Raw genomic sequence first — 71,903 nt, 5'->3', positions numbered from 1 at the left:
AATATGACCAGTAATGTACAAGGTCAGCTTTATCAGAGACTTGTCAGCAGTCCATATCTCAAGTCTGAAACAAAGCTGGAGTTAACTACCCCATTTCTTCCAAAGCTAAAAACCTATGCTAGTTTCTTTTTGTCCTTAGACAAACAAAAGGTCATAATTTTTATACTTCTGAATGACACAGAAAGAAGATGGTTCATTTTAATGTCATCCTGTGATTTTCTCTGTAAGGGAAGGGATCCAGGACCTGCATGCCACATTGAACCATTTTGATCCCTGACCACTTGAGATGCTTGTTCTCATTAGGTCCATGGAGATCATCAGGCCAACCTGACCTCCTATACGTCACAATCCATACATTTGGATTCAGAATGGTGCTGAGCAAGAATGTCAGTCATCTAAGACAACCATTAAAACAGGTGCAGAGGACAGGAGAACTCAGATGTGGCCACTTCTTCTGGAAATGGTGGTGGCACCAGGCAGCTGCAGGGGGGAGACAGGCCTGTGAGTGATAGATGCAGCAAAGGGCTCCCAAGGCACAGCTGAGAGAGCATGAAAGGAGACAAAAGGAAAGCAGAAAAACATGGAAGATAACACTGTCTGTGGGAAATAGATTTGTAGAGAATTCCCAAAGCCTGACAGTTACATCAGGTTTATTTGTACCTCAACTTGCCTCAGCAATGGCATCAATACAATTAGACAGTTTGGGGTGTTGACTGATCAAAGAAATCAATGCTACTTCCACTGTAATTAGTGATATGATGACAGATGTTAATGATGTTAGGCAACCTTACAGAACTGAGCCATCACTGATTTCCCTTTACTGCACATGGGCATGATTGTGAAGAACTAGAAGGATTGTGTTGTATGAATTTGTCTGACCATTCAGAGTCCATCCACAAACAGCTTCAAAAACTATGAGATTCAGCATATCAAATTAAAACAGGATAGATCATGGTTAGATGACTTGTTTGAAGGACGGAGTTTTGCACCTTGGCTAAAGGAGCTTTGCAAAAGAGGTTTATATGTGTTGATTGTTATAGTGGCAATATCAGTGATAGTTCCTTGTGTACTTCACTGTGCACGGCAAATGATGAATAAGGCCATAAAAGAAGTTTTACCCCTTCTAGAAAGAGGGGGAAATGGATTAGTAGAGAATTCTCAAAGTCTGACTGAGGGCTCACATGGTATGCATCTCTGTGCAAACTCTGAGATAAAGTTTGCTGACTTAGAAAGGCCATGGGATAAGACAGGCATTGTTGAGACAGAAATAGGACTAGAAACAAGTCTCAAATGATGACCTTGCAAATAGACAAGATATTTTGAACAAATAGAACTATGAAAGATGTATAGGATATCTTTTTGTAGGACCCAAGAGGAGTATTTTTAGATAATTGGCTTAGAAGCATTAGCAGCATTGTGTGGCAAAAGCTGATAGGCCAAAGAATGCTTATAATGTATTGTAATTAAAAAATAGTTTGGCTTCGGATTTTGATGGAGTGAATTGTAACATCTGTACTGTCTCAGCCTTCACATGAGACTGAAAATGGAATAAAAGTCTCTAAAATGCCTCTCAGGAGCCCCATCTATGTGTCAGAAAAAGGGTCTGTCCAACAACTGTCTTCATCCAAAACTGACTCAACATTTATCTAATTCTCTACTTTTATTCTAATTCTGTAATTCCCCCTTACTTTCTTTTATTTCATCCCAAACTGTTATTTGCTGCTCCTAGCCTTTCTTTTCTTTTTCGCTATTCTGTTGAACCTCTTTTTGCTACCACAAAAAAATAAATTTCAAAACCTCCAACTTTCTCAGCATAGGAACATGCAAATTAATCTACCCCACCAAGAAGATTTTGGCTGTCTCTGTAAGCCAGCAGCTTCCCAGCATATAAAAATCTGATTAATGTGAGATTTGAAAGTGACATTCAAAACTACACTTTCAAAACTGATCTAAAAATACTAACAGAAGTTATTATTACGTTTCCACAGCAGAAAAATTCCCTAATTTCCCATAATTATATCTAAGCCTCAGGAAGAGAGGGTATAATCAGAATAATAGAACTGTTTGTTGAAACATTCTCTTGGTAGGACTAAAATTGCACTTCCAAGCAAGATGCTTGTTTTTTCTGAAAACTGAAAGCATCAAATATTTTAACAACAATATGGCATAAAAATAAATTTGACATAGCAATAGTAAGTCAGTTTTATATTGGAAATCAGCATTTTCTAGAATGCAGAAAGAAGAGAGATTGCTGCTGAGCCTATTCCCTGTTAGTATCAGCAAAGGCTGATGCAAGTTCTCCAACAGAAAGAAACCCATCAATAGAAGGAGACTCCTCTCATCTGTGCAGAAATGGGTTTGTGCTTTGTTTTATTAAATGGAATAAAAGCATATTTTGCAAATACATTTGCAACCCTTCTCATGCCCTCTCATACATAATGAATCCCCTGGACTTATTTTTCAAAAGGAACAAATTATAAATGGCAAGAATGGATTTGAAATTAGACATAGATCCTACTCCATTATATCTAGCCAGGCTGGTTCTCACCTTAATTCAAATTAATTCAAATTATTCCTGAAAATCCTCAAAATGAGAGAAAATTCCCTTGGAGCCCCACTTCAGCATCAGAAATGCTATTCTTCCAAAGTGGAAGTAAAACTCTCTACCAGATGTTCCTCCAAGAGCCTTGGTCATAGAGATTACAATGATAAATCTCATCATCTCCAATGAGCTGTACAACTTGGGAAACTTCCTCATTCAGAAGGAGTTACATCAGCTTCCACACACTGCCAATCTCTTCCTTCCCTCCCACACAGGCAGACACTCACTGGATTAGCCTGACACTTTCATAGATCCGTCTACATGTGAAAATATATTCCTACTTCCAAATCCCACAAATACGCAGAGGCTTTTTGTGTTGGTGAAATTGTGATGCCCAAGGAATGTCAGGGCTGACAGGAAACAAGCATTGTAGTAGGAAGATGCTAAAGCTTAAAATGTTCATTTATTATAAACAAACAAACAAAAATCCAAAACTGCACTTTGAAATCCACAGAAAAAGTGAGTTATGGACATCAAGAAAATTCTGTCCAACTGCACAAGCTGAGGCAGCTCAATACTCAGGAGTTAATTAAGGCTGTAGGGTTGACGCTCATGAAGCAGATTGGTTTCATCTATCTGCATTTAGACATTACTCATAGTTCTCTTATAGATTTTCTTATACCACTCATCATCACTCATCATTCTTGTATCTCTTATCTGCATCCTCCAGAAACTCTTGGAGATCAAAAGACTGAAAGCTCAAATGCAAACAGTCACTAGGTGCACTCAGCTAAAAAAGAATGATCAGCTATCACTATCTCACCAGGGCAAGAGATCCTCCCAAACTCTACACTTATGCCTGGTGCAGTCATCTGCAAGTATCTGAAATACAACAGGCAACATGGGCTCTCATCTCTGCAGTCACTACAGTTCCAAACAGCTAATATTGTTTTGTGGGGTTTACTTGCTGGAAGGCTATTCCTAAGCCAAAGCCCCACCCTAAGCCTTCCTCAGCAGACCCTGAGCTCAGCACAATCTTTACTGGCCACAGAAGCTCTCTTGCTGCATTACCATGATGAAAGAGCAAGGGCCTTCTAGACTTCATTCTGCAGTTGACATGATGCTAAAGTTATCTTGAGTTTTTTGGACTGGAATTAACACTTGAGAAAGAAATGAAAAACACTTGCATTCAGAGATCAAAGTATTCCTTTTTCACTTCATAGGCATTACAATACCAATTCACTAACAAACTTCACTGTCCCTGAGCACAGTTTCATATAAACATAGCAGATATTTCAACATCTCCAGGAGGCAAGCATAAGGTGTTTGTTCCCAGGTGCTTAGGATCCCACTCTATCTGACAAAATCGAGCAGAAAAACATTCTCTCTGGATGATTTCTTCAACCACCTCTGACCAAAACACTGTTTTACCCATCTCCATAACCAGAGATAAAGCACTTTGTTCTTTATTAAGCACTACCAGACCTAGAGAAAATATTTTCTGAAACAGTCAGTCAGCTCTGTTTCCACAGTTCCCATGAGTAAACCTTCCTCTCCATCTCCAGCCTCAAACACTAATCCCAACGAACAGACCACCCCTGGCTCTAACACAGGTATCCCAGCTGGCCATTGAATTTACAGTAAGCCATTTTTCCCACTGTGGCACAAGCTCAAAGCCCTCTGCCATGTGAGCAAGACAGACTTGAGGAGACCAGCTGGACCTGCAACAAGTGGGCAGAGCCTTCAAGGGTCACATAAGGAACAGCAGCAGACCCAACTTTTGAGAGTGCATTTTGAGGGATAAGAAATAGGACAGGAAAAGGGTTACCTCATAGCCTCGTAGTACACTGTCAATGATAACTTTAGTCAAATGACGTAAGGATGGTGTCTTGTTCATGGAAAAAAGGAGAAAGAAATGCTCTTCAGAAGTTGTATGACAATAATTTCACTTCCTCATTAAGGTTCACTTTGCTGATTACTTTTATATTGTATTTCCTGAGCCAGCTTTTGTGCTGCACTTGAAAGAAAATGATTGAATGAAGGAACATTCATGCTAAGAGACTTCCTGCTGAGTCATTAATGAACAAAACCCAAAGCACCTATAATTTCTGAGAATATTTTTTCAACATAATTTTTGCTATTTTTATTCCTTTATCCATCATAGAGGGGTCAGCACAACAATTTTTTAAATCTCTCCTTATGGTTTTCTGGAGTTAAACTGTAAAACATGCTCTTCATATTTTCTGTTCTCACCAAGTCTAGCAGCTAGTAACTAAAACCTCAGTAAGTGAACTATTAAATTCAAATAAATTTAAATATTACTATTATAAATTATAATAGTAATAAATATCTTTAATAAACATAATGATTTATTTTGATATAATTATCACCATTAATTCTATACTATATAATGCATTAAATATTATAAATTATACAGTAATATTCTAAATAAAAATAATTTTAAAATAATATTAACTATGAAATCCATACTATGCCTCATCTAGAAATGTTGCAAAGATTCCTTTGCTTCTTAAGCTTTGTAATACTAATGCTTTGAGTTATCTGTGGTTTGAGACCTAAAAATGAAGCCTCCAAATAATGTTTTTGCAACAACTGAAATAAATAACCAATTTCGCCAAAGGCAAGAGTAGTGTCAAGCAAAGAAGATAATCAGCAAGAATCCTTTTTGGAGGTCAAAAAGAGCTGTTAAGAGTCCCAAAGCTATTAAAAACTAAGTGAAATAGTGAGTTTTAGGTTTTTATATTATTTTGACATTAAACTGATTTTTATGCTTGAAGGACAAGCCCTCTATTAATTATCAACCTTGCATTACATACTTTGGTTTTAAACATGCTATAAGAATTAAAAACCCCAAAAACTATTTCAAGTATTATATTCTATTAGGCAATCCAATATTTCTGAATAAAACCAGGCTATAGGTGTGTTATTCTCCAGCAACTTTGGCTGGTATAGCAAAACATTATACACTTCCTACAAATGCTGTTATTTATTTTTATAATGTCTAAATTGCTGTGTAGTCTGCTTGGCTTCCTTCCTTTCTTCCTTGCTAAAATTAGTTGTTCGTGCAGCAATCCATCACCTCCATCCTTCCTGGATCCTATAGTGAAAGCAGGTTTGGATTTTAATTCTCCTCTAAACCAATATTCGATGCTTGTCATTTTTGAGGTCAGTTGTTTTCCAAGATCATATCCATACAATCCTTTCCATTTCTCCATTTATACCTTAGATCCAGTGAATCAAAAGATTTACAAACTCAGCTCCCATGTCTCATCTGACAGTTTACAGATCCACCCCTGAACAGCAGGTACTTTTGTCCTAACAAAACTTTCTTTCATTTATCAAGAATCTTCTTGGGGATGTTAAGATCACTCCTTGAACCCAACAAAATCCAAAAAGAATTCACAATTCACTTCTGAATGTCTTTCATCCTTTTGCAGGCACAATGAATAAGCTGCAGTGACATCACTAAAACACTCATTTCACTATTTCTGACACTGGATTGTCCTTGAGTCCTCAGATTGAGGATAGATCTAAATCTTTTCAATTCTTTTTGTACACTACCACCGAGAGGTGTTATTCTCTTTCATATCTAAGACTTGCTCTTCAGTACTCATCACTATTATGTTTTTCTCCCAAACAAGATGTTCTTGACCTTTTCATACACAATCTCATGCTATTTCAAAATTAGTTTCTTTCATGTGTTAGAACATCTTAGTTGCATCTTTTCTTTGCTGTAGCACACCAAGAAGAGATTATTGATCTTCCCCTTCAAGATTTTTCATAACAAAATCCATTTATGTTCACCATTTCTCATACAAAACCAAGGTCAGATTACAGCTTCCACTGCCAGCCATGCTTATTGCCTAATCATTACATTTTACATTTTAAACTTCTGCCTTTGTGTTTATATCCACTTTGCACTTGAAACATGGAGGATCTTTCCACTACTACCTGCAACATGAAAATTACTACTCTTCTTCAAGTACCTGCTTAAAAACTTTTCCACACTCTGATACTTACTGAATATTGAAAACAATTTGGACACAATGACTCCCATCCCTCTTTGAGATCATTGCTGTCCTGTTTTCTCTGCACACGCGTCCTGCAGACACTTGTGTTGTTTTGCTCTTAATTTGCAACATTTGTGAAGCAGAAACCTTTTACTCTGTGCTATGGGCAGAACAAACCCTTTTTCTGCAACTACATTTTTCTGACATTGCAATAGTACTGGCAGTAATAATAATGACAACAAATACAATGTAAACCAGAAGATTTGTGAGCTGGAAAAGAACTAAGTCAGCTGAAGAAATCATCCACAAGATATTGCTCTATTCATTCGGCTTGAACTAAGTAATAGTTAATCTCTGCATTGAGACAAACTGGGTGTCTTTTCTGTTTAGATTTCTCAGAACTCCATTGCCAAGAAGTTGGATATAATGCAAAAGGAAGACTCAAGATGCGACCACATTTCTCTAGGAGCTATTCTGGGAGAGTATGGTAAAAACTACCGCTCTTCAAGTAAGCAATTATTGATAACAAAGCTGAAGGAACAACAAATCTGTATGGAACAGAAGTGATTTTGGTACCGGAATGGGTGATTTTCACCAAAACAAGGAGCATTCAGGAGAATTAATTCAGTTGCCAAGTGCACTATCCTCTCTTTTATACACATCTGAAATCTGGTATAAGAGTGAGGAGCATTTTCTCTTAAATGAAAACAGCCTTTAGGGAACAGAGTTTTTTTGGTTTACATTTTTTAGCTGTGACTTTACTTGTGAGACACTGTGATTTTGACAACTGCATTATTACTAATCTGTTCTGGAAAGTTTTATGTCTTTAGCCTAAAAAGGTTACTTCTCCATTTTTTTTTTTTTTCCCCCAAACCCTAAGATAACTCTAAGATAATAGTGACAATTAAGGTCTTACATAACACACCAGGAGAAAATGTTCTGGAACAGTAATTTCAAGATAGGAAATGAGCGTGTATGACAGACACTCGTAAAAATTTTAGTACTAAGGAGTGTTATGGCACATCTTCAATACTAACATGGTACTTAAGGAAAACAACATCATAAAGTGGAAAAGGCATAGCTGAAATAAAATTAGAATTGTTTGCTATCATGAATTACAGTTCTATAGTAGCTAAATATTGCAACAACTAGCAAATGAATGTTGCTTTTTATTTCATGTTGATTTTGGAAATAAATGTTTCATCTGAATTAAAAAAAAAGGATTACTAAATGGAACTATTTGTATTCTTGAAAGAAAAATGTGCATTTCTTTTTTTAAATACATGTGTTTCTAAAAGGCAGAATTATCTGATGGACATCAGGTCAAAATAGGAAATACAATAGAAAGGGGAAAAAGCAGCTTTGGTTACATTTTTTCATGCTATACGTAACAAAGACTGAAAAACAAGGGAAGTGTCTGCAACTGGTAAGACACCTCTGAGACTGGGAACTGGTACAATTACACCAGTCACATTTGCTTTGGTGCACAACACTTGGCCTGTGGTGTCCTCTTACAAGATAAAAGGTTTTAAACCCCAGGATACAAACTAGGGTTGCAGCAATGAGATCCATAAGCAACATTTCCTGCAGGAATTCTTCAAGAATCCCACCCCTGAAGTTTCACTTCCATTTCCCAAGGTACTCTTCTCAGACTCGATTACACAGTGGTAATTAATTGGTGGATGAGAGGCTGCACACAGGCTGGCAAGGTGCACTCACAGCCCAGAGGTCCAACCATGTCTTGGGCTGCATCAAAAGCAGCAGGACCAGCAGGTTGAGGGAGGGGGTTCTGCCCCTCTGCCCTGCTCTCACAAGTCCCCACTTGGAGCACTGCGTCCAGCCCTGGGCTCCCAGCATAAGAAGGACCTGGACCTTTTGAAGCAAATCCAGAGGAGGGTCACAAAGGTGGTCAGAGGGTTGGAGCACCTCTGCTATGAAGAAAGGCTGAGAAAGTTCAGGCTGTCCATGCTGGAGAAGTGAAGGTTCTGGGGGGTCTAAATTCAGAGCACCTTCCAGCACCTAAAAGGACTTCAAGAGAGCTGAAGAGGGACTTTTCCCTGGGGCATGTAGTGATGGGACCAGGGGTAATGGTTTTAAAATGAAGAGGGTTGCTTTAGGCTAGATATAAGGACAAAGTTTTTTACAGTGAGGGTGATGAAACAGTGGCACAGGTTGCCCAGAGGCCAGTGGCCTAAGAGCAGAAAGGCACTGAGATAAACCAGGTACTGGTCACTGTTCCAAGGTACATCCCTGTCTCTCTTATGTGGAGACTGTTTTTAGACAAGTGCATAGCAATCTTAGACAATGCAGGATAAAAAGAAAACTTAACAGCCTGCATTTTAGGATCAAGATAAATGTAAATCAGGATTAAAATATATGTAAATCAGGATTAAAGCTCAGGCCCTTTGCAGGTATTTCAAATCCATGTTCTGAAGAACTGCACTGATCTTAAGATCTCAGGTTCCCTGGACTACCAGGAGCTCTCCAAGAGCTGTCGACATAAATTGTGTACATAGGAGCTAAGGCCTTTTTGGCTCCTTGCCTGAGATTGAAGCATTAAATCTCACACACTGAAAGTGGTTATAGATCTCACACCCAACACTGTCATAGCAAAAGGCAACTCCGAGCTCTCCTCCCAGAACCTATTAACACTAGAGTAACCTATTAAACCATAAACCCAGAACTCATTAACACTAATTGATAACACCAAAATAAAAAGAAAATAAAGCTTGATTACAAGATTACAAAACATACCTTCCACAATGCAGGACAGGGAAGCAAGTAACACTTTTGTGTCCAAGGCAGGTCATTTCCCACCATGTGCTTCCCAAGGCGCTCTGACATCAAAGGGCAAACACAAACCATTCAGAGCTATGCTTAACAGAGAGGAGCACCAGGTTGTGAAATTCTGCTCCTGAAACAGCCATTTCTCACTGTTTTGTACTGCATACTGTATCATCAAGTGCAGGCCAGAAGAATTCTTGACACAAATGAACTACTGGGAATTTTTTTCTCAAAAAAGAGCTCCTACACCTCGTGCACTGAAATCTCTAGTCAGAAATATAACATAAAAGCAGCACAGTCAGTAAATACTCTAGTCAGGGTAAAACCAAGAAAGAAGAAAATCTTTAGATGTAGTTTTATGAGCTATACCTGCCAAAGTTCCCACATCAGGCTTCATGGATTATAAAAGGTATTTTCACCTTTCACAGTAAAGAGGCTGCACTGTCATCAGAGGAAACCAACCAGACAGAGCACTCTCTCTATAGTCAAGCTCACTCTGAAGACAAACTGAAAAAATTACTCTGATAACTTGGCTCAGTAATTTCTCCCATTTAGCTTGTAATAAAAACAGGTAATGCAAAGTTCCATTGTTCCTTGTGGTTGCTGAGCTGATAAAGATTAGAGTCTCTATTGGTGTATTTACCAATCTCTGTAACAAATGGCTTTACCTGCAATCTGGTTTCCATGAAGTGTTCAGGTATCAGTGCTAAACACGTCTAAAGATATACTTTGGCTTTTTTATATTTTAATGTTAACCTTTACCACTGTGAGTTGCTTCATGTATTTCTGTGTATCATTCTGCATGAGAAATGAACGTAAATATCCGACTGGATCAAAATTCAACTGTTGTTAAGTGCTTTGCACTTCATTGTGAGACTTCATTGAGAGAAGAATGAGACTTCATTGTCATTAAAACAAAAAATGTACACTCTGTAGCTAATTCTGATCAGTACAAAATTTTCAGCTGTGAAATTAGGTTTGAACTCAGAAGGTTAAAGGAAGCCAAATCCCCCAGCCACTGGGAGGGGATTTGTCCCTCCCTGCTTACCAGCCACTTTGAAAAGGCAGGAGAATCACCCGTGGGACTGCTGAAGAGTGCTCACGTCATTGCTCTGATGAGCTCTGGTCTCCAGCACAGGAAAGGAGCAAATCTGCTGCCTTATCTTACTGCCCCACATCATTGTCCTTCCTTGCATTGTGGCTGGATCCACCCACACATCATCCAGACATGGGAGCCATCATCCAGACATGGGAGCCATCTCCTCTGGCAGGAACATGAGGGATTAGTTGCCTGCCTGGCATCTGTGTACCTGATGAGGGGAAATAAAAGTTTCAGCTCACCTGTGGCTGAGCAGATGTTTTTGGCTTCACACCACTACAACTCACATGTGCTTCTACCTCACGAGTTGATGTGTCTATCACCACACCACATTCTTCAATTGCTGGACTTTCTCCTGGGCTTACAAGGGATTTTCTCATATGGGAAAATTTACAAACTGTGGTGTAAACACCCCAGCTGTACAGGCCTCTGGTTACTTTTCCATCTGTCAAAATTCTAGAAGTCTCTAAAGCATCTGGCAAAAAACAACCACAACCACAAATCCAAAATGAAAGTGAAAAAACTTCCAGGGCTACAAGACCTACTTCTATGCTTTAACCAAAACAAATCTTCTTAAAAATACAACACACAGGTTCTTGAATTGAAAAAAAAAAATAAACATTTTATGAAATCACAGTAATTGCCTCTAAATAAAAATCAGGGACTGATGTTTTCCTTTGTGTTGTATGTGGTGGAGATGATGCTGGGTGTTCCAATACAGCAGACAGTCTGCTTAACTCAAGAGATTTCCCTCCAAGTTTCCTGCAGAACAGACAGAGTTTCCTGTAAGAGTATGTTTGTCTGTGGGAAGCTATCATCCTCTCAGCAGTGTGTCTGACGGAGACAAACCCTTGCTAAAGAGAAACTGAGCCCTGCTAAGACAGTGAGACAGTCATTGCATCATTCAGCACTGATTCATCTTAGCCTTGACTGGTATCTGATAAACTATAGATAGCCTACAGTACATCTTAGCACTCTAATCACTTTCGCTCATTTTTGTTCAAATCAAACACAGAGAAACAAAATGTGATAAAAACTAAACATTAAAAACTCACTTTCTTTAGACTTGCAACTGGAAACTCAGCACTCGAACAAACACCACACATCCTTTTTCAGTTTTTTGGGATTTCACAAGAAGTACGATTGGTTTTGTTCATTACTGGAAAGCAGATACTGCAATGTAGTCCAGAACTCACTCTCTTCACCTTATGATTTCCACTGTTTTCTCTAAACTCTCTTCTCATACTCTGTGATCTGTTTAGAATTTCCCTCTGCTTTTGAATTCATCCTCAGTGGAAAAACATGAAACACCTGTTACAAAATTAGCCTGCTCAATCCACCTACATATCAAGTTCTTGACATTTTCTATATTCCTATGAATCAATATTTTGTTCTATTTTCAACATATCTGACATTTGGTATCCATTCCTTTCATCCCTCATTCCTTTTCCTCTGTGTACAAGGCACACCCTGATAACCAGTTTCTATCCTTTACCTCTAAGCGTTGTTATCTGTTTTCATAATTTTACAACAACTTAGATAACAGAGGTTTTTTGGCAATCTGAAATCTTGTGTACATAAAACTGAAAAGGGAGTAACATACAATGGAAGAGGGAAATGACTTCAAAGGTAAGCTCCCAATAAAACCACCTAGGAATGTGCCATGCTAGTGTGCCAATGAACTGTAGTGCAGACCATGGGCATGACTATTTAACAAAGAGTTATAAAAACTCCTTTAAAATAAGAGCTCAAATCTAACCACTTACTTTTATCCAGACATGCTAAACTTTTATTCTGAAACAAATCTGTATTTTTCCCCTGTGTTTTCCAGAGCTGGCAACCACTTCCCCAACTAACCCCATGCAAACACTTCAGATCACCAGTCATATATCATGAGCTGTTACCGAAATTTTTTGCTTCTACACTACAAACAGGCAGCTTCAGTAAAGCTAACTAGAAGTACAACATAAATTATTGGATGTCTGCTTTTGACAACAAAAAGAAGAAACCTTCAGTAAGTAGCTTACCAAATGGCTGATTTAGGTTCATAAGCGGTGAAGGAACTATCACAAAAGGAATAGTGAAGTTCAGATGTCTAGTGCAAAGTGTTCCCAAGCAAGCAAAAAGAATATTACTTTATTTGTATCTTCAATACAGCTTTTAATTACATTTATCCTCCTGTCTCCTCACTTGAAGCTAAGTTTTTTGTCTACCCAAAACCAAAGGAAGAGACTTAGAGACTGCTTCTCTTTGAGTTTTCTGGTTCAGCCCACAGATAAATCACAGCAGTTGCTTCTACGACATTTCCTGCCCCAAAGAGCCAGCCAAAAATCCTATCCCTATTCTCATAATGTCAAGTATTGCAACATCCTTTTAACAGGAGCTATCAAGCACAGTCTTGTCTTGCTCAAGTTCACCTAGAAAGCAGCTAAAAAGATCAACTCTCTGATCTTTTGTCCATCACATCCTTTCCTTGCTGGCCCCCACACAAAACTGGAGTTCTTAATCCTACCTTTCAAGGTCTTCCTGATTTCTGTCCACACACAGAAGCATTAGCTCCCACCACCATACACCAGTCTATTCATCACCACTGCTCTTCTCAGGATGGCACCTCTTGCAAAAACTCATGCTTGCAAAGAGTACTCATTAAACAGGAGCAAAAAGCATTTTGTTGTCCTTTTCCAAGGACACACAACCCTTTTACCATGGTACACAGTTAAGAAACTGCTTCCCTACCTTCTTCCAACTGCTTGGACCTTTCTGTTGCCCCATGCTTTACAGCCAGTGCATAGACTGGATAGGAGGGGTTGTGAGAAGGGGAAGGAATGATGTTTGTAAGCACCACATGTTTACAGAGTACCAGCCACAACAGAGGTCTTCATCCCTCACCACAGTTCCTGGACACTCTGACAACAAGCAAACACCAGCAGCATGTTCAGTAGACAGGCTACTTGACGCAGGCTGGGAATGCTGAATCCCTCCCCAGCACAGCACAGATTTCACAGCTGCTCTCCTCCCAGCTTGGTGCCCCTGAAGAGGATGCTCCTGGTGTTCCCAAAACTCAGCTCTACTCCCACCCATCTCACAGGAGCAGCCAAAGCTGTGACAAAGCTCCCTGGGCAGCTGAGGACTCAGAGCAGACCCCTGCACTGATGCACCCCAGCTGCTAAGAGGGCCCCTTCCTGGCTGAGTGGGTGTCTGCATCCCCAGTGCTTGAGGTGAAGAAGGGAAATCATGACAACAGCTCCAGAAAGTGATTCACAGCTTCTCAGGAAGCACTTTCCTGTTGAGATGACTGTGCTCACTGTCCTACCCACACTGCTGACAGACTGAAGGGAGTTCAAAGGGTCAGAGACCTCAGAGCAGATGCTGGGGGAAGGGAACCGGCAGAGCCCACTTGAAGTACATCCCCAACGAGAAGGAAGTGTGATGCCACCACATCACACTGCAATGGGAACAGGGAGAAGGGGGCAGGGCTCCTGTTGGGGAACACCCCCTGCCAGTTCTTTAACTCCATGAAGGACTAAGTCAAGGTTAAAAAATAGTAATCTCCCTGCTAGCAGAAAGTAAAAAAAAAAGCCTCTGCACTTGGGAGAGTGAAGACTTCCAATTGTGAAGGCTGAGCACAGGTGAAAGTGAAAAGTAACAGGAGCCAGCAGAGAACTGGAGGAAATTCAGAAGCCACCTATCTCCCTTCGGGAGCACCAGCGCATGGCACAAGCATCATTACCCCAGCCCTTTCAGGACCCCATGGAAACAGAGGAAACTGTGTAATTCTCAAGGCTGGCAGGAAATTGTAGAGATGGCCTAGTCCAGCCCCCTGCTCACAACAAGACTAGTTTCAAATAGCACTTACTGACCTCAGGGAACTCGTCTCTGTGCCAGCCTCAGAGAGCTGACAGGTTTCAGGGCCTCAGCTGAAGTCAAATGGGTGTAGTAACTGAAACAGAAGGTGTCATTAACCAGGCTGAACACGCCACGTGAATGTTCTCAGTACCAGAATCAAAGGCACCTCCACTATAAACACACATCGTGCCTCCACCCTTCTGCTTTCTCTGCATCTTTGGCAAGATGCAGCTCACTCTCTGCTGGAAAGCCAAGCAGCCTCCTTATCTGTCTGCAAGAATAAAAAGACAAAGTGCCAAGAGTCATTTGTACAATGAAGACATTGTGTCACAGACTTCTTCATTATCTGTGCTGCTCGTGAAGGAACGAGATCAAAACCCTCAGTATGGGAAGCATTCGAGTTGACATTCAAGTACAAATAGCTTTACCCTATTAGACTTTATGCCACCAGAAGTGATTACATCAGTCAGAATTTGAATGCACTCTGACCTAGATTTTCAGAAGCCCATAAAGACAGTTATCCAATCCACTTTCACAGATACACACTGAGATGCTGTTCTAATTGTTAAAAAATAAAGTATTAAAAGTCAACACGTAAAGACAATGGGCAGAGAGCTGGACTTTGGATGAGGTAGTGGGAGCAGTAGAATTTTTTCTTTTTCCACAGAAACGTCTGGGTTTATTTATATTTTGTATCACTGTTTGAATATCAGCAGGAATGTTGTAAGCCAGTTGACCCAACAAAGTCAGGTAATTTCCTGGTCCTACTGCTAGCTTTGTTATTAGCCAGTGTCTACCAGTGTTTGGGAAATGAGCCATCTCATACTTATTATCAGTAATATGTTGTTTTTCCTTGTCATTATTTCTAAGTTCATGTCAAAAGCAGAGTACAATGGAAATGTTACAGGAGTCTTCTATTGCTTCTTTTGGGAAGATACTGGCACAACTGGGCCTTGTGTCAGGTCCAATCAGAGATGCACTGTTGTCCTACAATGATTTATGGAACAGTACATTAGTGTGGAGCCATAAAAAGCCATATTTCTTATAATATGAAGACAGAAAATTACCAAAATTTTCTCCAGGAAGCAAAAATTCAGAGTTTCATGATGGTGAGGAAGTTAGAGGTTTTAGCAGAAAGGACAAATAAGATGATGGTGCTGATGTCTTTTATTTAACAACTTCAGTATCTTCCTTTAAGTTTTTCATATACAAGAGGAATGTTTTTAACTAAGCTGAGTTGGTAGGGAATGCATTTCCAACCCCTAAGTGAGAAAATGCTCTAGAAGTACTTAAAGATTACTCACTATTGCACTATACTTTCATTTTCCTCCTTGTGTGCATCTATGTCATAAAGACAAGTTTGTCTTAGGCAATTCAGCAGTAAGTGATTCTAATCAACTGTTACAAGCCTCCTCACCAGCCTCCCTGGGGATGCAGCAGCTCACCTTAAACCATCTTCCTCCTTCATAAATCACATCTGACAACCCTTCCATCCCAGCCTCTTTTCCTCTGCAGTGTGCTCAGCTCTACTCCCTGTTCCTGATGTCCTTCAGCTCCACATTTCCCATGGGTCAGTTTGTTTCCCAGCCGAAAAAATCCACCAGGATTGTGTCTCTTTCCTCTTCAAGGAAAATAGTAATATCTAAAGCTACTCTATCTGCCTCCACAATTGCTTTTCTTCTTCCTTTTTTTTCTCTCCCTTACTTTTACTTTTGTGCTAGGGTATTTTTGTTTGTAAAGAAAAAAAAATTATGCCAAAACACACTGTCTTCCTTCAGTCCCACATTCAAAACATCTTTCAAACTAGCAGAGCACCATTAGGAATCTCAGCTCTGTTTCTGACTGTGCTTTTTGCAGAAAGCAGTGTCCCAGGCTGCTGAACTCTACGTGACTTTGAAGTCCTTTGAAATACAGGCCACCCTCCACTTCAGCCCATTTCCAACAGGCTGAAGTCCTACATCTCTTTAGTCAAGCCTGCCCAGCATGTTACTGAGGGATCCTTTTCCCAGTCTCATTCTTGTTTGTGGGATACACAATTAGGGATTACATTGGCCTTTAGCAAAGAACAGAATTCAACAAAAGAGCTTTGTAGACCAAACTCATACAAACTTTAGTGACCTCGTCAGTAAAAAAACAATAATTAGCCCAATTCTGAATTACATGTGATATTTTCTATAGGATCTAGCACTTATGCTTATGACTCCTGTCAAGTTAGAAGACACGCAACCAGAACAGGATTTAAGCCATTTAAGCAAGCAGGAATTAAATTGCTTTGTATGTGGCAAAATAATTCTGGGGTATGAAATAACGCACAGCAATTAGGGTGAAAAAACCTCAGAGTGTCAGTAAAATAAACACACAGGGATGATTCAGCTGCAAGCTGCAGAACTGCCAGCTGCTTTCAGGAGTGCTGAGATGCAGGGGTTTGCTCACACTGTTAGAAAACAGAAGCTGCATTTACAGGCTTTGATTCTAGATAATCTACAAAGCCAAAATATGTCTCAAGTAGAATGAGCACCCAGTAGCAGAAATGTCATTACTATCAGCATCTGCTTTATGTAAATTCAGTGTACAGATTTTGCACAGCACCCTCAAATTCCACTGCATTCTTCATTCCCTCCTGACATCAAATCATCCATTCAAATAAATTAAAGGACTAAAATATCCAATAAACCATAATAGACACTGTCAGTAGTGCAACTAGGAAGAGCTTATGAGGTTTAGAGGAAGAGCTTATGAGGTTTAGATGAAGTATGCATAATAATATGCAAAAAATAGATGTTTTGTGTGCATTCCTAGTTGTTATACAATACCAAAAGGTAAGTCAGAGTAAAGAAATGTAAAGAAAAAAGGGAAAACACTTTTTTTTAGTTGAAATACAAGAACATATCCTCCAGAGATGATATCGTGCATTAAATTATCACATAGAAGCTAGATGATTTTCTTCAGAATAAAACTAATTTTTTTTTAAAGATACATATTTGGACTATTAAAAACTATTTGGAAATTTCTATTACTCCTGCTTGAGTGAAAGATCAAATCTTTAAAGTAACGATTACATATGATTCATTTCCATTTTTCAAAATCAAATGCTTTTAATTTTTTTTTTCAAATCAAACTTAGAATTTTGAATTAATAGAAAAATTTCAAATGTCAAGAAATCGATCATGCAACGTTCCTTCTTAAAAATGGAACTTAAAATATCCCACTTGGCTTGATTCCATACGACTGTTTTTCCAAGCGAGGCCCCTTACGTCACAGAAAGCTCTGGTTGTAGCGTTATGCTGCGTGCAGCTGTTTCTGGACAGCTCGGCACATCTGGGCACCTTTCCCAGGTGGTGGCTGGGAGCGGGGGGCCGGGGCTGTGTCCCTGCGGAGGCGGGAGGGGACAGCAGAGCCCCGGGCCCCAGCCCCGAGCCCGCCGCCCCTGCGGGCTCCCCGCAGACCCGCGGAGCTCCGGGGACGCACAGCGCAGGCTAAAGGGGACAGCCAGAGTACGAGGGCAGAGGACTAAGGGCCTGTGCAACTCACCATTGGGAGCGATGTGGAGATGGTAAGGAAAACTTTACAGGATGGCATAAGATTAAAAGTATAGAGGTGAGGGAAAAGAAAAACAAAACAAAACCCATGCAGACACTTTAACAAGTACTTTTGAAACAAAGTGCCAGAGCTTTGCATCCCACTGAAATCATAGTAAGTCTCTGTTTTCACTTTCTGTTTTCACTTCAGAATGAACTTTACATAAACATAATATAATCTAAATTCTTATATTAGACAAACATAGTTTATCTAATTTCTTGTGGATTATTTGCATGCCACGAAGCTGATACATCCCATGATATCATATATGATATTGAGTAGTTTAAATTGCTTAGTCCTCAGCTCGCCTGACCAGGAAAGGAGCAAGGAGACTGGTTCTCTATTTCTGCAACCCTTGGAGAAAGAGGTCACAGTGGATGCTAGGTACATTTTGTGGTAAGTTTGAAGCTTCACTGTCTAGTCAGAAAGCAGGTCCATAACTAGGTGAAACAGTTGTGAGTTTCTTTTTTCCCTATCTTTTGTCTCCACCACTTAGTTTTCCTACACAAGTCACACATTCTTCATTACAGCTCTGGACCATCATATCTTTAGCATCGCTCAGCCCTCTTTAAAGCGACATCCTTTCTTTCCCACCTTGGCCAACCTGCATCCTATAAAGTAAAACAGATGAAGGCAATACCAGCTGAACATACTCTGCACAGATCCATGGCAAAGATTGAGCATTTGTGTTGCTCATTGCTTCCTGGGGAACCAGTAATCAACATTTTCAATCAAATGAAGTTTAGTCACCTAGCAGGCACAGTAAAGTTTGGAACTGGTTACAGTTGTGCTTATCTCCAAGAAAATGTTTCAATTATCCCTATTTCCAGAAACAAAAAAGGTCCAAAATGTTACATCCAAAAATTTTAAAAATTATAAATTCATGAGTGAGTGTTATAACCCATCCAAATTTTTTTAAAAAGTCTAATTTCAAGAGTGAGCCTTTTTTTTAATAAAAGACTGTGGCTCACAATATGATTCCCAAAATCATGAGAGATGAAAGGCATTGGCAGACATTGTCTTTTTTCTTTGGTATGTAATTAGAAGAGTTGTGAATTAGCATCACTTCTGACTCCTCTCAATTTTCATTTCCTCAAAAGAAGGCCTCAGAGTAAAGTTAACAAAGAACCAGAAAGCTTTTGGAGGTAAAATTAGCATTGCAGGATGGCATCAGGAAAAAAAAGAACACTGGGAGGAAAAACATCCAAGAGAAAGGGACCTATAAGTACAAATTCTCCTTGCTGCAAAGGCAGAGATAGTTAATCTCAGCCAGTTTCTGCACTAGTTATTTCCACAGATTTTGTTCTACTACCTTTTTAATGTTGCTTGAGGTCTAACCCAGGATTTCACCTGGACAGGAAACTCCCACTTTGCCACAAGAAAAATTCTGCTCTCTCTGACCTTAAAGACTGTTGTTCCCCTTTTGCATTACAAAGTTGAGAAAACCCCCGAAAACATTTCAGATCCTTGTATTTTTGAGTAAGCTCTTTTCCCCCCACCCTTCCAGATTCAGTTGTTAATTTTGGTTCACTGGAAACATTGCTGAAGTCTTCACCAGCACTTCCTTTTTCTTAAAATGGATGTTTAGACTTCATCTTGACATGCTACAAGCCAAAACCAAGCTTCTACCTGGCAGAAGGGATTAGGGCCTACACAAAATGGGGGGGGGGGGGGGGCAACCCCCAAAGCTTCCTATTCCAGATGCCAAACCACTTAGAGCAGCCAGGATGACATGACTCAGATCAATGCGGTACCTGCGGGCAGCAGGGAACGTTTTCAGAGTATTGCTCAAACAAAGTCAGAGCAGCTTGTTCCAACCAGTCTCCAAAAGAGATTTCTGGAATCAGTAACACAAAGCTTTAGCCAGCTGTCACTTGGTCAAGATGATACCAAAATTCTAAAGAGAAACCATATTAAAAAAAAAAAAAAAGAAGAAGAAGAAGATGAAAGAAAAACAGCTGGAGTTTTCGTTTCCAGACATGCTACAGAATTTGTTCCCCCTCTGAGAAAGTACTAAGATATGTAGAAGCAGGAGAAGGGGAAAGAGAGTATGGGGAAGGCACTGGAACCACCCTGTGCAAAGAGGCTTTCTGCAAGTGGGGATGCAGAACTGGGGGTGCTGAGCTGGATGAGGTGAGGGCTGATAATTTTCAAAGACAAATAAAATTTTCAATTTCTGAGGAAATTCTTCACATTGATTTCTTATCCAATTAATGTGGAGTACCTTTCCCCTCACAAAAGATTACATAATTTGATAATTAATGTCTCTACTCCCAAAATTTATATCACCTTACATTATTATCCTGCAACCTTGTGTCTCAAACCTGTCTAAACTAGTAAAATTTAAAAAGAATTGATTGCACTGGGAGAAACCTTTAAAATAATAAGAAATAGTGTTTTGGTAAGAGATTATTAAAAACACAAAAAGTTACATATCCATGCAATTAAATCACATGATTTCTGTGCCTTCACTTAGAACTGCTGACATCCTGTGGGAAAGCTTCATTGTCTCAAATTATCAGTAGTAATGTGTGCTCTGAAGCCAGCTACGTCCTAGGATTCGTCTCATGCTTCCTACCACTCAGTTTTCCCTGTGATCAGTCTGCCACCGCTGCCTCTCCTGCAGCACTGACCAAGATCTGCTCTTCCTTTTAACATGCAGGGGTCATGGCCCTGAAGTTCACCTTCCTGAGAAGTGGTGTGACACTGATAAGCTCCTCATGATGCCTCTTCTGCAGAACTGCTCAGCGGGAATCATGAAGCAGCTCTTGATCTTGTCACTATTTTCAGTGAAAAATAAGGGGCATGGTTCAAATCAAAAAACTGCTTGTGAGCTGTAAATCCTTATTGACTTTGTGAGTTAAACACTACAACCACAAAAACCACAGAACCTCTGACAGATCCTCCTTGGTGCAGCTGTATCCCCAGCTACCTCCAGGCCTACTATACTATCCCACAAAATCCTTATTCCTTTCCCATGTCCTCAGAGCTCATAGAGTCCCAGAACATCTCTCTTTTATCTTGCTTGGCTTTAAGCTGAGGAACAGACAGTACAGGCTGCAGTTGATGTTTGTGCAGGGCTGGCACACTGCCTTCACACAGAGTGAACCAGGGTAACTTCATCCCCTAAATGGGTAGTTAAAATGGTGCAAATACCTCTTGCCTCTGCCCAGCTAGTGATTTCCACAAAATGTGAGAGCACTTAATATTATGGGACTTCTCCTGCTCTGTCCAATTGTGCTGAGTTGTGTAACAAGCCCTCAAATTACTGGAAGACTGTGACATAAGCTGCAGTTGCGTAACTTGTTTCCTTCCGAAACTGGGAAAAAAACAACGCTTATATTACTACCACACAAGTTTCTGCTGTCTTATTCTCTGGCAGCAGTCTTTACCTGGGGGGTGGACCCTTAGGTTTCTCCTGAGAGTGAGCATGCATGCCCATGTCTCCCCATCACTGCTCCCTCATGGTCCTTTCTGCAGATGTTTATCTCTAACTACCAGCCATGACTCTGGTTTGATGTCATCTCCAGCTTTCTCACACCACACCACATTTTATATGCCATAGTTTTATATATATATATATGTAAATACCAAATGAAAAAAGCAATGGGGAATTCATATACGTACATATACATACATATATATCAAAATAATATTCATAGGGATATGTTTGCATAGAGAAATTAAATGGAGATATATGTGCACTATCATGAGCTGGACAATCACCAGAAGTGCCACACATCCATTTCTAATAATCTCATCCTGGAATTCCCACTGAAGCGGAATGAAAATGCAGCTGTACCCTGAGAGCCACTGTCAAAGGTAGTTGGACAGACACGTGCTACCTTTATATGACTTAAGTCCAAACTTGAATCCTGCTGTTTTTCTCATGCCACTGTCTGGAATTTTTATCTTAAAATGCAGAAGTACCTTAAGCAAACAGCAGTAACAGCATAATTATTAGAAATCTCTTACAGCAGTGGATTTCATAGACATTGCCAGAAGCAAAACTAAACTTCTAAATCCTGCTCCTTGCTATAGCCAGTTAGAGCCTTAGTAGGTGCTATACCTACATTAAATAATCAAGATTTGTAATAACAGCCGTAGGAAATTTTAAAAAAATAAAAATTAAAATTAAAAAGCTCCATTACTTGTTTTGTTTATGTATTACTGCTTTGTATAAAACAGACACATATCAGCTTTTCAGGTATCTGAAAGGATCAGTTACTGCCAAACCTAGACGTCTGTAATGAGAAAGTTCTGATTAAATTCTTCTCACAAAGAAGCAAATACAACTTCCATAAAATACACATTATAGATTTCTTCAGTCTTGGTTTAAAACTTCTCTCTTGCTACCAGGACTAAGCAACTTCTGAATGCAGAAGGCCCACACTATGACTTTAGCTTCTTGGGAAACAGTTTTTTTCTTTATATAGTTCCTGGCACCTAGATTTTTGCCAGGGTTTCAAAATAATATTATAAATAAATAATAGTAATTGAATTAGTGCTAACTGCGAATATTAGGATCTAGCAGGATGGTTAACTTCTAGAAGCAGGACTGATGCTAGCACATAAGCACTAATTTATCCCACTACACTATGATTAAGAGGTCTAAAAGAAAAGCAGTGAAGCAGTAAGCTGAAGTTCAATAGACAAAGGAAATAAAACAGAGAATCAGCTTGTTGTGCTGCTATGGCTGAGTGCATATGCCTCCCCACATTTTACATGCTCTGCTCTTTTGTTATCTGCCCATAGCTTTCAGAGTTTAACAGTGCTCTTCTGCAAGCTGTGCCAAGTGCAGAGGGAAATGAAATTCCTTCTTCTGAAAAATAGTCCAATTACTCAAGATACAAATCTGAGGCACAAAAAGAGAAAAAAGAAAAGCATGGAGCATATTGGCTAAACCATGCAATTAATCTCCAGAAAGAAAAGGATGCAGAGAAGTAGGCATAGAACCAAGGTTTGACAGGGTGGGAAGTGGGGGTTATTTAGGAGTTTAGCATCAGGATTTGCAAGAAAGCAAATAAAATGGTAAACTCTCAGTTATGGTACTTCCAAAAGGGTGTTGCTACATAGACTTGTTACCCACTAGCGTGTTGCAAGGTCCAAGCTAGGGATTTTGCTGCAGCTTTCTGGTTTAGGAAATAGGCCAGCTCCACAATGCAAAGTGCAGATGTCATACACTGAGAAAGCAATTCTCCGCAGGTGAGTCACAAGAAACAACAGACAAGCTGAATCAATGAGGAGCCATGGCTGTGGGAACAGAGAAAGGACACTGGAAACAATCAAACCCACAGTACAAATAATTACACAATCTTTTGCTTTCCTCACCACAAGAGTACCAAAGCTAATAAGCCATTATTAACTTTCCTGAGGCTCTAACTCTGGGTTACGCCTGATGGCACCAGAATTGTTGTTGACAAGAATCTCTGACACCCTCAAGTGCTACATCCTGCATCTCCAGGTCAGCAGGGCCCTGCTGGCCCGGCCCGCCGGAGCCCCTTCCCCTCCCACAGCTGCCGCCTCTGCCCCGCTCCCTCACCAAGGCACCGGGCTCACACCAGCCAGGAGACCACAGCAGCCTTTGAGCTTCCCCACCACCCCAGCAGCAAAGTCCAGCCTGAGTTCAGGTCACTTCAGTGAGCACAGGGAGCCAAAACAAGACCTCCCTGGACTAGAGGACAGAGAAATCTCTCCGACTCTGAGCTGAGCTGGGCTCAAACAGGCTCTAGAGAGGCAGGTGAGGAGGTAGCAGAGGCTCTCCCACCCCCGAGGAGAAAGACTTTGAGAGTCTTTCTCACACCTGAAATGGAAGCCAGCCTGCCTGGAGCTGAACAGAAGAGGAAAAGGGTCAGACCAAGAGCTTGGCCTCTCAGATGTAGTTTTCAGGACGGGTTGTGAGGGATAAGCCTCCATCTGCGGCAGGACTCGTACATGCAATGTATGCTGGATTCTCAAGTGATTCAGGGACCTGCGAGTGATCACCTGACTGCCCAAGGGATAAAATATGGAAAACCTGGCAAAGCAGCTGGCAGAACTCAGCCTGTTTCTTTACAGGATGAGGGGAGGTTGTCAGCAACATTCAGAAGTATTTTGGCATTACCAGGAAAGGAGAACACCAGTGGAGATTGCTAGGATAAAAACAGAGGGGAAGGCAGCTGATGGGCATTTTCTTTTTCTGTAAGCTCAACTGAGAAGGACACTTCTGATCTCACAGGTTTTGTAAGTTGCAAGTGTCAGGGGAGCTGCTTGTGTGGTTTTAAATCATTCCATTTCCTAAGTTAGTCTGTCTAGAGGACTTGACAAATTCCACTGTCTCAGCTATTTAGACTAGTTCCGGAAGTTTTGTAAAGAAATCCCTTAAAGGGGCTGTGAAACTACCCATGTGTGTTGTTTCTTAGGGGTGTAATTTTTCACAGCTGCTGTGAATGGCTGAAAAGGTGTGTAAACAGACACCAACAAAATTTCTAGCAGTGCTTTTTCATATTCGTTTGGTAAAGAGGGTGCATCTTGATCACCTTACAAACAGCTTTTCTGTAGCTCATCCTAAATTTTGGACTACTTAATCCCCTGAATTGTTTGCTGCTTAGTTCTGAGGACAAATAAAAATATGTGCCATATATATTTTCCCTGGAAGTACAGGTAGCCCATCCTTTCCCAGCCCTTTAAATCACATATCTGTAGTATTGAAGTCACTATCAATGGACTCAAACCAAAGTAGTCATGTTTCTACCTGCCTGGCCTACTAACTATCCCCTTTGGATTGTTGACTTTTTTATTTTCCATAAGTAAACCCTGCTATCTCAAATCTGAGCATGGAAGAGGCACTCCAGTCCACATGCCTGTAGACCTTTTCAACTTAGTCTTATGCTTGGTGACACAAAAATATATTTGCATTTATGCTGACCAGTGGTGGAATTCCCTCTTGCAGGTCACTGTGTTCTGCTGCTGTGGGAATTTCCAGAAAGAAGGAGATAAGAGTAAGGAAAGGCTGTGTGTGGATGTGGAGTTTGAACCACTCCAGCAGTAAGAAGCTGAGGGCTGAAGCCATCTGTGCTCTGGTGGGAAAGGATATATCAGTGCAACACCCCATCCGTACCTGACAGCACTGCTCACTGCACCAAGAGACAGAAATAAAAGTGCTTTCCCATCCTCCTTTCTCTTCTTCTCCTGTGTACTCCTATAGTCTTGATCACAGCAATCATTCCAGACTGGGAGGCAAGGTGATTAGTAAGCTTTTAAAATCTTCTCCTTGAGAAGAAAACAGTTTGTAAAGAAGTATTAAAAACTCGGCATTTTTTCCCACAACTAAAGGGTTCTCTGCATTGGTACTGTTCCCTTTAAAGCTTGGAATGCTTATGCTGGTTAGTTTGGAGGAGAGTGTGAGACTTCTTTTCAGTAAACAACTTGAAATTTCTGTAAATTAGAAACACATTCAAGTTTGGAAAACAATTGTTTGGCAGCTGCTTTTACAAGGAAACCATGCCGCAAACACAGCTCCAGACTGTGCTGCAAAGACCTTTCAGGTTGGATTGTGCTGAGCAATGCAGGACCAGTGTCAATATTTGAGCATGCAAAGTCAGGGCGTTGACGTGGTTTACATGTAAATGTGATGGTGGGTTCACACTCCAGTTGGTCTCTCCGCCAAGGACATCTGTGAAGAAATCCAGTGGGGACTTGTATTTTCAGAGAGTCCAAGACAGATAACTTTTTCAGATACACATCCATTACTAGTTCAAAAAGAGTTGCATGGATTTGGGCAGATAATAGTGGAAGCTTAGTACTTGTACATAAAAGCAAGAATAAGTGAAACTTAAGTGACTGCTGAGGCAACTAAGATAAAGCCGCATCAGAGTGATTAATTCCTTCCAGTATTGAGATGCAACAGATTACAAGTAAGTGTTCTGTCATCACAAATTGCTTCAAAACTAATTTAGAGATAGCACTACCCAAAGAGATGCTAGTTTTTCATTCTTTAGATTAACTAAGATTAGATTAGGTTAACCAAGATTAACCTAGATTAACCAAATCACTAAATCCATTACTGATACAGATTATTTTTCATAATAATAAGTCATAAAAAAATCATAAGAAATCATATTTATAGACCAGAACTGTGTAGGTTTTCCCCTGTAAAGTGCTTGCACTTGATCAGCATGAGGGAGGACCAAGTCTTTTCCAGCACTGAATATTGACTCAGTATGGCTCTAAGCATCATAGGCTCACTCCCAAGCACATGAGGAGCCCACTTTACAGCAGCACTGAAAACACACCCACTAAGTAGAAACCTGACCCTTTGCAGTGTTATACTCTTATCTCAAAATCGCCAAACTGGGTACCATTTGAAAGACTTGGACTAAATTTCAAGAGAAGTATAGGACTAAATTGCCAGTGAGAATTTGGGAACTCCTGCAATTCACAAGAGCAGACAAAGAGTTTAATATTTAATGTGTGCCTAAGAATTAAGATAGAGAAATGCATAAAATCTTATTTCTTTGAGGTTTATTAAATTTTGGAGATCTAAAGTGGACAATAGTAGCACAAAAAAAAAATCATTGTATAGCTTCAGAGGTCTCTGCAAACATCCTCTACTCACAAATGACCACAGTTTAGCTTTCAGCAGATTAGATAGGAAGTCTGTGTGGAACACCACGTCACATTAAAAAGTGGAAGGAAGCTAGAATTTTGGAACAGAAGAGAGAAAGTCGGGTTTGGTTTTCTTACATAAACCCTTAAAAGCAAGTGTCATGCCTTTCCTTTTGTCTGGTAAAGATTTGTGGTAAAGACCATGGGGAAATGCAAATATAGGAAGTAACATTTATAAAGTCCTGTTTTAAAATCTCACCACTATCAATATACAGAACTTACTGTCCTCTCATGCTCAGTGGCACAGTATATGCTGAGCTTTCAATGAAAACATAAAAAACCTCAACCCTTATTTGCTTTATCTCCTGTATATGTTTTCATTGAATTGCAAAGTCCTGCAGTTATGTGCTTGTTTGTGTCTTCTGCTCATGAATTTTTCTCACATGCAAAACTAAACTTAGGTTCTAAGATCTGAGGGATTAAATCCATTTGTGTGTTGTGTATGAAGCACTTTCTGTTGCAGTTTATTTTAGTCTAAGTTACCTTCCAAAGCATTGGAGAAATAGGAAAAAGGTATGCTAGGATTATATCATGAGGATGAAATACAGATATTTCTAGTACGGGATTCAAAAAAGCCATTCCAGACATGTATTAGTCAAATATTCATTTAACAACCTTTTTTTTTTCCTTTTGAGTATTCCAAATTCTTGCATAATGAGTCTTTCAGGTGAGATTCCAGGCCTGATTGGTGAGGCACCAGGTCTGATTGGTTACAGATTAGGTACAGATATAACCTGTGGGAAATTCCATATTTAAGGAAACACATTCTTGGTGTGTGTCTGAAGTGACGGAAGTGTTGAGGATGTGGGGAGCAGGCAGGATCATTGTGCAGCACACTGCCTCCTTTCATCACCAGTTTGATCATCCTCAGTAGCTGTCAGGCTACATTGCCAATGCTCACTTGACTTGACAACAGCAAGCATGGTTTTGCCGGCAGCTGACTAGAACACTCTACAGGAGTAAAATACTACATCAATTCTTAAGCTTCATCCAAAAAAGCAGAATAATCCCCATGAGTTTAGTTTGGCCTTTCTTGTCGGTTTTGCTCATAGGCTTCCTACAGCAACATATCCAAGTACCAGTTAGCCTTACCCTTGCTTGCTCAGAGAGCCAGGAGTACATGAAACAGATTGTTATAGTGTACAGTTACAAAATATAGTGTAAGGTATAACTCATTGAAACCACAGATTATCCTTGCCAGATGCTCACAGTTTGCCAAGCTGAATTAAGTGGGATTTCTAGAACAGAAAGGATAACTTTGGGACATCTCAAAATGGCTAAACAGCTCAAAGAAATCAGAAAATGTTTCTTGCCTCCTGCATTTGGCAGGAAAGAAAGAAGACTGCCCTCTCTTTCTAGAACACACCAAAATACCTAAGATTACAACCATCAGAAAGACTGGGGATTCTTTCTCACAACTTAATGGATGAATGGCAGATTCCAGTATTATTTTAAGCCTCAGTTTTTGCTCTGCGTATGCATCATGTTCTTAACAAGGAAAAGAAAGGTTGCTCTTCTGTGATATGCAGCCAGCAGAGAGAATATTTAAGTACTAAAATTGCAGCATTTCGTACTGTTTACAAAGATGTTTATGAAAATTATTTCCTGTTATCCCAAAGATGCAATGCCTCAAAGTGCTGTTCCCTTTATAAATTCATGTTGTTGGAAATACTAAGGGTTCTCTCTTCTACTGGACAAACAGCCTCTGTAAGGTCATACAACCCTCTAGACATAACATAAGGACAAAGATATTTTTGGATGATGGCTTAAGTGTTCTTTCCACACTTTCTACATTATTTGTGCTTTCTCTGTTTCCATAATTAACCTGAAAAGTTTATTAGTAATACAGGATAGATGATTACAAGCATTAAAATGTTTTGTGGTGGACATTAGACATCTCTGTGGATTTCTGCTAAATGAGACATCAAAGACTTGCTTATCTCTTCATGCCTAATTTTTTCAGTGTGACTTCTGTGAGACACATTTTTGATCTTCTGTATGTAACTGTTCTTCTAGCAACCCATAGCCATTTTGTTCTGTCTTAGGATCCTGAAAGATTTGATTCTATTCCCATGAAGTCTGCTTGAAAGAACCATCTACTTCATAGAAACCCTGTTTATAGTCTTTGATAGGATTTTGCATGCAAGTAACAACTGATTGCTATGATTGCAAAGGACCAATGCTCCCATTTAAGGGGCTGCTTCGTAAATATTATTCAAGCTTCTCAAAAAAATAGTAATAATATTTCACTATGACTTATTAAACTGCATTCTTCAATATTATGTTTCTACAAAATTGAAAACTACTTTAAAATAACATATGACTCTGGAGAAAAAGTAAATTATTCTCTTGAAATAATATTACAATATTTTAATAATATAAGTCTGCAGCTCTGAAATTAAAATGGATATCAGTCTCTTTTCCCAGGTAACTAGGGAAAAGACAAAAGGAAATGGCCTCAAATTGTGGCAGGGCAGGTTTAGATTAGATATTAAGAAAATGTTCTTCACTAAGGGCTGTCAAGCACAGGAACAGGCTGCCCAGGGAAGTGGCTGACTCACCATCCCTGGAGGTATTTAAAAGATGTGCAAATGTGGCACTCAGGGACAGGTTTCAGTGGTGAACTTGGCAGTGTTAGGGTAATGGTTGGACTCTATCTTAGAGGTCTTTTCCAACCTAAACAATTACATGACTCTATAATTCAAATAAATGACCCCTATGCACAAGGAACCATACCTGTTCCTAATATGAACAGAGGAATCAATAAAATGAAACATGATATGATTTTAAAAGAATGAACATATTTATTCTCTATTAAAAAGAGACAGTACATCAAGGTAAAAAATATAAATATCAAAATCATTTAACAGTTAGCCAACCACCCTGACTTGGCAGCAATATTTTGCAAAATCATTGCATAATAATTTTCTCTGTCAGAATAAACTCCAGAAAATCCATGATGTGTATCTTTTCGATTTACATCATAAATCATCCTACAACAGTAAGATAATGTTCTGGCATATGTGTAAAACATCATATAGCAACATGATACATGCTTTATGAAAGCTGGAAAGAAGGAAAGGAGAGAGAATGTCTCTTAATGCTTCCCTTAAACCTTTGACTCAAATTTAGGCAACAGATATTCACTTTCCCATTTGCAGTCCCTTAACACAGACAGTTCCAAGTACACACACAAATACACATATATTAAGAGGATCTGTTATAAATAGCTATTACTTTTACAGGCAGCTTCAAATATACAATCTTCTGTAGGTCTTTAAAAAAATAAGGTTCCAATTTAGTCTATAAAAAATAAGAGTTCATCCACAGGTAAATATTCTTAATTAGAATGTGACTCCGTGAATGTCCCAAAGAGTTTGTCCCAGTGTGTGAAGTAAGGAGCATAGTTCGATTTGAATTTCAGATGGTGGAGATCATGATGTGGGGCTCCTCCGTACAATCCAAAAGGCACAAGCCGGTGAGTTGACCATGGGAGGTCATATCCAGAGTGGTCCTCCACTGACAAGCCAATGTTTACAAGGAAGAAAATCATTTCTGTCAAAGGATGGCATCCGAGGAGCAGTGGGTTTATAGCAGCAAAAAATCCCAGTGAGAGCAACTCCCATACGCTGGAATACTGTGTAGTAAGGGCGAACGTCGACACGTGCTTGTGATGCACCTTGTGGAAGGTCCTGTAGAGCCAAGGCACCTTGTGATGAAGCAAATGCCACAGGAAGTACTCAAAATCAAATAGCAGCAGACAAACTGCTACTTGCAGCAGGACTTCAGGCAGTTCTGGAGCTATCACTGGTAGATTCATGGGTCTCCAGTACCAGTGCAGAAATGTCACCGGGAAGATCAAAACAACATGGTGATATACACTTTGAATAATGCAAGGCACCATCATTCCAAGACTCGGATAGTTCTGTGGCTGGATTTTGTATTTTCTCAAGTCTGGTAGTCTAATGCTTAAAAAGTCCAGTGCAATATAAGGAAGACAGAAAGTCATGTATGCTGTAAAAGAAAACAGCACTGGAAAAAACGGTGACCTGATCAATGGCTCCTGTGCCGTGACAAAGTCCCAAAAAGACTGCAGGCACAACCTGTCCCGCTGTCCCTCCATCAGAGAGCTGAGCAGCACTCGGTGTGGCAGGCTGCAGTTCATGCTGAGTGCAGTCTGAGGCAGCTGGAAATCCTGCACGCTTTTATTCAGCCTGCTCAAGCAGTGACTCCACCCCCAGAAATTCTTACATAGGAATAATGGGTATCGTTAAAGGAGAAGTTCCCTTCCTGCCATATAGAATGTGATAGATAGAATGCATTACAATCCCAGAACAGAATTAGCTGGCCACGATTTGCAGCAGAGCTCTACAAGAGGCTTGCACAGTAGCAAACAAACAGGAGTGCATAACTCTAATGCTGGAATTCAGAGAAAGAGTTGGAACATCTTCCACTCACTTAGTGCAGACAATTAAAAAGTTGCCGTCTCTTATTAATTTTGGATTGTGCCATCCTTTGTTATCCTTTTGCCTTTATAGATAAGGCAATAAAAATTACCCTTTTTTGTTCGTTTGTTTGTTTGTTTTGTTTTTTTGTTACGTGACTGCTACCTAAACTCCAGGTCTGACCTGTGCATATCTGGTGGATAATGGCTGTGTGCAAACATTTATTTTCTTGATATATTTTCTTAATGATCCCTTGGTTATAAAAAAGCCTTAGTTAAAACCTTAAGGAGACCTACAATACACTTCTAGTCCGGATGTTGTGGCTGTGACTTATCTCCAGGTCTGACATGTGGATATCTGGTGGATAATGGCTGTGTGCAAACATATATTTTTTTAATGATCCCTTGGTTATAAAATAGCCTTACTTAAAACCTTAAGGAGACCTACAATACACTTCTAGTCCGGATGTGGTGGCTGTGACTTATCTCCATCTAACACGATATTTGAGGTCATGTTCTCCTTTACATACCTGTATCTACTTGACATGGAAAAATTCACCTGACTTGACTAGATGCAAAATTGAGCCAACCACTTTTGAACAACATAAGATCCTCCAGTTGCAGAGAAGAATACAGGGTAAAATCTCATTATGCTTCCAGACAGATGTTTAGTGACCAGTATCATCACATTATTACAATATTCTCTCCATATCTCAACAGCTCTATAAGCAAGTTGGTATGAAATTCCTCCTTTACCCATGTGTCAAACCAACATATGCACTTAAAATATCTACCAGTTAGACCTATGTCCTTTAAAGGACCTTCCTCTGACCACAGGCAAGCACACCCAAGGCAGATGACAGCAGGTTTGACTACAACATTCCTAAGTTTCTAAAAACATTTAGAGGCAAATGATGGAAGTTTTTATTTAACCACTAAGACATCACTTCTTTTGTGCTTTTAGCAAAAGAAAAACAAAGCTTTGAACATTTAGGGAAACAAATCTCGCCATAAGCTTCCTATGAACTCACCTCTTTTGTCAGTAAAGCATTTATTCTAATATTGGAAATGAGGTCAACATCCTGGATGACTTTATTAGCTTGTTCAGATGATTTTACTTCTTCGCTAATCAGAAAATAAATCTGATGGGGCAAATGTATTTCCTTGCTTCTGAATAATTAAGAATGATTAATTAGCAGTGACCTTTTCTGAATATGCATGACTTTGTAACACTTAGGTTTGCTTTCAGTTTCAACTGTTACTTTTCAATAGATTCTGTTCTCTCCTTAGGCTCCAAGAATTTTACTTGAACGGTAACATATATCTGTGCTATTGTTCAGGCAATCAGTAGGTCCTTGTTGGAGACAGGTTTCTACCTGTTCCGCATATATTTTGGAATTCAGATTCCTTGCTGCTATGGGACTGTCCTGTTGAATTAATTTATTTAGACCATTAACTGTTGTAAATTAAAACCTGGTGCAAGACACCAATCTAACAGACGAGGATCTATATCCAAGAGCTTCATTTTAATCTTCTGACTGCATTTATCCTAACCTCTATTCCAAAATAAAGCATTTATAACATGATCACCACTTGGGTCCAAGAATGTTCATGTGATTTCTGATGATTTATAAAGTCACAATCAGAAATTAAGTCTCCCAGATGGGATAAGTGATCCTCTTTTTTATTAAAATTATGTAGAGAATCAATTTATTCTATAACATATTCCAAATCTCACCAAAGGGAGATTAACATAAATTGGTCAGGTGCCTTGAAGACACTAATCTGACTAATCCCTACAGATACGTGTAGTCTCAAAAAGTTTCAGAGCCATTGCTGTGCACAAGCTAAATTTTAAAGAATAGGCATTTCACCTGCAGATTAGGTCATAGAAAAATACTCTTAAATCCCTTAAGGAAAAGTAAGGGCACTCTGCAGTGCTATTTCTAGGATATCCTGCAACATAAATCCCAAGCCAGGGCAAGCGAGCAGCACGTAGCTGGGAGGCTGGCGCCGCCCCGAGACCGCTCCGCAGCACGGCTTCCCCCGCAGGGAGCGCGGCTCGGGGGAACTCATCCTCACCCCTCAGAGAGGACAGACCCTCATCCTCCAGGTGGATGGAGGATCCTCCAAGCCGTCTGCCTTAGCCACCAAATAGAATTTACCACAGATCTCCGCTCTGCTAACTTCAGTTTCCTTGACAGCACAAGGTATGACACCAAAAAACAACAACAACAAAAAAAAAAGTCACCAAAAAAAAAAAGTACAGTGCATACAAACCTTTTCTGTACCTAACTCAGCAACACCACCCCAGCTTTTTTCACTTAACTTGCAATGCTGCCAAAGTTCCCCATGTGTTACAAGAATCTAAATGGCTCTCTCAAAAATTCACTCCTGCTACAGAGTCTAGGTTGAAGGGCACATAGTTTGGAATGAGGCCCCGCAAAGGGTCTTAAATAGATTCCACATGAGCACAAGATGCAAGCACCTACCCCAGGCTGCATTGTACAAGCTGTAACGTAAACAGCACAACACTACAGTGGGTAGGAAAATGGGGGAAAGTTAGCGGGAGGAAAACTAGAATCAACATACTGAAACTAACGAAGCATTAGAGGGAAAAATTCCTTTTCCATCCTCCTCTTCTCCCCGTCTGTAAGGTAGTATTGTTGTTGAACCAGAGATAAGGCAACATCCCAGAACATGCTGAGCCTTCTACCGGGAAAAGCGTGCTGGAGAAGAGGGCTGGAGACTTGCTCAGGACCAGCACCAGGGAAGAAGGACAGGCACCAGGGGCAGCGGAAACCAGCGCCACTGCCTGCTCTCGTTTCAAAGGAAGCTGTTATCATGCTGCCACAACGCGCCGCTCACACCCGGACTCACCTGCCCGCCGAGCCGGTGCGGGGCCGCCTCGCCCGCGGCCCCGCCCGGTCCCACCCGCGGCCCCGCCCGCAGCCCCGCCCGGTCCCACCCGCGGCCCCGCCCGGTCCCACCCGCGGCCCCACCCGCGGTCCCGCCCGATCCCCACGGTCCCGCCCACTCCCACCCGCGGTCCCGCCCGATCCCCACGGTCCCGCCCGGTGCCACCCGCGGTCCCGCCCGGTCCCTCCCGCAGCCGCTCCCCGCGGGCGGCAGCGCCGCCCAGCGCCCACCGGCGCCGCCGCCGCTGGCTGGAGGATAACGGCACCGGGAAACGCTCCTGGGCTCAGTTCCGGGGGATAAGAAACTACACACGGTTCTCCAGCAGCACGGAAACTTGGTAGGCACGGGTCTGTCACAGGCTGTATAGGTGTAATGGGTTCGGAGGGAAGGAGGGCTCTTGGACTCCATCTTAGAGGTCTTTTCCAACCCTAAACGATTCTACGATTCTAACCTACAGTGCCCTTCTGTTTAGTTAACCTGCAGATTCACAGGCAAGATTTGGATACAAATAAGCGAGATGAAATTCTCCTCCTCGCGTCTCTGGTAAGCAGCTTGAACCCTGAGCCCACAGGAATGCTAAGAATTTCAGGATGAAGAACGCACAGTCCTCTTCAGTTTTAATTAAAAACTTTAGCCTAAACACAAAATACTTTTCTTAACAGAACCGACACATTTTCTTTACCAAATTTTTAATCTCCACCTCCCAAACCAAGCTTCACTGAGAACCTCTCCAACCAGTAAAAAGCACAATCAAAGGTCACTTTAATTAATTTTAAGCAATGGCTGATGATAGAAAACTGCCCGTGAAGTACATTGCTAATTCTCAAGCTTTACCTTAACAAAATCAGTTTTCAAAATAATAGCCATCAGGGAAATATCCTAAAATTCTTTCATTCAGAATTCATAAATGAGGAATGAGAAATTGATTTGCATTCTCAGCAACCTTCAGACATGATTTCTGGAAGAGTCAGAACGCAATGCAGCTGCTTCCACACAGAAAGTAAGAATTAGGCAGTCATGTTACAGATGTGGCTAGCATTCATCCAACCTTCATAAATTTTTTTATTTCATTGATGATTTCAATGATTTTGGTCATATAAAGTTTTATGAAAATAGGCTGCCAGGAAGAAAGGCAAGCTCCTTGGGCAATGGTGCAGCATGAGTTTGTATTTTGTAAGACAATGAAGGGAGAAGTCATTATAAATGTTTTCATTGCCAGAATGTCTTCCACCAAGAGCAATTTTATTAGATATCCAAAAACCTATCCAGCCATCAAGGTTTCTCCCTCACATCTTACAGAGTAAAGCCATTTGTAACTTTTTATTATATTAAGGCACTTCTGTTTCATTTGGAGAGGTTTTGTTTTGGGGGGCTTTGGGGTTGGTTTGTTTTTTGGTATGCACATTCCCTATAAATAATTTATAGAAAAATTTTGTTCCCAAGCTGACAAAACTGTTTCTCTTACAGGGCCCAAGTGGAGTAGGAGGTCTGTTTTACCACCTCGTCCTACGCTGAGGCATTTCTATACTGCTTGAGTTGATGTATAAACTTTTATGAGTGTTACCACTAGCCATGGAATCACCAACCAGTGTAAAAATGCTCTGCGTGGAGCTACTGCATCATTCAATACACTCCACTAAAAAACACAAACTCCACCATCCTTAGGCCTTCTGCATGAAATGCACACTGTAAACATACTTGCAGATGACTACCAAAAAATCCTTGTCAAGTTCCAAGTACAAAATGAGGACAAAACCACATATTTATGTCTGTGTTATCCCTCACGTCTGGTTGTTGGACATCTCTCAGTCGAAGCCCTGGACTGTGCATTCTCTTCAGCTACACACAGGTCTGTGAGTCTGCCAATCCATCAGCTGAACAGGAACTACGTTCTTCTGGCTTTCCAGCCGTCACTAAATGCTGAGACCAAGTCAGCAGAAAGTGTCCCATGCCCTCTGTTAAGCCAGTGCACTTTTATACTGTCCAAAGCTGATGTTTAGCCAGCCTTCAACAGCACATACATATTTACCTGTAACACAGAGGTCTGTAGAACGGGCACTCAGTACTTAAGATCTGCTTAGAAAAATCTACTATTCATCACTGAACTCTTAATTCGTCACAGGTGATTCTAAATAGACCAAGTTTCTCACTGGTCTCCTCTATGTTTGGGGTGTCTTATTTTGCACAATTCCTTCCACTGACACCTCTCCAAGTTTCTGTCACTCAGGGCCTGCAACTTTTGTGAGTCAAGGAGAGCTAAAGCAGCTCACAATTTCCTTACTCCAGTGAAGCAGGGAAGCTCCATAATGGCTTTTGTGTAAAGCTTCCAGTATTCTAACTTTATTTCCAGGCACACAGGGTGTTCATCAGCTGACAAAGGTTGCAACACATAGGATTTAATACACTGTTCTGTCTCGACTGCACACCTACAGTATTTAGAATGTAAGAAAGGTATAGCCTGAGCACATTTATTATTGAAGGTCACAAAGGTCAAAAGCTGGTTCATCTGTACTGTGGCGAAGATTAGCTCCCTGCCTTATTATGTGATTAAATGCCAATTATGAGATTACCAGACAGTCTGTTAACCAATCCAATTACCAAAGGTTTAAGAATATGATACAAGAAGCTTTCCACCACATGAGTAGTTAAAAAGAAGCCTCAACTGAAGGCTTAGAAAATTACTCCATCTTGTGAGTAATTATTTATAATTAGTACCTTACTTAAAAGTCTCAGAGAAGTCCACCTAAATAAGAATGGCCTTTTAGGCTTGGGAAAAGCTTCTTTCAGGGAAAAAGTAAAATGGAAGTTTACTTAGCTATTTTACTTTTTTTTTTTCTGTACTTGTTCTATGGATTAATAGTTGTGAAAAATAGACTTGGCTTTCTGAAGTCTGTCCCAAAGATTCCCATGCATTCATGAAACAGGAAGTGAAACACCACACAGCTTCAAACTCCAAGCAGGTCTCATGTTTATTGAAATAGCTCAGGCTTAATAAACATGATGCACATGGTTGTTGCCACACCACAAACCCTCACAACTGTTAAATTAGCCACCTTCAATTCTTACAGAAGCTTCCTTTCAGAATAGCAAAGTAAAGCACATCTGGCTGACACAAACGTAAAGCAGACTTAAAGGTCCTGGTAGGAATCACAACCAAAGTCTCACAAACCAATGAACCACTTTGACCCTAAACAACACCTGAGAATTCCCTGAGTCTGAATTAGGAATCAAAAAAAAATCCTAATTTACAACCTGTGTCTATTTCTGCAAATTTTTTTTATTTTTTATTTTTTTACAAAATAAGTTCATCTCAATTTAAAATGCACTATTTCCTATGACACGTAGAAAGGCATATTATCCTGTTGGGATTACTGAAGAAATCTGGGTTGAATCCAACTAGAAATTATCATCTGGACTGAGGCAACTGACTCTGGAGATTGTTCATTTGGCACGGAGGTTTTATGCATCTCAGAGAAACCAAAGTCCTCTGTACAGTCAGTGGAAAGAGCTCCAAAGTCAGCCCCCTGAGGCAGATGTGAATCCTCTTCCCCATTAAATGGGGTCTTAGCCCCAGTAAAAACTGAGACAAATTGAGCTGCTGTAATACTGTCAGGCTTCTCCAGGCTGTTGTTATTCAGTTCCTGAACACACTGGTGGGGAGCACCCTATAAGCAGTTAAGAAGTAAACAGACCTTCAGTGCAGCAGACGATTAAGGGGGAAAGTCCACAGAAATTAAGTCGCTCAAGCTGTAGAATTAATGCTTTGGCTCTTCTCTCACCAGCAGTAGACTGGGGGAGCTTGTTTTATAGTTAGTGGTCAGTGCAAAACACAAGTATGTTACATCATTCTCCTTGAAAGCCATAACCTATTGACAAAGTTAACTGAAAGTGGTTTTGTTTAACATTACTCTTGTTTCAGGAATCTGCCAAGGCAAATTGCAACCTCTATCCACAGCTGGTACGTGAAGCACTACAGGCTTCAAGGACACCATCAAAGCAAGAAAATGCAGCAATGAATCAGTCTCAAAATCTGAGATTTTAACTGACAGTGGTTTCTCGGGCTTCACCACAGTTCTTCTGGGCAATATTGAAAAGGGAAATAATTTGATTTTATGTGATGGCTAAAATAATACCACAGCAAAAAGTCACTAAGTGCTTTGTAAAGTGCCAGCACCAAATAGGTCACTGCAGTACAAGAAGTACTACTCAAAGGTACTTAGAAATGGCCACATACTGAGAAATGGCTGTGTTTTATGCACAGTGAAAAATACTTGTTATAGGTGTCAAGCACCTGAGATGCTGAATGGACTAACTTATCTAATCTGTCTTTCAGACAGGTGACTAAGTTTATGTGCACGACATACTCCTTCTGTGCTAAGTCCTACTGCTGTGTTTTGAGTACCATGCCACTGTGTGCAAAATCAGCAAAATACTGTGAAGAGAGAGAAACAATACTGAGAAAAAACAACCAAATATGAATCCAATTCATTAGTCATTGCTGGCATTTTAAAAATGCATCATCCTAAGCAATGTAGCGTTATTGCCAAAGTGTATTTTCCAAAACCTGACCAATTCCTGGTGAACCAATACTCTGAAATACTCTCTGTCAGTTTAGAGATAACTTCCTAATCATGTTAATTATTTCATTATACATGCGGTAAGGTGCATCAAGGCCCCAGATGAAATCCAAATGTTCCCACTCGGGAATGTTTTTGTGGTAAACCAAATTGGAGATCTGAGTGAGCAGCATAGCAATATCCTTTGGGTCTGCCAGCCAGTCCTGTCCACCAGTCCACACCGCAGTTGGTACAGTCATCTCTTTTATTTTGTAGAAAGGGGGAGTAGACTGAGGAATGGGAAAGTGAAAAGAAAGCATTAGAAAAAAAAAATCTTCAGTATGATCCTACACTGCCAGTGTAACATACTAGCAACTGCAAGAATGTGTCAGATACTCATTTTCTCTCTTGGACAGCTAGAGATTGTGTCCTGGCTCAAGCAAAAGTATAACTGCAAGAGTCCTGCAATATTATAGCATGTGAAGCAGTAAAGATGTGGTCTGAGAAGTTTTTAAAGACAGCTGGGTAGCAGGATCTCAGAGAATGTAGCCCATTCAAGATATTTTAACACTAATCTAAGGCCAAAAGGGACTGCTACTCTGTAAGTATGATACTGCAGTATTTTGCAATCACTAAGAGACAAGGGGTAAAATATTTCTGGCATTGTATGCAGCAATTTAGAAACAAAAATACATGGAGACTAAACAGACTAAAGATAAACAATAGACATGAACTGAAAGCCTGTGCCTTATGATGAGAAGTGCAGGGGGGGTCACATGATCTAGGCTGGCAGGACTTCCCCTCAAGAAAGTGTGTGCCACCACAGCTTCCCATCCAAATGTGAACCCCACACTGACTTAGGACTACCTCTGAGCTCTACAGTACCAGCTGGTTTCTTTTTTTTTGTTTTGGAAAAAGCAGATCTCCAGTCTGCTTACTGGATAACACTAACAGCTTTTCAGCATGCAGCACAAATACAGCACCCAGAGAAGTGCCCAAGGACTGTTTTCTGTGACACTCTAGAATTATAGGTGTAAAAGATGTCTACCTGGTTATAGTGAGCCATATTTGCAGCTTTGCTTCCCCAGTCGTAAGCTTTGAGTTCCCCAGTCCTCACAGCCTAGAAATAAAAAAATACACATACAAAGAACTGCAACACTACTACCACAAGAATTAAAAAGTGTAGTCATCTGGAGAACTGGCAATGGCAACCTACACAAGAAACAGTGGAATGCCAAATATTAACAAGGACAAGTGTCACTGCTTTGCCCAGTGTCACAGGAATGGAAAACATCAACATTCAATACCATTAGACTTTGTCCCTTAAGATTTCAGACTCTCTCATAGCAATGGTACAAAAGATTAGGGAAAACAGCTTAGTGTATCCAAAGCCAAGATGTGACAGCTCCATGTTTATTTCTGAAATATTTACCTTGATGTCTCAATGTGTATGAATAAATCAGGGAGCTTTCTTGGCAAACCTACTCTGCATAATTTACCTTCTACTGTTTTTTCAGAAACAGAAGTTTATATAACAGGGAACTGGGAAAAAAAAAAATTCACAAGTTTCTTTCTGAGCCAACCCTTGAACAGCTGTGTACAGTAGAACACATTGCCTCTCATTAGGTGACCAAGTCCAGCTACAAGATCACAAGTACCACTGACCACTGACTCCATGGCAAATGTCTCATTTGTCAGCCTGCTGACCAAGCTTCAGTCACAACAGCATCACAGGCATGAAATTGTGCACTGAGATGAACATCAAAATATACTAATAAAACATAAAATGAAGCCAAACAGAATAGAACAGAAAATCTGCTGCTTTTCACTGGCTAAAAATACAACTTGTAATCAAAACAGGGTTTGCCGAAAGGGAAACAAATACTCGTTACAGCATCTCTCTGAGATAAGTTATTCTGCTGTATTTTTTGTTGGCTGAGGTACTTCCAGGTACAATATTTTCAAAGAAATACAGAAGAGGGGTGAACCATCATAAACCCTTATCATCCAAGCAGCTGCAGTGACAGCTGCCATTCTAACTTTTGGCAATTCCAAATTTCGCTTGGGTTAGGCTGCGCATATATTTTGGCCTTTTATTTCATTTAAATATCAGACACATCAATACTCTACAAACAAATTAGAGTCATGGGCACTTTAGATTCTGGAAACCCTACCTGGCTCCAGTGGATCATGTTTTGTACAGATGTTCCAGCAGGGCAGTGTGTTGAGTACACATCCACTCGGCTCTGCAACAAGATCATGAACATGGTTTACTTCTCCTCACAGTGCATCAGTTCTACCCATTGTTGCTTCCTGAACAACTAACAAACTATTTCAAACTATTTCCACTTAAAACTGCTATAAACAAAAGTGTACTGGAGCCATACATACAAATGAGATAAGAAGTTAAAACATTTGGGGGTTATTGCATTGAACAACAGAACTCTCAAGCTGAATTTTAAACCTAATAATAGTATCCCTTAAGCATTTTTTATGTATTCAGCCAATACTGTCTTATAGTTCACAATAACTTAGGTATTAAAGGAAATCACTAGAACACACCATATTCAGGTTTCTCTCATTAAAACCACATAGAAGAAAGAATAGGTTGCCACAAAGGTCATCGAGTATTCTGTGGGTGCAAACATGGGTAGCAAGCCACTTCAGCAAGGAATTCTGAGGGAGGAATTGTTTCTTTCCAAACATGTCCTACAAAATAGCAAACACATAGGACAAACATGTAATTGCACAGAATGACCTATTTTCAGTTTTTATACTACAACACTCTTGAGGTAATTATTTGCATTGGCACTGGTGACAGGTGTGTCATATGAAAATCATTGATCTTCTTATCAGTGCTGGCATGGTTAGTGCTTCTGCTACAAATGGTGCAGTCTATTAACCCCATAAAAACATGGGAACTGGGAAAATCTGCAAAGAATTTCAAACCTAACCTCAAATTCAAATACATTTTAAATTCAATAATTTACAGTTCTATTATACAGCTTTTTGTCATCCCATTGTTTAAGGCTAAAGTATGTTAAGCTCTGCCTGCTAATTTTAAATGGCTTTGTACTTGGAACTTCTTCTCTTCAAACCATGAGAGAAAAACAAGTTACATGAAATGTGGTGACCACGTCTTCAAGATGGGTATTTTTTAATGTTCAAGGACTTTAAAATGTCCCACTGAAAACTTCCTTAAAAGTGAAACAGCTCTTTAAAGATATCACTGACCCACGAGTTTGTCACTGTCAGGTTCTCCCTGCACTCCAGATTTTTGCAAGTCACCATGAGAATCAAATTCCTCAGCACAACATGAACATCTGTACAAGGCACTGATCAGCTGCTAGTCTCATTAGAGGAAGTTCATTATTCAAGGAATAGGAGATCACAATGATTAGTGTTAACTGCCTTTAGAGCAAGGAATTAGTACTACAGACAGACTTTAAATCAATTTTAAACAGAAGGAGGTTCATGTCACAGAACAAACAGGTCTGTGTGGGAATCTCCATGGGTGGCTGAAAGAAAAGCGATGGTTGAAAATGACACACAGCAGGGTGTTCACAATGTCTGACTTCAGGCACTTACTGCAGCCTGCCTCATTCCCCTTGATGTTAATGGGGAAGAGGTAAACTCCTCCAGCGGATGATTCACAGCATCTAACTAAAGCTGTTGCTCTTAATCACCCTTTGAAGGATCCTCTTCCAATACTAAATGGCTGATTGTGAAACAAATCTGTTAAAGTTCATGACAACTCATGGACTGTATTTTGTATAAAGATATTATACAACTCTTCTAAAACACAGTGAGTAATAAATCATGTGATTTCCCTAGCTTAAATTCTAGAAACATGTAACTGGAAAAACAATTTTAATCTATCTAGTAAGCTGTAATTGTAAAATACTACTTTAAACTAATGCAAATGGTCTCACTAGACTAATAAAGCTACAGAAGACACTGCTGACTTCAATAGCATCATTATGATAAAACTGACCTAGAATTCTTGTCATATGTTACTCTCTAATCCACAGTTGTTAACATTCTTTGCTATGCTATTTTCAGATAGAAAGGGGCATACCTCATTTGGCTTGAAATATTTACACTCAAATACAAACCTTGAGCAGCATGTCAGGAAACAATCCCAATTTTACCAGAGGGCTAGTGGCAAACTTGACTGTAGCTACTGGTGCCAAGGCAAAGAACATTTTGATTTTCTTAGCCAGCTGTGGCAAAGTTGAAAAAGCAATAAAAGCTGTAAATAATATAAGAACAGTTAACAGACCTCACTGACACAAGTTAGATAAGAATTTTACCTGGCAGAAATTCTAAAAAAATCTATGAGAAAGTATGCAAAAGTTATTTTATATTCATAGTTTGATTGCAGTATCTAGTACTAAGTTAAATAATGTAAATTAACCTAGTTACTACAAATACCAAATTAAACACAGTAATTCAGAAGACTTGCTTTCTTCCAGAAAAGCAATTTAATGCTTACTAACCAAACATGCCTAGCTCTTTCTACTAGAAGGTCTAAAGCACATGAGCCAGGCCTCACATGCAGCAAAATATTCTGGAATAAAAAAAAAATCTGGGAATCATTATTCTCTGTCTCTGATGAGTATAATTTTATTATGTATAATTCATCAATTTTTTTTAACAGAAGCTGTACTGCCAGCTACCTATGACTTCAATTTATCATTCCAAATAAACACAGAAAGATTGAGTCTTTTCATTTTAATGCTGATGAATATTCCAGAAAGACACTAAAAATCAAAAGCAGTAGTTTTCAAGAGTCCTAGTTTTTTAATCACTAAACCACATATGTGGAACTTTATACCATTTCAAACACAACATGTTCTAATAAATGCATCTCTCCACATACCCATTGTGGTGCCCTGTGAATGGCCAACGTAAAATACTTGTTCCTGGCCGGTTTTCTTCAAAATGAAGTCCACAGAGGCTGGAATGTCGTACTTAGCCATTTCATCAAAGCTACAAGGCAAAGACAGAAAGTCAGTTGTGTAAAAGGTCAGCGAGGAACAGCTGCACAGATCTTTCCTGCACAGATCAGTTGTGTGGACATAAAGAAAAGCTGCTTTTGGATGAAACAGAACTCTCATGATTGAGTTTTCAGTTTTCTACTGACCACCTATGAGTTTCAGCACACTATACCAATCTCAAAACTCCCCTTTACTGTCCCTACATGTGTGACAACACATGTAAGCAGAAAAAAAAATATCCCGCCAGTTTACAGTGTGACTGGATAGCAAAACAAGGATACCTGAAAATCCAGAATTCTTCCTGCTTCACTGAGAAGTGGGTGTGTTTCCTGGACCAGGTGTTCCCTCTGCTGTTTCCCAGCCATACATCATAGCCAGCATCTGCCAGCATAAAGCCAAGGCTGTTGTAATCCAAGTTTGTGATCCAGTTGCTGGCATCTGCAAGCAAACCATGCTGCAGAAACACAGCAGGCCTTGGACCTGAAAAAGAAAGTGTTTATAACAGAAGGCTGTTCATTTGCCATTGCATACCTAAGAATAATTCAAGTGAGCTATTGAAAGATTGCAAGTCTGTTTTAGATTTGCACTTGAGTATTTAATGTACTTGACTTAACCTGCTAAGAACAGGACTTTGTATAATGGTCACAGTGCTACAAAATCACATGCTTTTTCACCAAAAGCTATTTGATCATTAAGAATTTTAAACTAGCACTTCTTAGTTTCATAACTTGAAGCTCAAAACAGATAAGTGTGCAATAAATAAACATGAGAAAAGCAGGAGCTGCAAGAAATATTTAAGTAGCTCTTTCAACTGTTTCAAGCTCACAGACTCAGAAAAGTGGCCCAAACACAGCAGCAGTTTTAATACTTATGAACTTTGCCCTGCCCCCAAACCTGGGCAAGGCATTCCCACATATGTGCTACTGAGGTCTTTGTTTTCCAGTCAAAGCAATGCCAAACCACTGTGCTGAGCTCTGGAAACCTCTGCAGCTGGTACTGATATTACCTCTGTGCAACATCCTTCCATCAACCTTCCATCACTCTGGCAAAACCTGAAGAGCAGTTTAGTGGCCAATGAAGGAATCTGTGTTTCGGGGGATTTTCTTCCCTTAATTTAAGTAATTATAAGAACCACAGTTAAGACCCAGGTAGAATTTAAGAAGAATCTCTTACCTCCCCTGTCCTGAAAAGGGAAATGGCACCTTTATGTGGAATACAGATTTAAAAATTGAAGGTTCCTGCTTCTACATAAAGAAAATCAATTAACATCTAATCCCTTGGGAGAAACAAGGCCTTCAGAAACTAGAAAGACCTGTCTCTGGTTCTCACAGAAGCACAGGTGTTTTGGCTTTTACTTCTGCTCTGAAAACTGAAAACAGGTAACATAACTAGCTCAACACCAGAGATTACTCAGGAATTCACCTCCTCCAGTGACACATCACTTTGCTGATACAGACTCACAGTCCTTCTTCCATTGATAATTTAGACTTGGATCTTTCAGCAGAAACTGATCAATCACAACTTTCAGTCACCTATACCGTCCATCACAGGTCATGTCCATAAATGTTTGCTGCAAGTTTCAAATTCCAAATTAACAGTACTCCCCTTTTCTGGAAATCTTTATACTTGTGGCAAGGAGCCTTTTGAATGCCTGCTTTTCCCACTTCTTTGTTAAAAAACCCACATGGCATACTGTCCAGGCAGGCAGAGCAAGTGTCCAGCAGTGTCCAACTGGCACTGGAGACAGTACAGTTCAACATAACTGTTTACTCTGCTGCACTAATACTTTATTGTCTTATAAACAGGATTGTCAAGCCTCACACTGAATTTGCTTTCAGTAACGTTCCACTTACCATTGATACCTTCTTCCCTTTCACTAAACTCAGACCAACCAACTTCTGAATTTTTAAAGAACAGGCTCTCCTCAAGCTGCTATTGCGTGTTTTGCAACATGGGAAGCGGAAAACTGTTTGACTGCCTTACTGCTTGAATTCTGTTCTCGTAATAACCTCCAATTTCTGCCAGTTCCTTTTTCACTTTACCAAGCAGTCACCAGATCTCCATGCGAATTGCACAATCATGTGACAAACTGACTTGAATAATAATGACTTTCTATCACCTATGATCCTAAAAACCCCAGAGGTGAAATAAAAAGGTGGGTCCTTAAACTACCCTTTCTGCATAGAACATTTTGTTCTCTTCACTACAGACCCAAGAAGCTGAAGACAGATTTACTTCCACGCCCTTCTTACCCATGCTATGCAGTTGCCTTAGGACTGTTTAGTAAAACCAAAAAATCCTTGATGCTTTGCTTTTAGGTTCTCTGTACATTTCCTTTTTTTTCTTTTTTTCCTGAAGAATTGTGGGTTTTGTTCCAAAACATCATGTGGATACGTAATTCCAAGGAATCCTAATCACATTATGCAGGTGTTGCAAAAGAAAAATACGGCATATATATGCTAAGTCAGCAGCAACACATCAATGGTATCTTTCTGAGAAAAGATACCAAGTCTATAAAAACTTAAGATCAACATGAACTTTGAAATCGTCATTCTCCCAGGAGCTCATACTTCCTCAAATGTGCTCAGTAATCCTTGTTTTTTCAAATTAAAGCACTCTGCAAAGCATGAACTTGGTGTCGAGGGCGTGGCAAGGGGAATGTGGAGAATTCCCAGAAGTCAGGAAACTCCTGTTTACCTATGTCATCAATGAAGGATTCAATAAAATCAGCAGGTACAAAGGCAGCCTTTTTTCCTGTGGGCTTCTCTAAAATGAAATACAAAGACACCTGCCAGTTTTGACGGGGCTCATCCATGCACTGATCTTTACACACTCCTTGTGAAAGACAACAGACAGTGCAAACATCCTAACTCATACAAAACCAATAGATAAGCTCAGGAAGGCTGTTGCCTGGCCTTTGACAGGGAAGAGGGACTTTCCACAGGTCTCGTTCACACCCAAGGCTATAGGACAATCATAAATTTCTTCTGTGAGCTTCATGTTTTTTACCTGTAATCCTAGGATTTTTTCAGTCCAAAGTATTCTGCGGCAATCCTTAGAATATGTAACCTCTATGCAAATGGGCTGCTGTTACATGAATATCTGTAGGAACTTTTATAAGGGATGGTGGCAAGACTGAAAACAAATTCAGTCACTGCACAGAGACTGTTAATTCCATACTCAGTGTACGAGGATAGCAAGTCAAAAGGTATGTGTCTCTCTTCTTCCACATCTGTCTCATTTTTAAAGCATTCTGTCATTCAGTCCTCACAAAAGCCTTTGCCCATTGCTCACTTGTAAGTCTGAACTTACATTAGCACTATTCTCTCTGTCCCCCACCTCCTCTCCTGTACACCCCCTGCATCTCCTCCATGACCTTAAACCACAGTAGTCCTTAATCTTCATCTGGATTATTACAGGAACAAAAGTTTTATAAATCAAAGACAGCTTTTTCATTTTCATTCTTTCTTTTTCCAAACAGACATAAATCTTACCTTCGCTTCCTTCACGGCCTTTTCTTCCATAAGGAATTCTGTTAATGGAAAGAATATATCCATCTTCTGTTGTTACTTCATATTCCTCATTAGGGTATCCTCTGAAGGTAATAATTTCACTCTTAGGAGAGAAAAGAAACCGTCTTGGAACCAGACTGCCAGGCTCCTCAGTCCAGGAACACATGCAAAGTACCCTGGGTTTCTTCTAAAGACTGGAATGTGGAATTAAAGGGTGTGGTAGTAATGTGCCACCTGCCTATCAGGCAGATTTTCTTAATAACACATCCCAGTACAAACTCAGGAACTAGCCAGTCTGAATCCCAGGAATCTTCAAGGACTCCCTAGACTGTCCCAGCCACATGGTGCTTACAGAGAGAAAGAAGACGAAGTGTTGAAAAGGAGATTATGGTAACAGGGCAAAACACCAAGATGCAGATTTGTCAGACAAAAATTGAAACTGTCTGCTCTCAAGAAAACAGGTAACAAACAAGTGAGAACAGAAGAAAGTCACTTACACCACTGCAGCATATAGGAGAGAAGGATGTGCCATTTCTTACCTTTCCCCTCAAACCTCACACCCAGTGCAAAGCTTTTAAGTGACTTTGCTGTCAAAGCACGCAGGAAAATAATAATAAAAATCTCCACACCTGTTTAATGCTATGATTTCATTATTATGTTTAATATCTTGTCTCTTACGTCTTCGGCTTTATGATATTTTACTTTGATGCAACTCCACTAGGGCAGTGAACTTGCTATGTCATTAGTTTTATGACACCAACCACGCCTTGAGAAAATCTAAAAAATGCAAGACATGATCATTCTCTTAGACTGCTGGGCAAGGAAGAGGAGAAGAATTTAATTAAGCATGCTATTTCTTTTAAATATGTCTTTAATTATTCACAGTGACATTAACATTCCAAAATTATTTTAAGGCTAAGTGCTATTCCATTGCTATTAGCCTTAGACTAAACTACTATTTTCAGTCCTTCAAACTGTATTTACACGACCCAAGCACTTCTATTGTCATACACCTTAAGCATTTCTGTCTTGAAGCATCTTCTCACACATGTGAAAAACTGGCACAGTTTAGATAGGGCAGAGGAAGAGCAACTAGTACTGGCTTCCAGTAGGAAATATGTCAGGAGTTAGCTCCTGCAGCAAAAGGCGAACAAAGCTAAGAGAGTAAATCCCAAATGGGGAGCAAAGCAGCCGTGGGTAAGAACACAGGAGCACGCTGCTCGGAATTCCACCGTTCTTCACGAACATCCGCTTTTATAGCGGTTCCGAAAGACTGTCGCAGTGAGCCGCTAGCAAAAATCCACGGGTCTGGGTCAGCAAAAATGTGAGAGAAAGATCGAATATAGCCAACAGCAGCGCAAGACGGACCTGGAAGGGGGAGTAGAGAAAGAGGACGCGAACGCCTCGGGTGCGAGCGGCTGCAGCAGCGGGCTGGCCGCCGGCAGGTGCTGGAGCCGCCGGGCGGTCACCGCGGCTGCCCGGCTCGCAGCCTGCCCCTGCCCGCCGGGCCCGCGGCCGCGCCGTACACAAGGCTCGGGCACCCTCCCCTCCCCGCGGCCGCGCCACTCACGATGTTCATGTTGGTTTCGGGGTCCACATTCCTCCTCCCTGCGGCGAACGCGCCCGAGCCGGCGATGCTCTGCAGCAGGAAAGCAGCGACCACCAGGCCCCGCATCCTCGTCCTGCGAGAAGGAGCCGGTACGCGGCGGCGAAGCAGAACCCGGCGCTACGGCGGCTGCCAGCGGGCCCGGTCGAGGCTTTTGTGCCACCCCCCCGGTGACAGGGGCGGGGGCAGCGGCGCGGCCGGGCCGGGCCGGGCCGGGCCGGGCGTGCCCCGCGGGCCGCGGCGCGGAGGGAGCGGCGGAGGCGGCGCCGCCGGGCCGGGCTCAGCCCACTCGGCGCGGCCCTATCGGCGGAGCCCCGCGCTGCGGCGGCCTCGGGCCGCCCGGCCCGCCGTGATTCAGCGTTTCCGCGGCGACACTGGGTGCATCCTCCCGCCCCCCAGGCTCCATTTCCAGACGCCTTGCAGCCTCCAGAACGGCGCCCGTGGAAGTGCTTCCCTGCCCTCCTCGTCTTCTGCATCTGCTCCGCCTCCGGAGCCTCTGGAGCCGCCCTGCGGGGCTCTGCGTTGTGTTCGCAGCGGGCTCCGTGCAGAAAGCAGCAGCAGCAGCAGCGAGGAGGGCGGCGGTGCCGCCTCGCCCGCCCGGCGCTCCCCGGGGCTCGGCGAGCACCCCCGCGTGCCTCCGGGCCGGACACCGCGCCTCGGGCACCGCCCGTCCTTCCGAAGGGCGCTGGGGCGCTGACAGCGCTCACTGCTGCTCTTACACACAGATCTCACACACAACACACACCCATCCGTCATCTCCGAGCATTGTCTAAACATTCCGAACCTTATACAAATGGGCTTAAGTAGCGTGCAGGGTTACCATCGCAGCTGCCTGCAAACCTGTTTCATCTTCATGCTCTGCGGCAACTGATTTGCAGGCACTGCATTGCACAGCTGTAATTTCCCAGAAAAGCGTGTCTGTGGTCAGGGAATGTGTGACCGGGCTTGCAAAAACTTGGACCAAATTCAATCCTTTAAAATAAATATTCGTGTTACTTTGTTACCAGGCCCATAGTAATATCCATAGAATAATACAGAAAACTGATACTAAATACACCGTGCTAGAGCAAGAGGGTGTCGAGAACAGAAATGTTTCTGTTTATCTAGAAAGCGTTAAGATTTTAACTGAAAAGTCATTGAAGTCTACATATCATCCTCGTGTTTTGATATAAGGATATGTCACTAGATACTATATGACCCTTTGCATGCCTAGATGCCATTTATTTAAACTGTTTGATTTTAAAGACCTCGGGTGGAAGAATTATTGCTCAGTGATTCACAGGGGTTTTTTTGTCAAATTAATTACAAGTTACTCTTCCCTGCCAAGGGAAAACCCAAATTATAAAATGCCACAATTGCTGTTGTCAAACATAGTAATTATATGCTAACCTTGGCTAAATGGAAACCAGTATAAAATATGTGAAGGGACCCTGTAATTTACTATGGTATAGTTCATTTACATTACTTTAAAAAAGGAAAAACTGCATTTCAGGCAATTGTTTGCCTGATTTAATGCTTCTGGGGGGAATTCTTTGTCAGCATGTGTCCATTTCAGCTCCAAGGAAATGTCCAGATATTAATTTTCTCTCATAAAATGTGTAGATATGTTTGAAGACATTTCCTATTCTTCTGTATGTGCAGATCACTCAAGTAAACAAAGACTTTTTATTAAACGCAAATGCATTTGCTGTTCCCAGCCCATTTCCGGACATGTTTTCCAAGAAGCTTCTGCATTTGTTGCTATGCAGTGCAGCTCTCCCTGAAAACAGTCAGCCCAGCTACAGCTTGCTCTGAAGTGAAAGCAGCAGAGCTGTAGAGAGATTTCTGAGTTTTCCTGTGCAGTGCCCAGCAAGTTAGAGATGGCTGCAGAAAGGCATTGCGTAACTGTTCTCTTACTTGTTCTAATTTAAGCACTTTCCTGCATTACTTTGTTTAATAGTGTCAAACCAGAGCACATAGATGCAGCTAAATGAGTAAAAAATAAGGAAGCCAGGGCAAAGTTCTGCATTTCAGAAGGAAGATAGCTGCATTTTCCTATATGTACCAAGCAGTGTGCCAAGGAAAACAGATGCCGGGGACAGAAGCAGAGACAAGAAACCCATAGATACTTAGTAGCACAGTAAATCTTTAGTGTCCACATTTGATTTTGGCATTGCAGTAACCTTACAAAGACTTTCTTTTCTGTAACTACCAACAACCTTTTTTTTTCCAAATAAATACCCAAATCCTTTTCCTTTTCAATCCACTACCCCTTTTCATCACCTATAAAATACCTGGTTGCTAGAATCTTGAATGCTACTCAAGAGTACTAACCTTTATCTTGAGCTGTGAAACATCAGCTCCAACAATGCCTCCACACACACACACACAAACATACAAACGCACAAACAGAAACTTAAATCAGACACACGTGTGGGTGGGTGGGGATGTGTGTGTTACTAAAGCTCTCCAAATTCTTGTAGAAGCCAGAAGTTCTAACAATGTAAGACTTGTTTGTTGGATTTTTTTAAAGGAGGGAAAGGGTGGCAGATAGAAAGGAGGGAAAAGAAGGGAAGAGGAAAAGAAGGGAAAAGAACAGTTACCACGTACTAACATCTTTGCTGTCATGCTGATGGTTGTGGTTTCTGCTTCCTCTCACCAGATTCAATTTGAGTCATTTTTGTAAGTTTGCTAACACACTTTTACACCTTTTTTTTTTCTTCCATGGTCTGCAGCTTCATGTTACATCTGAATTTGCTATATATATTGCCATTTATGTATGTTACAATCTATTTCTTGGTTGTCTTTGTTACCCCCAAATTCAATTTTACAGAGCGTTTTTTATTCTTTCTAAACTAAGCATCAATGAGTTGTTCATAGATGCCCCAGTCCCCAGGCCATTCCCATCTCTGTTGCCATGTGTGTAGCCTGTAGCAGGCATTGCTCTTGCCAGCATCAGACTGTAAGCTTTGCACTGGCTTTGCGTGGCCCTGGGACCAAGGCTTACAAGGTCTGCTCAGTTTGACCTTGCCCTGAGCTGCCTGCAGCTTTGTTTTCCTTTGCACAGCTGTGACAGCAGTTTCTCAGACTGAGTGCCTCTATCTAATTTGATTTGCAAAAGGATGGTCATGAGTTTATGTAGAGAGCAGCAACAAACATTTCCTAGAGATGGGATATTTAGTACTCTTAGACACTGGCATAGTGCAGAAAAACACAGGCCTGGTACAGCAGCAGAGACCTCGTGGTATGGAGGTACAGAATGAAGGAGTGCAGAGAGGGGAGATAAGCGTTTGTGTGTCTGTGTTATGGGGGTGACACAACACCAAGAGGAGCCTACAGAATGGCACAGGATTGTGCAAAGATGCATCAGCAAAGGCACAAGGAGCAAATGATCCTTCCCCAGCCTATGCATGATAACCAGGTCAGCCCACACTAGCCTGAAATATTCTCCTTATCATGGATGTCTCTGCCTTTAAACATAATATATGCTGGGAGCGTTAGAAGCTGTGCCACATTCTCCACGATGCAAAGTAATATGTGGCACAGAGAGAGGCTGGAAAAAGAGCAGCTTAGTGACTCAATAATTTCGATTCTGCAGACTGATTATTCTGCCTCGGCAATCCCAGAGAAAAGCTAAGTTTCACTTTCTGTTTCCCAGTGATTTCACCACAGATCACATGAGGGCTGGACCAAATAAAATGGAAGACACAACAACAGTGGGCAGCACTCCTTTGTCTTTGAGGCTGCCTGAAGACAAGCGAGCAGAGAAGGAAAACCATGAGGTAAGAAAGCAATCCAGCGTCTGAAAGATGCTTTTTTCTCTCTGCCACAGGAAAATATTATTTACATAAATGTAAGTCATGAGGGACTTTGAGCATCCCAACAACAGAATTTTTTTAATAGAATATTTAGAGAAGAATAAAAATAAAATAAGGATGCTCTTGAATGTTGTCATGCTATTGCTTCTTCAATGAGATTGGGTCTCTGTGAGTAGAACAGAAAGTTAGAAAAATTTTGTGCATGCAGTGTGGGGATGAAATCCAGCTGGTGCCCAGCCCAGCTGCCCAGCCAAAGAGGTGTAATCTGTCTCTCAAACCTGTGTATGTGACATTCTTCCTTGGTTTTCCTCCTCATAATTTTGCAATCTTTCCACTCCACTCAGTCCTTTTTTTATCCAAAAGGTTTGATTGTGCAGTTGAGCAGCAGCACATGCTGTGCCCCACAGGCTGTTAGACTGCTAGGTGTTACAGGAGGGACAGCAAGAAAGTCTTTCTAAGAAAGGATGATTTGACTAAGAAGCCTCAGTAATGGAATTGTGTGTCATTCCTTCTTTTATTAAGGGAAAACACAGTGTGGATTAAAATGTCATCTCTGTGTTGTAAAAGTGTCCCTATGATTGTGTGACAAAGGCCAGTCTGTGCACTCACACAGGGACACAGGTAGGCAATGGTAGCAGGGAAAACCCAAATAACACCCTGCCCTGGTGGCTCCCAGGCCCCATTTGGGAAGAAAAAGGTGTTGAAAGATGCAGAGGGATTGTCCTGATTTCATCTGGTGCAGAGTTAATTTCTTCTCAGTAGCTGGTACAGTGTTTTGGGTTCATTGTGCCAATTATGTGGATAACTCACATTTTGTTCGTAGTTTGTTTATCCTACCTAGTTAAGGACTTTTTTGTGTATCATGCTCTGCCAGTGAGGAGGTGCACAAAAAAGCTGGAGAGAGCACACCTGGGACAGGTGATCTGAACTAGCCAAAGGCATATACCACACCAGAGAATATCATGCCCAGTATATAAACTGGGGGAGTTACCTGGAAGGGGGCTGATTGGGGTGCAGGGACAGAGTCTGGCATTGAGCAGCAGGTAGTGAGCAATTGTACTGTGCACCACTTGTTTTTTCTTGGACTTTTATTTTTTCCTTTTATCATCATTAGTAATATTTACTATTACTATATGTTATTTGTTTCAGTTATTAAAAATTATTAAATCCTGGTCTTAACCTACCATTTTTACTTTCTATTCTCCTCTCTGATCCACCAGTGGGGGGCTGGTCAAAATGAGTGAGCAGCAGCGTCATGCTTAGCTGCCAGCTGGGCTTAAACTACACCAGGGATAAAGGGGTATTTAAGAACCAATTGTGTCACCAGGGTCTGGTTGATAAGGCTGTGTGACTGTGTGTGTCTAGGGGTGAGGCACCTGGGGAGAGAAAGAAGCTCTCTAACCAGACACTGGATGTTCAGAGCCAACATCTGAGGAGCCACAGGGTTAGTGAGTGAGTGTGTCGTTTGTACCAGCAAGTGGAATGGGGTTGCATACTCATGGGCAGTACATCCAAGTGCCAGCAATTGGAGAGGCTGGTGAGATCTGGGACCCAATTCCTGAATACATGAACCATATAATCAGTATAACCATTACATAAGAATGGTGCTATGATCTAACATACAAGGAGTTAAAAATGCAGGAAATTCAAAATTAAATTTATAATGCAAACCATAACATGTACAAAGGTTTAGGAAATGGACTAAATAACATTCTTTATAGTTTAAGGGAATCTTCTGGAATTACATCTTTTTGGTAGGCTTTAGCAATTGTTCCCAGCACAGGAAATAGGTTCCTGAGGCCCAGGCTTTACTACAGAGACCAGCCCTCCACTGACATCCGCATCTGCTCCTATGTAAGAGGTGCCCTCATACACTGGCAAGAAGGATTACTAAAATCACTATTCAGCACTTTGGACCTAGGGCTCCCTACAGCTTTGGCTTGTATGAAGTATTGAGGACTAAGGGCACCAAGTAAGGTATTGCCTGCCTTTAAAGTACATCATGCCTTATTTAAAAACAAGAATAGCAAAATGTAAGTGGGGTATAAACAGCCTTTTCTTTGATTTCTTCTAGTACCATTTCCAAGGATTCCTTGAAGACTTCCCTGCTTCAGTTAGAATGTCATTTTACATGGACTTTGCTGAAGAAGCATGTGGGTCTTGAGGCCCTAGAGGAAACAATTCTTGATCATATCAAGTTCGTTGTAGAATATAACATTAGAGATTATAATATACTCTCCTATGTATGTCACCTGAAGAATTCAAATGAGGAAGCCCTGAGAAGTCTCAGAAAAGCTGAAGAAGCCATTCAAAAGCATCATCCAGGTGAAATTGCCAGGAGAAGTCTTGTTACCTGGGGGAATTATGCCTGGATTTATTACCACATGCAGAGATATGAAGAAGCTCAAACTTATGTAAGCAAAGTGGAAAACTGCTGCAAAAATCTTTCAAGAACTGCTCAGGGGAAGATTCAGCTTCCAGAGATCTATGCTGAGCAAGGCTGGGCATTATTACGTTTTGGGAATAATTACTTTGAGAGGGCAAAGAATTGCTTTGAAAATGCTCTGAAGAGTGAGCGCAATAACCCAGATTTTAATGCTGGCTATGCAATAGCAATGTATCGCTTGGAAGACTGTGCTGAGAGGTATGGTGGTGAGATCTTGCCGTGCCTTGAGCCCCTGAAGAGGGCAGCAGAACTGAATCCAAACGACACAACCATTCTGGCATTACTTGCATTAAAACTCCAGCGATTAAAGCGAGGTGATGAAGGGGAGAGGTACATTGAAGAAGGACTGCAGAAAACCCCTGACTTTCCTGTTTTCCTGCGACATGCTGCTAATTTTTACAGAAAGAAAGGAGACGTGAACAAGGCAGTGGAGATTTTGAAGAGGGCCCTAGCACTGACACCAAAGTCTGTCGTTCTGCATCATCAACTAGGACTCTGCTACAGATCCAAGGTAATTGAATTGAAAAAGACAAGATACACACCTCAAGAGGAAGTGGAGAATCTCATCCAGCTTGCCATTTTTCATTTTAAAACAGTGATAGACAAAAAGCCAGTATTTTTTGCTGCCTATGCTGACCTAGCAAATGCATATGCACTAGGCAAGAGGTATGAAGAAGCAGAAGAGATATTTCAGGAAGTTCTTCAAAGAAATGATCTTCCCTGTGGTGACAAACAAGATATCTACTTCAATTATGGCAATTTTCAGCATTTTCACATGAAGTCAGAATCAAATGCCATTAAGTACTACATAGAAGGTCTGAAAATGGAAAAAGATTCCTATGGAAGAAAAAAGTGCAGTGAAGCTGTGGAGAAATTGTTGAAAGAGAAAATTAAGAGAGATTTAGGAGATGCCACATATATTGGTACACTTGGACTCGTTCATAAACTAAATGGTAAGAAACAAGAAGCAATTGAATGCTATAAGAAAGCTATTGTTTTGGATCCCAACAATGAAGAGTATCAGAATGCATTAGTTGAGCTACAACTTTCCATCTCAAGCTAAAGTTCACAAAAATCCTATGTACCAAAAAAATCCTCCAAACCAAGGACATTTCAACAGACTCTCAAAACTTTTTGTTGGGTTTTTTTTTTCCATTTGAAGGTAGGCATTATGACCAGAGGGAACACAGATGGCATCACTTTCATGGTGGTCATAATGTAGAAACTGCAATGATTGCTCATTTGTTCATTCATTAACAGATAGCATGCTTGGATAACTATATAATAAATAAAATAGTTATATATATAACTCGATGCTAACATGGGTATAAATGTATTTAAGTGATGGTCTGTAGAACACAGAACTTCTATGCTGAAATCAAATATTACCTTCTACTTAGTAAAAGATAAGGGAATCGTATTGTAGTATTTTGTACACTTGAAGGGCATGCTTATACATAAATAGAATTTCTGAAGCTCTTTTAAGCATTTCAAAAATATCTTTTGTGGAAGAAACTTTTGTTGAAAACTTGTTCAGTTTACTACCCTGTATGCTGTTTAATTATGAAAAATAAACACTGTTTAGCTAGTCCACTGGAAAGCTTACAAAAAGTGTATTACTGTTGTGAACTGCTATAGCCTGTTGAATCCATCAACTTGTTGCTTCTGGGTATCTCTCTGATGACCAGCCTTCATGTTAGTAGATTAAGTAAAGAGAAATAGCCATTTGAAAAAGTAAGAAGGATAGAGTTTTGGTAGGATATGGAAGGCTGAGGAGACAGCCCCATTTATATTCCCTGAGCTCTCAGCAAAGCTGGCTCCAGGGGCATTGAGCCAAAGAATTAAACTGTGCACAAAACAGCATCTGTTTAGTTTACCCAAAACACACTATCAGGAACCACAACAGCAAATATCTGGAGAGGAAGGCAGCCTTTGAGATGCCAAAGAGATGGCTGTGGCCATGCTTGTGAAACAGGCCAGGGATAGAAAACACACACAAGAAATGGCCTGAACTGGATATAGAGGGCAGAGCACAGCCAGAGCAGAGTTGTGTGAGTGCCACAGAGTAGGGCAGGGGAATATAAGCGGCGTGTGGAAAAAGGGGTAGGTGCCCACAGGGTCTTCATGAATGGAAGAAAGGGCTGAAATGACAGAGTGGGTTGACAAGGTGATTGTCTTCAGATATCCAACTAAATTTCAATATTCTTTGCAACATCCTAGCCTAATTCCCCAGTACTGTACCTTTGTTTGATAGACCATAGCATGCTGCATCGTGCAACAGTGTGTCCCTGCACCTCCAGGCCCGGAGCACTCTGCTAACAAAGGGCTGATGATGAAGGTGAGGAGACAGGATCCTGTTTGGAAATCCAAGCGCTGGTTATTGTCGGGGCATGCATCGTGCGGACAGCCTCCAATGTGTTCCAGGGACCAGAGCCAAAATGGGACCAAGGATCCAGGGTTATATAGCAGAGAAAATGGGTGGTCTTGAAGGTCAGGGTCCAACAGGGATGGGGAAAAATGGTGCAGAGGGGTGGCCAGGAGCCAGGGGGACTAATAGGATCACAGGGGTGGGGTACTGTGGCAAAAATAACCCAGTGGGGTCCAAGGGAAGGAAGAACATTCTGGGAGGTGTGGATATATGCTGAACGGGGGCTGAACAGGCTGATACAAACTTAACAAACCAATAGAACAACAAAACCCAAGAAATATTAACATGTGGCTGCAAAGGCCTGTGGGAGGAAAGTTTTTGTCACTCTAATCTAAAGGTACCTCAGGTCCCTAGACTTCCATAATAGTACTCAGGGGAAACTTATGCTCTACTTCCAAAACACTTCTGAGCCCTAGCCACTAGTGTAGCATGAAGCACACTAGTGATAGAGCCCATCAGGAAGGATGTGCACATGAGTTTCTAGCCATTCTGGAGCATTCCTGCACCCACAACAGCACCCCTGTACAGACAGGATGACAAGATGTGAAGGAGTGCGTAACACCAATGCCAGGTCACAAAATATCGATAAACCTCTCCTTTCTCAGCTCTCCTTCAGAGAATCTTTCATAACAGAGCAAAAGCAACCAAGTGTACATAACTGCAAACACCCCCTTCCTAAGAAAGACCTGGAGCAAAATACACCCATGTTTCCCAGCCACCTGCCACTTGCTCTCTTACTACCGTACCTAGGGAAGGAGTGGTGAGGAGAGAGAACAGGAAGGACTGGGAACAGTTCTGGCACACCGTTCCTGAAAGCTGGCTGGAACAACAGTGGGAGCAAAGTCAGGAACCGGTGACACTACATTGGTGTGCCCAGCTATGGGGACAAAAGAGTCTGTTAGACAACCTCACTGCCTTGGTGAATCTTGAGGGCTTCTAAGCTCAGCATCATTGCTATCTAAACTCTGCTGAGGGCATAGAGGGTGGAGGGCAGCAGGGAAGAATTTGAGGAAGAGGTGGTGCGGGTTCTCGAAGCCATAGTGGCACATTCATTCTCCCATCTACACTGCCACCAGGATGTCTCCTGAAAAAAGAATCTTGAAGAAATAAGGATAAGCTATAAATTGTTTTGAAAAAAAAAAATATATGAGCCTGAATTTTTATGAAGAGTCATAGCAGCTCTATCTGCACAGTGAAGGAACTGACTGTGAGATATAGTGATGCAAATAGTGTATTTGTTGTGCTTCACCTCCTTTGTACTCTGGAGGACTGCTCTGGACCGCAGTACTACCTGGGGATGCTCTGTGCAAACACAACCTTCTGGATTTTGCCTGTCTTGTAGATGAGGAAAAACGTTATTTCCCACAGGGTGGTGCTGCTGCATTGCCTGGCATGCCGATAGGGGGAGCAGGTTAAGCTCGAGCTTTGGGAGGTAGACGAAATACACATTTTAGAGAGTCCAAATCCATTGGGCAAAACTAGAACTGCACAGAGGCTCGACTGCACACCTCCCAATTCACACCCAAGTATGAATACATCACTGAAACTGATACTAGCATTGTCGGGGAAAAAAAAAAAATGAGTGAAGTACTGAAGTATCAATTTATGAGCCAAAAGCACTTTCTACAGAAAATTTTACTGAAATACACCAGAATAATCACTGAGAAAAAGGTATTATTTATTGAGGCAGACCCCAATAAGGAGTTTGCCATGCTGATCATGAAGTAGTGTTACATTTTAAGTTAAACAAGCTCTTTCTTCTCACATAAATTTGTAATACTTTAGAAAGCAAACAAGGCATTGTTGTGCAATATAAAATACATCCATCATATTAGTATATGACAAAAGACACAACCTTTGTCTTTCAGGAGATAAATTATTATCCAAGTTGACAGGAATGTTTCAGGAATGCTTTTTCTGAAAAAAAGAGTCATTTTTCAACAGAAGGTCCTTGACTTTTCCAATGTTGTTTTCACACAATTTTCCAAGGTACAATTTATTAGATGTTCCAGATTATCACTAGAATATAAATAATTTCAAAAGAATTATTATTTCCCCATTTCAAACCTCATGGAATGGAGATAGATGGGATAACTTCAGCAGCTGTAAGCAGTTTCACTTACTTACACCGAATTTCCATCCACTGCACAGAACAGATCATAATCCCAGGTAGGATCCATCTGAGGTAGAATCTGTGTTGGACAGATGTTACCCCAAGTCAGGTCCCACCACACTGACCTGGGAAGCCAGACAGGCTCAGCAGTGCAGTGCTCCAGCCGAGCTCAAATCCTTCAATGCTTGTGTCCATCAGGGCTGTTGGGAACATAGAATTACAGGATCATTAAGGGTGGAAAAGACCCCTAAATCCTCAAACATGCAGTATTCATCTGGCAAATTGTTCACAGTGAACTTGGCTATCTTGGCTTATTCCCTTACTGAGCCATGCCAGGAAATGTCCTCCACAGAGGACAGCCTAAATATAATGATCTCTGAAAAAACATATTGCCTATACAACAAATCATTCTTTAAAACTATTGTAAGCCAGAGGTTTCTATAATGTATTGCCTGAAATATTTCACGTGGCAGGATGAAGGTGACCTTCTCAGCCTGGGGTATGTGAAGCAGGACCTAGAAGTTTAGCATGAGGCTTCACCAGCCTGGATTTTATTCCCACTTCTTCCACTTGCAGGTCATTTCCTGCTAGGCTTCCTTCCTTCTGTTTCTTAGTGGGGGCCTTCATGACAGGGCTGATTTTTCACAGTGTGTTTTATGCGCAAAAGTCTTTGTTCCAGTATATAAGCTTTTCTCCATTGACTTAAGTCAGAGCAGAAACAGTGGTGGAAAGCCCTGAAAGAATTTTACCATTTTCTATAAAAAGTTCTCTGGATGAAACCAGTTGAATGTTTGCTGCAAAATAAGATATTTAAAACAAGAAGTACTGCTTAAAAAACATAAAGGGAAAAGCCTATGAAAAAAAACTTGAAATAATAAAAAATGTTAATAGTGTATTACACAGTATCATTTACAATGATTAAAATGCATATAGCATTATTCCTAGAGGCTTTTACAATATGCATGAACAACATGACATGAACAACTGGTGACATGTCGTGATGTGGTAAACCAAGTAATTACATTTTAGTAAAAATATTTACAGTGCTAATTTATAACTTGTTCAAAATAAATTATATTTTTGTTGACCACACCATTCTCACTTATTTTTAACATTAAAATATTATATTAAGATCTAAAACATTATCTTCATCAGTACTAATTAATAAAACCAATTAATTCTTTTCCAAATGTGTATATTTTCCCCAACTCATTAAGAAACACCCATGGATAATTTTTGTATTTTTTTCCAAATATATGTTAAAAACTAAACCAGGGCCCAAGACTCAGTTTTCATGCTGCGCTGAAGAAAAGTTATGTCATGGACTTTAAGATTTTGCACTGTTGTTGCTCATTCTATGGTCTGTGCACATAGATCATGCTACTGGCTCTGACTACATTCCTGAAGCAGGACAGCAAGAAATGCTTCATTTAAACACAAACAATTTTAATATGTTGTATTTGAAACACACTTGGATAATAAAACTACTTGATACATATGCTATTCATACATATATGTGTGTGTATATATAAATGCATTATACTCCTATGGTTGTACTCTTGCTCTAAATCAAATTGGTGAACATCAGTCTGTTGCTTTCACTTCCAAGGCACAGAGTGGAAAAGGACACCATGAGCAGTCATTGAACACACTGCAGACTAACAAAACTAGTAGTTCAGTGTAAATGAAAATTATTTGGATTCTGATCAATGTGTTAATGAACAGAATACAACTTGATACAGCATCAAAACACTAAAACTATTAGGGAATGTGAAATTTTCCATTGCTGACAATGTCTTCACTCTGGAAATTTAGAAATTCCCAATATTTATTAGACCATCACATCAGTAACTTACTCCAGCAGTTACATTCACTATCTGTGCAGCAGCCAACTGGAGTACATTCCTCACACGAGTAACAGGAAGCTGTCAGCAAGTCACAGCTCTTGTGTTCTGGCCATCAAGGAAAAGGGACCTGAGAGCTCTTCAGATGGTACAAATGAGCAATTGGCACCACCTGAAGATGCAGCTTCTGGGTCTGAAAAGAGACAGACTGGCCACTGCAAGACACAGAAACAATTCTGCCAACATCCTCTCCACTATCAGCCTGTGGGGTGGGCAATCTCTTATCCATCTGGTTGAATGGACTCTAAAAGTTCTCTAATGGGTGCTGATTTTACAAGAGGAAGAGGCTCTGTGTTTGAAAACACAGGAGCTTCTCTGGCCTCTTGGGCTGCCTTTGGGCTTCTTCCAATTAATGCAGTTAAAGCACATTTGTCTATCAGCATGCCTGGTCCCATGACACAAATTTAGTCCTCTTCAGACAGTAGAGCCACCACAGCCCATTCTCCACCGTCCAAGACAAGGATCAGCTGAAAGATCATACTCAGAATGTCAATGTTTAGAAATTCAAATTTTAACGGTCAGAAGAGAAAAAAAGTAAAACTTGCTACAGAGCACATGGGAAAGCAGGTCTAAAACCATATTTGTAATAAAGTTGCAATGTATGTACAAAGTTCAGGCACATTGTAAAAATTAAAGTTGCTCCAGAGATACTTTCAGCATAAATCAGTTTCCTGCCAGATTCTCTTTAAAAAAACAAAAACAAACAACAAACAAAAGCAAAACAAACAGATGACTTTGGCATTTGAAACACTCATTGGCAGAGTTTCATGCAGATTGATAAATGTAGAGATTTTTTTGTGGTGTTTGTGATTAGTCCATTGAAACATACTAGACCACAAAATGAAAAATCTTGTTTCATTAATAATATTTTTAAATGTAAATGTTATTGTTCAGCTTTGGTGACTGACACCTGTGCAGTCAACATTGCATTTCAAATAAATCTGTGAACACTTGTATCTACAAACTCCTTTTTCAGTCTAGCTTTCTTCTATTACTGCCTTAACTTGGTATTACTGTTGCTGTATGTAGATTGAAGCCAACTTAAACACGACAGAAAAATCTAAATGAGAGATGTCTTGTTTCACAGGAGAAGTTTCTTCAGCAGTGTACCACCACAGAGCCACGTCTGGCTCAGGCTGTGCCGTACTGAATCTCAACAGCACTTGTCACCTCTTGCTGTAGCTGTTTGTATCCACAGCCAAAACTTCAACGTCCCTTTGGTCTAATTCTGCTGTGACAGAATAAGCTATTGCTCCATTCGTCCAGATGTGCTGTTTCAGGGCTGTGTTACTAGTAAGGGACCGCAAACCCGTTCTTTTGATTTTCTTTGCTAATCTCGCAAAGCACAACAGTGCTGAACTAAATATCATAGAAAATCCACACAGAAGAAATGATGCAGTATAGCTGCCAGTTGTGTCCACAAGCCAACCTGTAGGGGAAAAAAAAATTATTTTAGAGGTCCACCAGTATTCTGGTGGATAGTTTACAATTCCTGTGACCCAGTTATAAACTTTTGGAGTTATCACTTATAAATGCAATCAAACAATACAGGCTTATATCACCATCACTATACTTTTACATCCTGGGGCAGAGAGGGATTTATTCTCAGCAGGTAAATAATATCTTTATGGCCTTTTGTCTGGAGGTCAAACCCACAAGAAAAGGCAGAGCAGTCATCATCACACTATTAAATAAACATCTTCCAACTGCATGGATTTAACAGGCAGTCTTTAGAGGCTTAGAGGGCTCTAAGATCTTCATGCAGAAACATTTATTGAGCTCTGCCCACGCTCGTGCTTCACTTAAAACAATTCTGTTTTGCAATAATTTTTGCTATGGAAAATTAAAAGCTTCAGGAGCCGTGATTAATTGGGAGTTGATGCAAACATCAGATAAAATATGCAAGCTTGGTTGTTTGAAAAAGATCTCAGACCTTCCACAATATTAAAATTTGTGTCAAGTGCTTTCTAAAGAATAATAAGGGTACAGCTCTCATCCTTGCTTCACTGTAATGGTACAGATGGGAAAAATGATAGTTAGATATTACAGGGATGAGCTTATGACCAAACAGGAGTGGAGCTGACTCACCCACTTGTTGTAGCAATGTAGAAACTAAAAGATCATGTCTTCCACATTTAAAAAAAAAAAAAATAAATAAAAATAAAAAAAATCTTGGAATTAAACTCTTCTGAGAGATTTAGATTTTACAAAATCATATAATTTCACAGTGAAATATTTTACTCCTTCTACTTGCACAGTTTCTAAACTACATGGAGTGGTGATGTAACAGATCTTAGAATCCCATTCCATACTGGTTTGGTTTTTAAATTTCATCTCACTCTATACGTAGAAATCATCCCACTGAGACAAGGATGGGAGATATAAAGACTTATGAATGTCCAGGTGTGTTATTCCTCTACCCAGAGACTACCTTCACACTCACTGTGCATTTGCTGTCCTTCCTCCCCTTTTACATCACACCAATAGGTTAATCTGAAGTACTGAGAAGGTTACAGGTAAGTCATTTGGCCAAACTGACCTGCCACAGGTGGGCTCACTAGATATGGTATGGCATGAAGAAAATACACAACGCCCAGTGCTGATGATAACAAAGAAGTTCCCACTACATCTGCTGTCATGACAGGGATCAGCGTTACATAGGCTCCGTCAAAGTAGCCAAAGGTAAATGAGAAAGGCACAAGCAAGGGGAAGCTTTGGAGAACTGGCAGGAAAAGACAACAGAGGCCATCCATTCCCACAGCAAAGAGGTAGCAAAAGTATCGATGCTTCTTCAGACACCTGCCAATTTCAAAACAGAAAAGAAAAATATTATCACTGAAACCAGTATCTCAGCTTCTACGTCCTGGCATGCAGTGCCTCAGTCTCTCTCTCCTTTTTCTATAGCTCAAATTTAAGTCCATTTCCTTACACAAGTCTTCACTCAGCAGATGAGCCCAGGCAGGGAAAGCTGCCCACCTACAGTTGCAGAAACATCTGGCCAGCAGCAGCCATGCTGCCTGCAGTGTTCTTCAGGATATTCCTAGGGACAGAACCCTGCTGCCAGGATTTTGCAGTCCCCTGAAGTTTCAATATTCAAAGCTGTATTTCATTGTGCTTTACATCCCAGCTCAGCAAGGTGCTCCCAGCGTTATGCATGAAATATTGCAGTATACCTCTCTTAGCTGTCACCTTTCCTGTCAGCCCTTATATGCGAGTTAGTGTGAGATGTCAATTCCCTTCCTTCCTGCTCCACAAAATCAATAATTGATTTTTCCCACAAACTAAATAAGTGCAAAGAATGCATCCTTTGGAATCAAAATCCTTGTTAATTTGGCCAGTATCTACTGATGTTACAGTTGCTGTACACTGACATTGGGAGTGAGCTGAGCTCACAAAACACAGTGAGTTCTTACATAAGGGAAAATGTATAACAATTTTCAGTCAGTCCTTCCTAGTATGTGCCAAACAATATTGGGCCAGACCCTGGACCCTCTTCCATAACTTCTGTGCCTCCCCAGCAGCACAGAAGAGATTGAAAGGCAGAGGAAGCAGGGTGAAATCCCCTATGAAATAGATACAGAGAATCACACTCAACATACCTCAGGCAAGGGGTTTAATTTCCACTATCAAACATACAAACACATCATTTTTTCAGGGAAAAAAGAAACTAAGCCAGAAGAATTGAACAAACTCAGAAGAGACAAAAAGATTAAATAGCAACCACTTCTGAAAGTTAGACTCTGTTGTTGGGGTTTTTTTAGGTTACACATGCTACAGAAAGAGTCCATAACGTAAACTTTTATATGTATTATACCTCGCTTGCCTCCCACCAGCTAAAGCTTACCCTTGATCAGCCAGAAGCCCTTACCTTCTGTCTGTGAGCCATCCAAAGGTGATGTTACCAATGATGTCTATGACACCAAGTATGGACATGAGGAAGGCAGCCTGGTGATGACTCACTCCAACACTCAAAGCATAAGGCACTAGGTAGACAAAAAGAGGGCTGCAGCCATATGCCATAAATAAAATTGACACTGCCAGCACCATGAAGCCTGGCATCAGCAAAAAGTCATATTCCTTCCATGAACAGTGGCATAAACATTCATGAGGCCATAATTTGATCAAAGGTGAACAGAGGGACATTTGCTTTAAGTCCTGTTTCTCGGTTTCAGGGACATAGTTCTGTTCAAGAAACTCAGGAGCAGTTTTACAATCCTCCTTAAGAGAAATAGGCCGCATCAAGGCACCACAGACACAGAGGTTTAAAACAAAACCTCCCAGGATGAGCAAAGCTCCTTGCCAGGAAAACTGCTCAATTAAGAGCTGGACCACAGGGGCCAGGATGAAGGTACCAATTCCACTTCCTGACATGGCTATTCCATACGCCAGTGCTTTCCTTTTGTTGAAGTATTTGCCCACCATCGCAATGGCTGGAGAATAACAAAGTGCAAACCCAAGTCCTAGAAGAGAAAGCAAAGTGCAGATGGCTTAATACCAAGCATGACATATGGAACATATTAAATCAAACCACATGATGTATTTTCATTAATTCAAATGAATAGAAAGTTTTTTCTGATTCTGTATCATGCAGCCCAGTCTGAGTGTGATGATGAGAAACTAGGATGACGTCTTTCTTCCACTGGCAGGGTCACTGACTTGACAAACCTGACTGATGACCATTAATCCACAATACTAAGACTCAGACAGGAGTGATGGGGTTCACTTCATAACAAGAACAAAGATGATCACTAAATATGAGAGAACTGGTGTGCCAGCCTCTCCTGCATGCAAGATGAGGTCTTGCCCCAGGGTCTGCACCAATGCTAGCACTGGACACGCTGTCCTGATGAGACACCACTTTGTGATATGGTCTGTTGAAATCCTGAACATTAATTTTCAGGTCTCTGAAACACAGTACAAAGAGCCTGTCTCTGTTACTGATATTCTAAAATAAATCTCTCTTGGTCCACTAAACAAGCTCCTTGCAACAGCTGCTTGGAGTCTCAACCATTTTAAATCCCTGCGTACAAGTGAAGAGGGGAGGAAAGCCTCAGAAAGCCAGATCCAGTTGAGTAAACAAATAAGATTCATCTCCTGGACGGAGAAAAAGATTGTGGCCTCTGCTGCAGAATCAGAGAGCAGGTTTTAATCATCAAGTGGTTGCCCGAACACTAAAATACGTATTTCTGAACCAGCAGTAGAAATGAGTTCCTGACTAGGGTTTTGGAGCATGTCCTATATTGAGGGTAAAACAGTCCCCAGTGCCTTTGGCAGAGCTTGCAGACAGAGGATAAAACAGTCCTCAGTGCTGTAACCGGCTTGCCACATCCTCCTCAAAGGCCACACTGTGCAGGGCCGGCTCTAAACCTGCCAGGATGCAATAAGAGGATTAGAGGGACTCTGGGCAGGAGGTGCCCAGTCTGGCACCCCTCAGGAGGCGAGGGGAGAAGCAGGGCATTGAGCTGGGGTTGGACCTGTACAGGCAACAGAGCCAGAGGAGCAGCCCTCAGCCACACATCATCACTCAAGAGCTATGAAAATCATACTCTATTAGGCATACACACCATTATTTGTTTCTTAGTGAGTTGGCAGGGGGAAATAGGTCTCAAAAAAGCCAACAAATGTCCTGTGAAAAGTGGAAAGTTTAGTGCTGAAATCATTTTCATACCTCTTAGAAGGAACTCTGCTACTTATTGACACTCCCCAATCTTACCTCTGCTTCACTCTTTGGTTTCAAGTCCTGCTGCTTTTATGGACTTAGACATTCACTTGTTGTGATCCCATCTGCTCTCTGGGTTGGGGGCACCGCATCTAGCCTTTACCAATAGTTCACCTCCCTGTTAATCAGTTCCCACAGACTAAAAGTTCACTGCTTGTAATGAACTTGGTTCTTTACTACTCCACGTACAAATTGTAACTGCCTTTGCACCTTGGTATTCACAGCAGCTGCCACTAAGGAAGCCTCAGAAGTATTAGCATGGTATGCAGCACAGTCCCTCAAGTTACAAGAAGCCCTTTTATTGTTATGAACACATTTGTCAAAGATTAACGTCGTAATACAGGAGCAACATGCACTAAAATAAGGATTTTTTTTTAAACAAATAAGCTGTTAGCAGCATGTGAACTGCAGTAATTCCACCAACTCATTACTAAACTCCAGGGGACCAAGTACAAGGTCTTATATCACCGTGGCTACCAGGTCAGTATTAATGAGGAAGGAATGCCAGTGTGACCACGGGCCCCTCTCAAGTTCCACTGTGCACAACAAACACAGGCAGATAGGACAGAGCAAAGATTTGTTTTCACCATACCTGAGCAAAAATGAAGGAGCTGGTACAGCAAGACTACCAACCAGCAATTTTTTTGCTTTTCAACTGGAATGTAATGCAGACAAAAGTAAGGCATACGGCTGAGGTACCTGGTATCCACCAAGAGCTCCTCTACCTCTTACTTACATTTATGTTTTGATTTAAACTTTTTTTCCAAATATGCAAATATATTAGGACAGTCTAGAACTTCTGCTATAATAAACTCCTCCCAAATCCCTGACAAAACAGGGAAACCTTTTCAGGTATATCAACTGCAACAGCAGTCCTTCCTGACCTCCCATAATTTCAGAACTTCATTGACAGTCCTCTTTCTAATAGAAGGTAAGAGTTGCTTTTGCAGGGTGCTGCATTTGTGTTATGGGAGATCAGTCAGCACTGAAGCTCTCGCTGGGCCAGCCTCTCTTTTACAATGATCGGAACAGGTCTGACTATCTCTATTTGACCAGTGCAGTGTCAACATGACATGGAGAAAAGATCACCCATCATTTTTAGCAATCCTGTCTTGTGTTCTGGCAGCAGCAGAGGGGCTGAATGCATCCCTACCTGTGAGGACTCCTAACGATAAGTAGAGATGTTCCAGGCTGGTGGCGAATGAGCTCAAAATTAGTCCAGTAGAGGCAAGCAGCCCTCCCAGCATGATACCAACTTGGCAGGATACATGATTACTGATTAAACTCCCAAGCGGGGCTTCAAGGAAACAAATAAAGCTGGTAGTTAATGGCAGGTTCTCACACACAGTTCACTGCAACAGTTATACATGCAAAGGAAGCAGGAGGAAGCTGGAGCAAAGGGTATTTGCAGCGACGACTGGTCTTCCAACATACCTCTGTCGTAATGGGATGAGCACCAAATATAAAGACGAAAATTTCTAAAAGAAATTTTCCTGAAAGTCAGGATAAACTTGAATCTTACAGAAGCTTTCTCAACAGCAATTTCTGTAGATCAAAGTTACTATAGAACACAGCTCATCTGCAGAGTCAAGGGGTCAAGACAGGCCACAGCAACAGCCTGCACTGTTCGTTACTCCATGCTTACAACACTCAGACTTTTGCCCACCTGGAATTTGCACTTCGACCCTCAGAAACTTTAGGTGTCCTTCCTCACAGCTACCTGGCCTTGTGGGATCTGGGTAATACCCAAACTGGAGGGGTCTCACATCTTTCGGACAATCTCCAGGGCTTATACCCTTCTCCTGCACTTCTCCAGCACTTCTTCAAACACTGGTGTCTCCCAGATCACCCTTCTTCTATCATGGGATGTCATCACCAGCCCTCTCCCCCCTCTACTACCTGCAATACCAGGGCAAAATTACCCTTAATTGTCTCTTTTGGCCAAGATGCAACCTGGCTGTCACAGGGGAATTTCTGCATCTCATTCTAGCTCTGCCCTCTGCCTTTCTAGCAATTCTTATGGATTAACCTCTTCTACAGGACTAGGACATGGATTTAAAGCCGTACAGCTTTAAAGCAAATCCATGAGAAATTCAGTATAACTGCTGTGTTGATGCACATGATTTTTAATAATATCAAATTTTCTTTCAAGAGAGAAGACTACTTGTAAATATACACTTTTGATAAAAGGAGGATGGTTGTGACTTGGTCTGGAGGCAAGATGTACATCCTGTGCTACATCTCAAATACGACTTCAATCAAAAGGCAAAAGAAACAACTGCTCAGTTAATAGCTCTCAAACATGAGGTGTCCCAATAGACCTCAAAAAAAGTACATTTCTGAAAAATTAGATCATTTCACAAAACAAAGTTCTGCTTCTTTTCTGTAGTATGAAGACACTCCCTTGCACAACTGTGTTGGGGGAAGCAGCTCAGATATTCCATATCCCAGAGATCCCCCAGTATCACTCTTTCCCAGCTGACTCCACCAGCTTGTGAGCATGCTAAAACCAGATGGAGCCAATGCAAAAGCAGCCACATTATCTTAAAAGGGTAATACACACCACAAAGCATCGTAGCACAATCAACAATGGAGTGGATCCAAGCAGTTCTGGCATAATCCTGCCCAAAATATGCCTGGAACTCCACAAAAAAAATGGAGATGCACCTAGGACAGAAAACATGAACATCCATCTGTTAAACATGGAATATTTGCCTCATGGAAAACGCTGGTCTCACTCTTCAGGTATAAAAAGTACCCACTTGAAGATTCTCTCCAGCTCTCAGGAAAATCAAAATTGTAGTAATGAACATTATAATATCACATGTTTCATGCTGAGGTATCTGCTTCTAGAGTTTTTATAACTCATAGCATTTTGAATTAAAAGGAAATTGAAATTACTAATTCTCACCAGCAACTTATAGCCCATATGATGATGTTGCTTCTCTGGCACACAAAGCCTTGACTTCACAGTTCTTCACTGACCTTGTTGCTCACTATTCCACATTCACACAAACTGCGAGGGGTAGGGTCACTATAACACCTGCAGAGCAAACACCACCTGCAGCTCTGTGTTCATGGATGGACAAGAGCAAAGCAACTCCTCACCAACAGAGCATCAAAATACAGCAAGAGCTGTGTACCTTCCAGAAGTTTAATAAAGTATTTCCAGGAGAGGTTACTTTGCTCAGTCTAACAATTGTTGCTGTTCAACATGTCCCTGCAGTGGAACAGATTAAAAGGCTGCATAATTGCATTCTCTTTTCTGGATCAACAAGAGAGGCCTTTTCCCCTTCTCTTTTTCCCAAATCAATGAATGACCACTTTCTTCAGTTTTTTTTCTTGCACACACTTCACTCTTCTATATAGTCTAATGTGTGCCAGCCATTAGATGATATCCGGGATGTAACACATTGCACACATGAACAAAGAATTAAATCCACTAGGAATTCTCTGCTGTAATTATGGAATTGGTACATTTGTATGCATTAACTAATACTGTGTGTTTCTATCCACTTCTGTTTTGACTCCAAGATCCTAGATCCCTAAAGACTTACACCTGGGAGCTTTATTTTAAAAGAAATAATAATTTTAGGTAGGAAACACTGTATTTGCATTATACTGACTGTCCAACAAGACACTCTTTCAGTTTCTCTCGCGTACCAGGGTGCTTATCTCTCTGCTTAATATAGCTAAATTTTCCATGTTCACACACACCAGGCTCCTGTATCTCCAGTTGACATCAAAGTCACTGTAAAAGCAGTCTCATCCCAGATTGCATTATATTTATGCAAGGCAGCAGTCTAGTCCTGTTCTTTATATTTTTGAGAAAATATTTTCTGCATATTTTGGATACCAGAAGGGTGTAGAGAGGGGTCTCCTCTCTAGAGCTAGGACCTTCTCAGGCAGGACAGCACCTGAAATGCTCGCAGTAGGTGAAGGGGGTATTTACACGCTTTTCACCTTGACTCGGGAGTCACACTAATTCACTGGGACGGGCAAAAATGAGCATGGCTGTGGGGTCAGAGGGGCACAGTGAACCCAAAGAGACCCTGCATGATTCCTCCCTCCCCAGCCAAACCACCACAGCCTGAAATAGCGCTACCTGCCCCAGGCCTTGACTCTGTAAGAAATCAAGGAGCGGGTGCTGAAAGCCAGAGCTGCTGTCAGAGGAGGTGAGACTAAAGCCAGCGGGCTCATAATCCCTTGGTTGTCCCCACAGCCTTGGGGGTTTCAGGAAGCCTTGGAAAATGCAGCAGGAGAGAGTCTGTACCTAACCAGAATAACCCTGTCAGCTGTAGGACATCAGGGGAGATCCCAAACCCTTTACCCAGGGCGGAAAAAGAAAAAAAAGAAAAAAAGAAAAAAAAAAAAAAAAAAACACCAAAAAAAAACTAATACCACAAAGAGGCCAGCAAGACAAGCAGCAGTGCCTTTACCTCGTCACGGCCCTGGTGCAGATGGTGACGAGGAAGCAGCCAGCGACAATCATCCATCCCCAGCCCCCGTCGGGCGGGCCGCTGTGGCGGGCCCGGCGGGCCGAGGCCATGGCGGCGGCTCCCGCTGGCGGCCTCAGCGGCGGCGGCTGGCGGCGGCCCTCAGGCCCGGCTCGGCGGCGGCCCTCAGGCCCGGCTCGGCGGCCCGGGGCTGCCCGGCGCGGGGCTCGGCGGCCATCTGCGGAGAGAAACAGGCGGAGCGGCCTCAGGACACTGCACACGCTGTAACCCGAACGGCCCGGCGCCGCATACCTGCTGCAGAAAACGCAGCGTTTTCTTTCACGAGAAAGGTTAGGAAAATTTGTTGGAACCATTTGTTGGAACCAAGAGGGCCATCAGAATCTGAGCCAGAGTCGGGCATCGTGCTTTTCATGATCATTTGGGTAACTTTCCCAGCACTTGCATCCTAGCGCACAAAACCCTCTTTGCCCCTACG

The 71,903-nt window shown here is 41.1% G+C and overlaps 4 protein-coding genes and 1 long non-coding RNA gene across 5 annotated transcripts; 2 read left to right on the top strand and 3 right to left on the bottom strand.

The window, feature by feature from the left end:
• Positions 1-29,359: 29,359 nt before the first annotated feature.
• On the bottom strand, positions 29,360-30,879 carry CH25H (cholesterol 25-hydroxylase). The gene has a single exon (XM_066190602.1). The coding sequence runs from the start codon at positions 30,690-30,692 to the stop codon at positions 29,868-29,870; it is 825 nt and encodes a 274-aa protein (XP_066046699.1). The 5' UTR covers positions 30,693-30,879; the 3' UTR covers positions 29,360-29,867.
• Positions 30,880-34,143: 3,264 nt separating this feature from the next.
• On the top strand, positions 34,144-36,839 carry LOC136293989 (uncharacterized). Its single transcript, XR_010722281.1, has 3 exons — positions 34,144-34,227; positions 34,363-34,433; positions 35,358-36,839. It is a non-coding gene; the product is annotated as an uncharacterized lncRNA (long non-coding RNA).
• On the bottom strand, positions 36,835-48,802 carry LOC136293988 (putative lysosomal acid lipase/cholesteryl ester hydrolase). The gene is made up of 9 exons (XM_066191246.1): positions 48,529-48,802; positions 46,941-47,061; positions 43,728-43,926; positions 43,329-43,438; positions 42,562-42,698; positions 41,009-41,155; positions 40,621-40,692; positions 39,495-39,566; positions 36,835-38,736 (listed from the first exon to the last, which is right to left on the bottom strand). Exons 1-9 carry the CDS (start codon positions 48,631-48,633, stop codon positions 38,497-38,499), a joined length of 1,203 nt encoding a protein of 400 aa, XP_066047343.1. The 5' UTR covers positions 48,634-48,802; the 3' UTR covers positions 36,835-38,496.
• A 3,391-nt stretch (positions 48,803-52,193) lies between these two features.
• LOC136293669 (interferon-induced protein with tetratricopeptide repeats 5-like) lies at positions 52,194-56,394 on the top strand. The gene is given in 3 exon segments (XM_066190601.1): positions 52,194-52,289; positions 52,291-52,325; positions 54,436-56,394. Coding segments are annotated over 3 exon segments (1,539 nt in total). The 5' UTR covers positions 52,194-52,220; the 3' UTR covers positions 55,871-56,394.
• A 5,345-nt stretch (positions 56,395-61,739) lies between these two features.
• SLC16A12 (solute carrier family 16 member 12) lies at positions 61,740-71,520 on the bottom strand. Its single transcript, XM_066191244.1, has 6 exons — positions 71,411-71,520; positions 69,535-69,638; positions 68,125-68,268; positions 65,121-65,712; positions 63,792-64,051; positions 61,740-62,681 (listed from the first exon to the last, which is right to left on the bottom strand). Exons 1-6 carry the CDS (start codon positions 71,518-71,520, stop codon positions 62,419-62,421), a joined length of 1,473 nt encoding a protein of 490 aa, XP_066047341.1. The 3' UTR covers positions 61,740-62,418.
• Positions 71,521-71,903: the final 383 nt, after the last annotated feature.

The sequence above is a fragment of the Chamaea fasciata genome, unplaced genomic scaffold (genome assembly GCF_029207755.1).
Source record: "Chamaea fasciata isolate MVZ Bird 193981 ecotype frontalis unplaced genomic scaffold, bChaFas1.0.hap1 SCAF_9, whole genome shotgun sequence".
Taxonomy (NCBI): Eukaryota; Metazoa; Chordata; class Aves; order Passeriformes; family Sylviidae; genus Chamaea; species Chamaea fasciata.
The sequence above is the reverse complement of the archived record's forward strand: the minus strand, read 5'-3'. Positions and strand labels throughout refer to the sequence as shown.

Bases quoted from the DNA above. Each gene is read 5' to 3' on its own strand.
- CH25H (XM_066190602.1), bottom strand. From the start codon at position 30,692: ATGAACTGCAGCCTGCCACACCGAGTGCTGCTCAGCTCTCTGATGGAG.
- SLC16A12 (XM_066191244.1), bottom strand. From the start codon at position 71,520: ATGGCCTCGGCCCGCCGGGCCCGCCACAGCGGCCCGCCCGACGGGGGC. The intron at 68,269-69,534 runs GTGTGTATTACC...GTTTCCTTGAAG, and splicing joins TTGTGCTACGATGCTTTGTG to CCCCGCTTGGGAGTTTAATC. The intron at 62,682-63,791 runs GTCAGTTTGGCC...TTTCCCCTACAG, and splicing joins AGTGAGCCCACCTGTGGCAG to GTTGGCTTGTGGACACAACT.
- LOC136293988 (XM_066191246.1), bottom strand. From the start codon at position 48,633: ATGCGGGGCCTGGTGGTCGCTGCTTTCCTGCTGCAGAGCATCGCCGGC. The intron at 40,693-41,008 runs GTGTGTTCTAGT...ATCTTGTTGCAG, and splicing joins ATGAGAGAAACCTGAATATG to AGCCGAGTGGATGTGTACTC. The intron at 39,567-40,620 runs GTAGGGTTTCCA...TTTTATTTCTAG, and splicing joins ACATGATCCACTGGAGCCAG to GCTGTGAGGACTGGGGAACT.